Genomic DNA, 72,089 nt, shown 5'->3' on the forward strand with positions numbered 1-72,089 from the left:
GGGGTAATTATACACATAATTATTATCACACGAGGTTTTGTCAGATCACATGACATTTTCGTGTCTTGGGTAGCAGTGATGTGTTGCTAGATACTGCTCACTGTTTATTATGTTAAATGCGTAATTTAATATAATTGCCAACGTCGCAAAAACCTATAGGGTCACACACAAAGGACGGATTGATGAGAGATAGAGTAACTAAGGAACATCGTAAGGTACAGTGTACTTAAGTAGAATACGAAGTATGGTAAGGTACCAAATACTTAAGTGATTTTGGCATATTATGAGATATGGGCCAAAATACACTTAAGTGGGCTTTTTAGCTTGAAGCCCACACAAGTGGTTCTATAAATAGAACCCCTTGGGTAGAAGCATTGTCACTCAGACTAACACAACTGAAGAGTTAGAATTTCGTATCTCTCTCTCACTTAAAGCCTTCATTCATAACAGCTAGCACTGCGATTGAAGGAATTCGTTCGTGTGGACTGAGTAGAGACGTTGTCATCGTTCAACATTCGTGATCGCTCCGTGGATTTGTATCCAAGGTTTTTGATCATTACAAGAGATCTGCACCAAAGGTTTGAATCGCCACAAGAGGTAACGATTCTATCACTGATCATGCCCATTCGTAAGGATCACTAAATGGAGAAAATTTTAAATTCCGCTGCGCCTTGGATGGCAATTCTCCTTCAGTGGTATCAGAGCCACTTACGAAACCATGAATTTGATAACTGTTTTTGTTCTGTATTAATATGATTAAAGACATAATGAATCAAAGATTAAATTGAGATCGATCAAGTCATATATATGATATATGTAATCCTGATGCAAAATACATTATATATGATATAGTGTTCTCGTTTCGTTCATTCAAACACTCAATGGTTGTTTTCCTTTGAGCGATCAATGGTCATTTGCTTCTTGATCCGACATTAGTATGGTGAAGCAATGACATGTTGATCAATCATACTGAATCAACAATCGAGATGTGTTTGACGGTCTGAAATTGGTGCATCAGGGTTAGTGACGGCACAAGGGTTGTGTTGTCAGAGAGTTATGCGATTGGGGTTTGACTGCACAAGAGTTGTGCTTTCTAAACACTTTTTGGAACAGTGTTAACCGGTTAACGCATTTGGTTAACCGGTTAACGCAATACGAAATAAATTTTTTTAAGGTTTTCAAACAGTGTTAACCGGTTAACGCATTTGGTTAACCGGTTAACGCAAGACGGAAAACAGTTTTCCAAGAGAATTTCAAACAGTGTTAATCGGTTAACGCATTTGGTTAACTGGTTAACGCAAGGCAGAAAACAATTTTTTGAACAGATTTCAAACAGTGTTAACCGGTTAACGCATATGGTTAACCGGTTAACGCAAGGCAAAACTCACCCGTTCGGCTAACTCAGTGCTTTAAAAGTATCAAGTGTTGATGCGAAAAGCGACATCGATTTTAAATGAATTGTTCATTAAAATGTGGTGATCGGTCGTCGAGATTTAATTTGATTTTAATTAATTAAAGGAATTAATAATAATAAAGTGTTTATTATTGTCTTGTGGTGATCGGTTATGGCCTTAGTTTTCCTTTATTCTGCTTTGGGTTTTAAAATACGACCCGTGTGTCGTGCCTCTCTCTTAATCTCCCAAATGTAACTTCTTTTCTCATCTCACTCCCTCGTATGTAAAATGAGTTTCTTTTATGTAATGTAATGATATGAAGAAAGCAAAGAAGTCAGTGCCAAAGGAGGACAACCTTGAAGATCTTGCTTGGAGAAGCTTAGATCGTTGTTAGGTTAGCTTAGGTTCTCTCATTGGCTTGGGAGAACAAATGCGCTAGGGGCGATAACTGTTTCATTATGTATGTATGTATGTTGATGCATGTGAATGTATGTTGATGCATGTGAATGTATGTTGATGCATGTGAGAGACGGTTTATATGATAAACAAGCCGGTGAGATCAGAAAAATTGTAATTCCCTCAAATTAAATATTAAGTTTATGCTTTCCAAGTTTTAACACTCATCAAGACTAGTAATGGATAATGTAGGTTTCGCCTACGCGAGGTGCATGTTCTATATTAGTAAGGTGCGATGGGATAATTGTAATATCCAACTGTTAAAACAATGGGTCAAACTTAACTAAACAAATTATAATAAGATTATATATATGTTTAGAAGCAAGAGTTGGGAATGATCCATATGATGGATTGGAATAAGGAGTTATTCACCCAACTGAAATTTTCGAGAGTTGTATGAGATACAATTGGAAGGAGTTCCTACCTAAATAACCTAGTTTTGTGTAATCCGCCTACGCGGACTTAGAACGAAGTGAAATATGGATCTCGACCCACTAGAAAATCTTCCAACGGGATTTTCCGAATCAAGTGATGAGGGTCATTTGTTTTGAGTAAAATAGTGGGAGCATATTTAATTAAAGGCCTAATTAAATATGTCAATGATACTTATATTTTCATTAATCCTTATGTAGATTACCATGACAACAAACACCTCTAACAACATATTGCGATCAAACCTTGACAAGGAAAAATTGTCTGTGACAAATTTCCTGGATTGGTACCGAAACCTGAGGATTGTCCTCAAACCTGATAAAGGGAAAGACAAGGAAGTTGTCAAACCCAAACCCACTAGTGCTGCTTTAAAGCCTAGTGGAGGCATAGAAAAAGAAGGCACCTGCTTCCATTGCGGTAAGACCGGACACTGGAAGAGGAACTGCCCAAAGTACCTGGAAGATAGGAAGAATGGAGTAGAGACTCCAACTTCAGATATTTTTGTTATTGAAATTAATTTGTCTACTTCTGCATCATGGGTATTAGATACTGGATGCGGTTCTCACATTTGTACAAATGTGCAAGGACTAAAAGGGAGTAGAAAATTGGCAAAAGGTGAAGTCGACCTACGAGTTGGTAATGGAGCAAAGGTTGTTGCCTTAGCCGTAGGAACTTATGAATTGACTTTACCTAGTGGTTTAATAATTCAGTTAGAGAACTGTTATTATGTACCTGCAATTAGCAGAAATATTATTTCCGTTTCTTGTTTGGACAAGTTCGGTTTTTCGTTCATAATAAAGAACAATTGTTGTTCAATTTATTTGAATGATATATTCTATGCTACTGCTCAAATGAACAATGGATTATATGTCCTTGATCTTGAGATGCCAGTTTATAACATTAATACTAAAATGATGAAACCTAATGAGTTAAATCCAACTTACCTTTGGCATTGTCGATTAGGCCACATAAATGAGAAACGCATTTCCAAACTCCATAAAGATGGACTCTTGGACTCTTTTGATTATGAATCATATGAGATATGCAGATCTTGTTTAATTGGAAAGATGACAAAGTCTCCATTCACAGGAAAAGGTGAAAGAGCTAATGATCTTTTGGCCCTCATACATACTGATGTATGTGGACCACTGAACATACCAGCCAGAGGAGGTTTTAAGTACTTCATCACATTCACTGATGATTTCAGTAGATATGGTTATGTGTATTTAATGAAACACAAATCAGAGTCCTTTGAAAAGTTCAAGGAATTCAAGAATGAAGTACAAAACAAACTAGGTAAGAATATTAAAACTCTTTGATCAGATCGAAGTGGTGAATATTTAAGCCTAGAGTTTGATGACCATCTGAAAGAGTGTGGGATCCTATCCCAACTCACTCCTCCTGGAACACCCCAATGGAATGGTGTGTCTGAGAGAAGAAATCGAACCCTGTTGGACATGGTCCGATCCATGATGAGTCACGCCGATCTTCCAAACTCCTTTTAGGGACATGCGCTATTGACAACAGCTTACACACTTAACCGTGTTCCATCCAAAAAGGTTGATAAGACACCATATGAGATATGGAGTGGTAAGAGACCACATATGTCTTACATGAAGATTTGGGGTTGTGAAGTTTATGTGAAACGACAAATTTCAACTAAGCTTGAGCCCAAATCTGACAAATGCTTATTTGTGGGGTATCCTAAAGAAACAAGAGGATATTACTTCTACAATCCTTCTGAGGGCAAAGTGTTTGTCACTCGAACTGGAGTTTTCCTAGAAAAGGATTTTATTTCCAAAGGAACCAGTGGGAGGAAAGTATAGCTTGAAGAAATTCAAGAATCACAAAGCATCGATACACCTATGGAGGAATTAGAGCAGGAAACACAAGTGGTTGTGGAAGAGTAACCTGCTCAAGTAGAACAAGACCAGCGTAGGTCAGGCAGGATACGTCACCTACCTGAGAGATATGGATATCTCATAACAGATCAAGGTGATGTATTACTCATGGATCAAGATGAGCCTGTGACCTACCAAGAGGCCATAACTCGTCCCGAGTCTGAGAAGTGGCTAGAAGCCATGAAATCCGAAATAGATTCCATGTACACAAACCAAGTTTGGACCTTGGTAGAGCCTCCTGTAGGAGTTAATCCTATAGGATGCAAGTGGATCTTCAAAAAGAAGACTGACATGGATGGTAAGGTACATACCTATAAGGCAAGACTGGTTGCAAAAGGATATAAACAAATTCATGGGGTTGACTATGATGAAACCTTTTCACCAGTAGCAATGCTTAAATCTGTTCGGATTTTACTTGCTATCATTGCATATCATGATTATGAAATATGGCAGATGGATGTCAAAACTGCTTTCCTTAATGGGAATCTTCTTGAGGATGTGTACATGACACAGCCTGAAGGATTTGACATACCAAAAGAAGCCCAAAAGATATGTAAGCTACAAAGATCAATCTATGGATTGAAGCAAGCTTCCAGAAGCTGGAATCTTCATTTTGATGAAACGGTAAAACAATATGGATTCATCAGGAACGAAGATGAGCCTTGTGTCTACAAGAAGGTTAGTGGGAGCATGAACGTTTTCCTGGTATTATATGTAGATGACATATTGCTCATTGGAAATGATGTCCCTACCCTGCAACAAGTAAAGACTTGGTTGGGGAAATGCTTTTCTATGAAGGACCTAGGTGAAGCAGCCTATATATTAGGAATCAGAATCTATAGAGATAGATCAAAAAAACTGCTTGGCCTAAGTCAGAGTACATACATAGACAAAGTGCTAAGACGCTTTAATATGCATGATTCCAAGAAAGGATTCATACCTATGCAACATGGCATGTGTCTGTCAAAAACACAATCCCCTTCGACTAAGGAAGAAAGGGATCGCATGAATAAGATTCCATATGCATCTGCAATAGGATCTATCATGTATGTGTAGCGGGATATTCATTACCATTAGAGATATTGACTAAATCCAAGGTAAACCATACAAGTCGAGTCGCCACTGCACTTCTATTTATCCAAAGGAATGGTTAGAAAGCGAACAAAAACCTAAAAGTTTTAACAAAAAACTAGTAAAAGAAACAGAGATCTGGGTAAGGGGGTTGGTTGTGCAATGGGAAGGTGTTAGGCACCCAAAACATCCTAGGTACTCCTAGGGAGCCCTTTTCACACTTGTTGTAAAGGTTGGTATTTTGTGAAAATTATTTGTGCAAACATGATTGAAGGGATGAGAGGAGAATATACAAATTATTTACATTTTGTGTTTGAATGGATAAACCCATTGCCTACGTACCATCTTATAGAAAGATTAGGATCAAAACCTCGTATTTCGGGGTAAAAATCTCAAAATGAGTTGGTGAATTGATTTGTCCAAAAGCCTTAAGGTCTTTTGTTATCAAAGGGAGAAAACTCAACCTAAAAACCACAAATCCACCATGTGAGGATAGATTCAACATGCTAGTGAGGGGTTAACCCTATAATAAGCATGGAAGACTCATTGTCCATCACTAAGGATATTGGTGAGTATTACATCTACCACAAAGATAACTCAAACCTAATAGCTAAAGGTTATAAAAAGTTTGATTAAGAAAGTGGCCATTGGAACCACATAAGACATTTGAATGGGTTATTTTTACCAATTAGGAGTATGTACAAAAATGGTCAAAGTTGACTTAAAGATTCAATTCAAAATAAGTGTTATGAAAAGAAAGTTTGAAAATCAAAAGCATAAGGCTTAGGTTTCTAATGCTGAAAACAAGTGAAATGTTTGCACAAAAAGTTTTAGCTTGGGTTAGAGTGGAGAGAAGAAGAAGAATGGCTAAGTCCTAAGTGAAACAAAAGGAGAAGGGATAAGGAAATGAACCACATTAGGAGTTCCTCTCTTGAGATCATATTGATGATCCAAGTAGCTTCCATCCTTTGGAATAAGCAATCACAAGTAAATATTTCAAGCAATCAAACACACAGATCATGCTTCTAAGAATCCTCCAATGGCTTTTGTATCTCTCACTTTGGATGCTCATGGTAATGGTTCCTCAAAGTTACTCAAGGTTGGAATCCCCTAGCACAAAGAAAACACACATCAAAGAGTTCTGATAACAAACAAAGAATGGACAAGAGGGAGTTTAGAAGATAGTCCTTTCAAAGTTCTCTTCAATTTTTATAGCACTCTAAAGGCCCAATGCCTAGTTGCTCTTTGACTTTTATAGCACTCTAAAGGCCCAATGCCTAGTTGCTCTTCAAATTCCATTTGCTTGGGTAAGGTCCTAAATTCTAAGTCCATATTGTCCAATTCTTTGCATTTAAGTCACAACAAACAGACAAACCCAAGCACAAAAGATATATACACAATTATATACCCAAGTGGGCAAAAGGCAAATGGCATTAACATAAACATGTACTCCAATGAGCAAAGGAAAAAGCAAATGAATAATATGTGCAAGAATTGTAAATTGCATAAAAAGTAAATTGCATAAGGTAAAAGTTAGTTGTTAGTGGTTAATGGTTAGTATGCCATAAGGCAAAATTTAGCGCTATGTTAAGCAATCGTAATTGGACTTATGTAGAAGTCACAACTATCTGAGGCCGGTCAATAATAATGTAGGCAACAAACACAAGTTAGGAGTCTTGATTAGTGAACCAAGTCCCAACAACTTGCCATGCCAAAAAGAAGAAGAGAATTGATCTTGTATTGGTTTAAGCCATTTGCATGATTTAGAAGACAACATATCCTTAATGCAAAGCCATTCACTTGATCAATTGATCAAGATGAATTAGATTTGAATCAAGGAATGTTAAATCTCCCTAATCAATGCTAACTTATCAACCTTCAACTCATTGATCAAAAAGAAAAGAAGTAGAAGAAGAAGAAGGAGAAGATGGATAAGTGAAAATGGAAATGACAAAATAAAATGCATTAAATGGAATAAAATGTACCAATTCTCATATGTTGACCAATAACATTGAAAGTCAAGGTCAAACAATCAAAAACAGAAGTGAGATGAAGATTGGAAGTCAAGAAATGAATAAACTATTTTTGGCCTTTTTAAATATTCAAAATAAACTTGAATTAAAATATTAAAGAAAGGTCAAACTTCAAAATCACTTCAAATCAACCTTGAAAGGTCCAAGTGATTTATCCTAAGTTCAACAAGGTCAAACAAAGTTTGACAAAAAATTTCAGCATTTTTAAAAGTCAGAAACTATTTTTAATCAATTAAAATGAATAATAATAACCTAATTGAACTAAAATCTCAAATAAATCTCAAATCAATTCAAAAATTGATGAGAATATTTTTCATAGATCCATCATCATTCAAATAGGTTAGGAAAATATTTTTGTATTTTTTGAATATCAAAAATTATTTAAAATGAATTAAAAATAACCAGAAAAGAGAAAATTCACAAAAAATATCAAATGACAAAATAAAAAATATTAAAAATCAGAAATAGAAACTAGAATTTATTTGGGAAATAATGCAATTCGTCCCATAATTTTTGGATTAAAAATGAGAGAGAGATGAATTTTTGAATTAAAATGGAATTTAAGAAAATGAAAACAGAAATTAAAAATTAGAAAAAACCAGGAGCATCTGATGGAACTCATTAATTGACGTGGCAACGTCTAATGGTCCAGGAGCGCGTTCCCATGGTAGGCCTTAGTCCACGCGTGACATAATGAATTAATGAAAGTAAACACAATGCATGGCTGAGATTAAAACGTGGGATGTACATCCAACGGTCAGCATTCAAACTGGAGAGAGGCGGCCACTGGAGCCACCTTCTTCTCCGGTGACCCTGCAAATTCCGGCCAAACTTGCAGGTTTTTAAACCTCCATAAAAATACACGATCCTTTTACCAAAATGAAGCTGGGGTGATGTACATCACCCCTGTAACCTTGAATCACACTCAAGATCTCTATAAATGGAGAAATCTGAGGTGGAAGATTCAGGTATGAAAAATGCAGATCAAGGAAAAGCAAAATTGAAGCTACCACTAGCTTGCCTCTCAAGTGAGGACTTCAGAAAACATTAGATCCAAGCAAAAAGGTCCATGGATGAAGAGAATCGAAGAAATTACCAGTTGGAGTGCAAGCTTGAGTTCCGGTGATTTGAGCACGATGCCTTGCTTGCCTTGCTAAAACAGAAATTCTATGGGATAAATGATGAAGGTTTAGAAGCACTAGATCTGAGAATTCAACCAGATGAAGTTGAATTTCAAATCTGAAAAAAAATGAGAAAAGTGAGCTTGCTTCTCTAGTGATGGTTAGGGAACGATTTCAGTAGCATTTCAGGTTGAAATTGGGGTGTGAAATGGAGGGAATGAAGCCTCTATTTATAGAGAAATTGGCAAGGAAAGTGTGAGATGATCCATGTGCATGAACTTGGATACCACTTGCATGGGCTTGCATGATCATGCACAAGGCCCAAAAGCAATGCCAAATGCAAGCTGAGTTCAAATGCCAAGGGATTGGACGTGTAATTTGCTCTGAATTGGCTTGTGCAACAAGATTTCAACATGAATTCCACAATTGAACCTAATCATTCACCTCTTCGAAAATACCAGTTAGAAAATCCAAGCATAGGTATATGGGTAATGGTTGGAAAGGTCTTTGTATGAGGAACAAATGTTATGTTGGTCAAAAATCCATTTGGAATGTGGAAATTTATGAAATTTGAGTTTAAAGTGTAATGTGCAAAACATGAAGGCAAGGTTTCTAAAATTGGCCAACTTTCAAGCCCTTCTGTTTTGATGATGCAAGCTTCAAATGAAAAACCCTCCAACGTCAAAGTTGTATATCTTTTCAAGACAATCAAAATGGACTTAAATTTTGCATCATTTGGATTTTTGATGAAAGATTTATGGGCACTTGAGTTTGGACTTTTTTTACTTTTAATGCATTTGGTCAAAAAGGACCTATAATGTCTTGCATTATCACATGTATTTCCTTTGAGATTTTGAAATTTTGTTCAACATAACATTTGAATTATACATCTTAATATTTCCAATTCATTTGATCCCACCTCAAAATCATAAAAAATGAGTGAGTTATGTCCTTGGGAAGTTGACCCAAAATTAGGGTTTCAGTCAAAATGACCTATAATGTATTGGAATGTAAGATGGTCTTCCAAGCTTAAAATCTATTTTTGATGAACATTAAAGTTGTTCATATTGTCCTTAAGAACATTTTTGCTTTTGGAACCATCTCCATTTGACCAACACATAAAAAGTTAGGTCTCAGTGCATTTCAAAATAGTCAGATGAATTGACTGATCAACTTCTCAAGTTCATGACTCATACCTTGATGAATTGATGATTGAGGATACTAAAATAAGTTCAAATATGCATGAAATGATGAATTAAAGAAGTTCCCTTGATTATATTTGACCAGGGGCTGAGGTTGCTTCATGGGTAAGGCATTGTGGTGCACATATGAATTAGGGCTTCTCTGGGGAACAAACCTCAAACCCTTTGACTTGCTTTGATCAAAATGATGAATTGAGACATTAGGGAGGAATATTTGATGGATGAGAGCCTTGGGAACCATTACCATGCTTGCTTTCATCTCCTCTTGACCATGTTTTTGTACCAATGACCTCCTTGAAGCTTTTGACCTTATGATTGCTCAAGCTACAAACAAAAGATGTTAGTGACATATTTTTTGTGCTTTTGGTTAGTAAACAAAATGAGAAAAGCAATGATATACAATTCAAGCATGCTTTGTGATCTCAAACCACTCACTAGGAGTCCCACCCAAAGGCAAGGGGAACCAAGATGCTTAAATATCCTTGAGGCTATGCAATGCAATGTTATGATGCCATGAGGGATCTTAGGGACAAAATTGGGGTCTTACAAATGCCCATATTTAAGGTCATTCTAGCCGGAGAAGGGAAGGTTAAAATCTTCGTCTCGACGAGGTAGAATGGGCTTAAATAAAAATAAAGAGACGAATTTTGATCCCTAAGAGACCTCATGATGCAGATGTATGTATGCAAAAGGTAAAACTTTGTGGGGATATGCGTCCACAAAAGGCAAAGAAATCAGAAGACACTGATAATCCATATGAGTAATTCACTCAATGGGACCAAGATCCTGGGGACTCTTATGGGGATAGAAGAAGGACTAAATGCGTGAGCAGGTCACGACTCAAAGCTTGGGGAGCAGAATTCCAAAGGGAAAAGACCAATGGAAAGACTTAAGTTGACTCAAAGATGCATGTATTGAGGAATATGCCAATACAGCGGAACTATCCACAAAGGATACTTCGGATGAAAATCCGGGCGAAATCAATCCACTAGGGGACTTCACCGGGGATGTCTAAAAAGACCCTCCTGGGGAAGCAGCGAGATGAGGTATTACCGGTTACTGGGTAATAAGCTCAACGAGACATGTGATCTGAACACCGGTATAAGGGTGGGAGATACAACATGCTCAGGAAGAAATGAATATCTAAGACCGGTATAAGGGTGAGAGATATCAAAACTCCGGATCATCTGAGGAAGACCTAAGAAGGTATATTTCAACTCAGGGAAATCTGACTCCACAGGGGACAAAAGTCATAATAGGGAGCAGAAAAGGAGGAACACCAAGGATACCGGTTACTGGGTATATAATAGGTGACCAACCAAGGCGTGAATTGGGGAATATTCCCAAGACACTCATCATCCAAAAGAGAGCTAAAAGTAAACTCGATTACAATATGGATATTTGATTCCGCAAAGGGGATACGAATCTTACTCGACTGGGGAAGCACAAAAGACTTCGACCAAAGAGTGCATGAGATATATTATCTATTACCGTCAGAACGTAGATAAATATACTCGCATGGAAGATTATCCACAACCGGTTACTGGGTTAATAAAGGATAAATCGACCGAAAAGAAAAGGCATTGGGATACCGAAACTAGGTATATAATGATGACCAATCCAGGAGGGAAACAAACGTTACCAACAACAAAAGGGTAAATGAGAGATGACCCGCTGGGGATAAATTGCGTAATCAGAGCAATTATCCAGGTAAAAGAGAGAATATCAACACCGAATATTGGATGAAGATAAACACCAAGGAGGGGATTACACCTACCGGATACTGGGTAGGAAACCACGGAAAGGTAACCCTCATCGATTATGATAAACACAAGGTTAACTCTGCAAAGGGGAGAAAATAGGGTTTACAACTACCGGTATAAGGGTAGAAAACCACAGACTTCGCCGGGGATAATATGAATGATTGCTAATTACTGAGCAATTATTCATTTATACCACAGGGAAGCAAAAGGAAACAGTCATAAAATGCCAATTTAGGATCAAACCAAAGAGGCAAACTGAATCAAGACTCGCCCTAAATGAGGATATAACTCAATAGGGGAACCCATCCCAATATATGTGTTGGGAGGAAACGGAAACAATCGTCATCCGCGAGGATATATCTCGGTGGGGAATATGGAAGAAAGGATAAACGCTTTTTGCCTATGGAGCTGACTCTATATGGAGAGATCAGACGCACACATCTGCTTGGTGAAATATATACCACCAAATAGCAGGAGACAACAAACAACGATATATGGCAAAGAAATGCAACATGAATATCTGAATGTTATAATTATGCATATATATGCGTGGTGTATGTTTGATGAATGCTAACAAACAGACATATCTAACACAAACAAGTCCAGGAATCAACCATCCGGTACTACATCTCAAGAGAAAGAGCTAGGATCACCGAAGAGTATCCAATCTGCCGGGAATCAGAAATACCAGGAAACAGCAATATCTCTGCAGGGAATGAATCATCACAGATAAAATCCACCACACCGACAACTCTACTAGGGGATTCATCCGAGGAAATGAAGGAATTTTGGGGATCAACCACCAAATACCGAACCTTCCAAAGAGAACACATCTGCTGAGGAGGAAAGAGCATTACTCTGCTGAAGGGAGGGGAGGTGAATAGCCTCAACAAGCACTCTACTTGGTGGGATAAACCACAACGATACTATGGAGGAAGAGGATACAGTCATGCCAGGAATATGAACAAATGTCTTACCCTGTTGGATATCATACCACCCTCGGGAGAGCACTGAGGATCTCCTAAGTATCCTTTCGTCATTGTGAATGTTCACTTTGTTTGAAAACAATTTGTGAAAAATTTATTTGTTTAAAACAATGATATTTTCTCAACTAAAACATGTGAAACATTTGTTGAATAGAAACAAATAAGAGTGCAAATAATTGGATAAAAGGCTCAAATTTATTTGATGGAATGGTAGCCTGCAAATGGCAAGACTCCATAGATCTTTACAAATTTGAAATTGGTGATATATGTTGGAAAAGGGCTACATTGAACACAATGACCATTTCTCCACCAATTCTGAATCCGATGTATTTGAAGCTTCAGTTGATGATGACTGAGCGAGCATCTCCGATGGATGACAGTTGTAGAACAAAAAGCCTTGTCAGGATGCAGTTACTTGCCAGATCCCTAATTTTTGCCTAGATTGCCCCAGGATGAGGTACTCAATCTAGCGGGATATATATATATATATATATATATATATATATATATATATATATATATATATATATATATATATATATATATATATATATATATATATATATATATATATATATTTATTTTATTTTATTTATGTCTCTAACTTTTGCCGGGACCGCCCTTTCGGGTTTTCAATCCACCGAGACGCTCATTTTTGCCTAAGCCGCCCTTTCGGGTTTTCAACTTAGTGAGCTATTCTCTTTTTTTTAGGCGAAGTATTTCTTGACTGCATCTGAATTCACAGTACGAGTGAAATCCTCCCCATCCATAGTTGTAAGTATCAAAGCACCGCCTGAAAAGGCTCTCTTAACAACATATGAACCTTCATAGTTTGGAGTCCACTTGCCCCTGGAATCGGGTGCGAAAGACAAGACTTTCTTGAGCACCAAGTCACCTTCTCGGAACACACGAGGCTTGACCTTCTTATCAAAAGCTTTCTTCATCCTCTGTTGATATAACTGACCATGACACATGGCAGTCAATCTCTTCTCTTCGATCAGATTCAGTTGGTCATAACGACTTTGAACCCATTCAGCATCAGTCAACTTGGCTTCCATCAAGACTCTCATTGACGGGATCTCCACCTCTACTGGGAGTACAGCCTCCATGACATAAACAAGAGAGAAAGGGGTTGCCCCTGTTGAAGTGCGGACAAATGTATGATATCCATGCAAAGCGAATGGCAGCATCTCATGCCAATCTTTGTACGTAACAACCATCTTCTGGATAATCTTCTTGATATTCTTGTTAGCAGCTTCAACAGCCCCATTCATCTTGGGTTTGTAAGGAGAAGAATTATAATGTGCAATCTTGAACTCACTACACAACTCTTTCATCATCTTGTTGTTCAAGTTAGATCCATTATCAGTAATGATCTTATCTGGCACGCCATATCGGCATATGAGTTGATTCTTGATAAACTTCACGACCACTTGCCTGGTCACATTTGCATATGACGCCGCTTCAACCCACTTGGTGAAGTAATCGATTGCTACGAGAATAAATCTGTGTCCGTTAGAAGCTTTCGGCTCTATCATGCCAATCATGTCAATTCCCCACATGGAGAAAGGCCATGGTGATGAAATCACGTTCAGAAGCGTCGGAGGAATATGAATCTTGTCCGCATAAATCTGACACTTATGGCATTTCTTCACATATTTGCAGCAGTCAGATTCCATTGTCAGCCAATAGTAATCTGCTCTCAACATCTTTCTAGCCATGGCATGTCCATTGGAATGAGTACCAAATGAACGTTCATGAACCTCGGTCATTAACAGGTCTGCTTCGTGTCTATCCACGCATCTGAGCAGAACCATGTCAAAATTTCTCTTATAAAGCACTTCGCCATTGAGGTAGAAACTGCCTGATAATCTCCTTAAAGTCTTCCTATCTTTCACATATGCCCCAGGTGGGTAAATCTGGATCTGAAGGAAACACTTGATATCATAATACCATGGCTTATCATCCTTCACTTCTTCAACTGCAAATACATGAGCTGGCCTATCCAAGCGCATCACAGTAATATTGGGAACTTCATTCCACAATTTGACCACAATCATGGAAGCAAGCGTAGCAAGTGCATCTGTCATCCTATTCTCGTCTCGAGGAATATGATGGAAATCAACCATAGTAAAGAACGTTGAAATCCTTCTTGCATAATCCCTATAGGGAATGAGACCAGGTTGATTCGTCTCCCACTCACCCTTAATCTGATTGACAACGAGGGCTGAATCACCATAAACATCAAGATGCTTGATCCTAAGATCAATGCACTCCTCCAATCCCATAATACAGGCCTCATACTCAGCCATATTATTCGTGCATTTGAAAGTTAGCCTTGTTGTGAAAGGAATATGTGTGCCCTGAGGAGTAATAATCACTGCCCCAATACCATTTCCATACTGATTTACAGCACCATCAAATACCATACTCCATCGGGAACCAGGCTCTGGCCCTTCATCGAGTGTAGGTTCATCGCAATCTTTCATTTTCAAATACAGAATCTCCTCATTCGGGAAGTCATACTGAACTGACTGATAATCCTCGATCGGCTGATGTGCCAAGTGGTCAGCCAAGATACTACCTTTGATAGCTTTCTGAGCTCGGTACTCAATATCATACTCAGACAACAACATCTGCCAACGGGCAATCCTCCCAGTTAAAGCAGGCTTCTCAAATATGTACTTGATTGGATCCATTCTGGATATCAACCAAGTCGTATGATTTATCATATATTGGCGTAAGCGCTTAGCAGCCCAAGCCAAAGCACAACATGTTTTCTCAAGCATTGAGTATCGAGACTCACAATCAGTGAATTTCTTGCTTAAGTAGTAGACGGCATACTCTTTCTTTCCTGATTCATCTTGCTGACCAAGGACACAACCCATTGAATCTTCAAGAATAGTTAAGTACATAATCAATGGTCTCCCTTCCACGGGTGGAGACAGGATCGGAGGTTCAGACAGATACTCTTTAATACTGTCAAAGGCTTTCTGGCAGTCCTCGGTCCAATCATGAGACTGATCTTTCCGGAGGAGCTTGAATATCGGCGCACATGTGGCAGTCATGTAGGATATGAATCTGGAAATGTAATTCAAGCGACCAAGAAAACCTCGGACTTGCTTCTCAGTTTTGGGCGCAGGCATCTCTTGTATTGCTTTGACCTTTGCAGGATCAACCTCAATACCTCTTTGACTAACGATAAAGCCCAATAACTTGCCAGAACGGACTCCAAATGTACACTTGTTGGGATTTAGACGAAGCTTATACTTCCTCAAGCGCTGAAAAAGCTTCAACAAGTGCTCTACATGTTCAACTTCCGTTCTGGACTTAACGATCATATCATCAACATATACCTCAATCTCCTTGTGCATCATATCATGGAATAAGGTAGTCATAGCTCGTTGATACGTGGCTCCGGCTTTCTTCAAACCGAAGGGCATCACTCAATAACAGAATGTTCCCCAAGGTGTGATGAATGTTGTCTTCTCCATATCCTCGGGTGCCATCTTAATCTGATTATATCCGGAAAATCCGTCCATAAACGAGAAGACCTTGAATTTAGTTGTATTGTCTACCGCATATCAATATGTGGTAGAGGAAAGTCATCTTTCGGACTAGCTTTATTCAAGTCCCTATAGTCCACACACATCCGGACTTTTCCATCTTTCTTAGGCACGGGCACAATGTTGGCCACCCACTGAGGATACGTAGAAGTCACCAGAAACCCCGCATCAATTTGCTTCTGAACTTCCTCTTTGATCTTTACTGCCATATCAGGGTGAGTTCTTCTGAGCTTCTGCTTCATAGGCACACACTCAGGCTTCAAAGGTAGGAAATGTTGCACAATATCAGTGTCTAGACCAGGCATGTCTTCATAAGACCAGGCAAAGACGTCAACATATTCTCGTAGCAACTCAATCAACCCCTTCTTAACAGATTCTTCCAGGAGTGCCCCAATCTTGACCTCTCGCACACAATCTTCAGACCCCAAGTTGACTGTTTCTAGATTCTCAAGATGTGGCTGAATGATCTTCTCTTCGTGCTCAAGTAGACGGGTGATCTCATCAGGAATCTCTTCAACATCATCTTCCTCTGCCTCAAATACAGGGAACTCAAAATTGGGAGGTGGCGTTGGGTCATTATGTTCAATGGGTCTAGAAATCAACCTGCATAATGATTTTGGATATGAAAATTTTTAGAATTCAATCAAGGCAAATCATTATGCAGATGAAAAAGATTGATTTTATTCTATTTTTTAGGGTTTTATGTGATCACCAATTTCATGCAAAAAGCAAAAAGGGAAAATAAATTGGAAAAACAAACATTTAACATGAATTTATTGAATGAAAATATCATTGTATTTATCTGCCAACAATGTCATCACTCCTCCTTTTGGCATGGGAGAAGGGTTTTTAAACAAAGTGATTATTACGTTGACTTGTGGATAACTGTAGGAATATCCACAACGACCCAATTGTTGCAGATCCCTCCAGGGATTACAAAATTGCCAGAGTCCTCTGCATCCTCTTCCAAGACAGCTGCAGCTTCTTCGTCCTGACCAGTGTGGATAAATCCTCCACTCTTGAACAGTCCTTGTGCGTTGAAGACCCCAGAAGAAAAGCCAATGCCAGCCCGGGATTTGTTGTCTTCTAGCTCGATCATTTTCCCTAAACCAGCAGTTGCACCACATTCGATTGCCAACTTTGCATCTTTGTAGGAAGCAAATTAAGGAGTTCTTTTCTCAATAGGCTCAGCTATAGATAAAGCTTGGAAAGGAGTTCCAACTTCATCCTCAGCATCTATGTATGAGAAATAAGACAAATGGCTAACCAGGAGAGCCTTTTCTCCCCCTACCACTACCAATTTCTTGTTCTTCACAAATTTCAGCTTCTGGTGTAGGTGGATGTCACGGTGCCAGCCTCGTGAATCCATGGTCTGCCTAAGAGACAGCTGTACGATGGGTGAATGTCCATTACCTGGAAGGTAATCTGGAAATCACTTGGTCCAATCTTGATTGGGAGATCAACTTCCCCAATCACAGTCTTACGTGAACCATCAAAAGCTTTCACAACTACTCCACTCTGCCTCATGGGAGACCCTTGATATGACAGTTTCGAGAGAGTGGATTTTGGCAATACATTCAAGGATGACCCAGTGTCCACCAGCATATTGGACATGGCGTCGTCTTTACAGTTCATGGAAATGTGTAATGCCAAGTTGTGGTCTCTTCCCTCCTCAGGGAGATCAGAGTCACAGAAACTCAAATTGTTACAAGCAGTGATGTTTGCAACAATGCTATCGAATTGTTCTATAGTGACATCATGATCTACATATGCCACATCCAAAACTTTCTGCAGAGCCTCTCTATGTGGTTCTGAATTCATAAGCAAAGATAACATGGATATTTTGGATGGCGTTTGTAGAAGCTGGTCTACAACATTGTACTCGCTCTTCTTGATGAGCCTTAGCATCTCATCACAATCTTCTTTCACATTGCCACTCGGGCCAACAGAAGTAGGAGTTATCAATGTAGATGAGGGTTTAACAGCAGGTGCCGGATTCGGGGTGCTCACAGCATTCCCAGTCGGGCGTTCAACAAAATCAGCATTAGTTTGAGGCTTTGGTGGTGTTGAAAACACACGACCGCTACGGGTCAAACCACTTGATCGCTCGACTGGGTGAGTCGAGAATGGGATACAAACTGCAAGTGCACAGTTCTATCGCGTAGTTTTAAAAGATATCGATCCCACAGGGACTTATGAATCGATATACCGTTATCTAAGGTTACTACGTAAATCTAAGGTGAAAATGTTTGATTGTTTGGGGAAAAACTAAGAGCTAAACTAATATCTAGATTAAATATTAATAAAACGGATATCGGTATGTAGTTCGTCAAAACTAGGGAATCAAGTCTTTGTCGGTTTCTTGGTTTTAAAATGAATCGTTTCGGTTAACTTTATTGGTTAAAGGTTTTATCTCAAACTCTCGCTCTGTTGAATAAACCATGATTTTATATTAATGTAGCTGTCACTTATAATTAAGTCAAAAACCATATTTTGAAAACAATAAAGTTGCAGAAACTCCTTTTAAGAAAATACTGACCGTTTTAAACACCCTTATCTCAAACTCTCGCTATGTTGACTTAGGTTATATAATCAAATCCAAATGCTTAACTCTCGTCCTCACATTCAATCTTTAAAAATACTTTTTGGAAAAGGTCAGAATTTAATTAACTCTAAAACTTGCTCTCGCCCTGATCTAGAATTAATGCCTAACTTACACTGTCCAGTTAAAATCTCAAACTCTCGCTCTATTGATTTTAACTTCTTTATGTCTTTTACTTTTGTAAAAAATCTTGTTATTAAACCTGTAAGTTGAGACCGTAAAAAGATTGATTTTGATTTTAAGTTTAGATAGACCGACTCAGTCTTGATCCCTTATTCTGCTTACTTTACATACCGATACCTAGGCAAATTAGCCAGACATGCTAAATAAATAAGAATTTATATCATGCATAAACAGACTCATTCCAGGCAGATAATATAGATAAATGATAAAACAAAATATTAAATAATGATTAAAGAACCTGAATGCGTAATACAATAGTCTTGAACACTCCACCACAAGCCGGTAGGATTTGTTCTTGGATTCTTCAATTAAACAGTAAATTAAATCAAGGAAATAAAACTGGAATATAACGTAAGGTTAAATCCGGTATAAAGTTGCACAGTAGTTTCCGGTGTAGAAACTATTATGCGAAAAATATCTAAAAGCTAAAACGGGAAAGGTAAATTTGCAAGGGAAAAAGAATGTAAAGCTTGCAAAAGAAATAAATAAAATAAACAATGCTGGAAAAGAAAAATAAGCAAAAGCTAAAACAGAAGGTTTGAAAAGCTTCGGCAGAGTAGACGGCAAAAGAGAGGAGAGGAAGCGGACCCTTTTAGGTTTCTAATGTAGCTATTTATAGTAGTGCTTCTAACTGCTTTTTGTTTCCCACGAGTCTTCAGCATGGCTAAATACACGGCGTGGGCATAGGACACGAACTCTCTCAACGTCTCTTCAATTCTTCTGAGGGCGTGACTTGCGCCAAAAAGCTAGTGGAATGGTGTGACGCTCGTCACACCATGTGTGACGCTCGTCACAGGGGTGCTTTTAGTGTGACGCTCGTCACAACCCTTGTGACGCCCGTCACAGGCACAACGTGCGCTTTCTTTGGGCTGGGCTTGGTCTTTGATATTTGTTTCCTTTTTACTCCTTTCTACACCTCATTTTCTTCCCTTTTTCACTTTTGCTTCAAAATGGATACCTGACATAAATAGCAAGGAAATACTGCATAATATCTGATAAAATGAGATAAACTAAAGTAAATGATAATCTAATCTAATTGAATTAAGTCTTAAAATGTGATATAATTTCGTGTTATCAAACTCCCCCATACTTAAATCTTTGCTTGTCCTCAAGCAAAATTCAGTATAGAACTTGTTAAAAGTTTTAGCCAGATGAAATTTCAAAGCACACATCAATTCGTACTAGGTTGCAAATGGATTTTTGTTTAGGAGGACTTGAGTTTAATCTTGACATCAACAACTACCGTTACAACTTAGATAACCCTACCTTATGCAAATCAGTTCAAGTACCCTATGATAGCTATCCTGGTTCCTTTAGTCTTATTTTACCCGTTTTCATTCTAGCGAAATCACATTAAGCCCTTTATCTTTTCGCGCACGTAGTAGAGTAACCGGTTAGTGATTATGATCCGCTTTTAGCTAGAAGTTCTGGTACATAAGTCGGATAACTTCATTATTCAGTCCATTGCAAATTGCGGGGGATCGAACCGTAGTCCGCCCTACCAAGTTCAGTACCAGATTCCTACTGAACCAACTCATAATGGATCTTTCGTATTGTGCTTTTGCATGATCTGCAACCTTTAGATTAAATGATCTGGTAAGGATCACCTAATTTAATTAGTGCATTTCTTGATATATTTATATATCTTAGGTTACTTTGGGGATCATTCACTTATGTTCATCGGCTCTCCACGTAGTTTGCTATTAAGATGGTGCTGACTTCTGTATAAACTACTTGGGGTTGCCATAGAACTAAAAGTTCAAGGAATCGGTATAATAGGTACTTATCCTGATCTAACATATTGAGGTTCTCAGAGCGTTGTTATGGTAATGATTTTGTTTTGATTTCACTCAAATTTTATAAAGTAAGCGACCTTTATACTTATTGGGTGTGTTAAAAATTTTTTTTTTTTTTTTTTTGATATGGCTCAAGAAAATTGAGGGAGTAGATAATAGAAATATTTCACACTAGGGACTTAACTTAAAATAAAAATGTTTTTTTTTTTTTTTTTTTTTTTCATAATAAGAAAGGGAAATAACAATGAAAGGGAAGGTAACATACTTGGAAAATGGAAATAGGAAGAATATTGTTTGCCCCCCCATACTTAAACTAAACATTGTCCTCAATGTTTTAAGGGAAAGAAATACAAAATGGAAATGCAAAGAAAATAACAACTAAGGCTGCCTTCCGCCTCTGGTTCTTGGACCTGGTGATCTTTGACGTATGTCTAAGTTGTCGAACCTGCTAAACAACTCAGTAAACCGCTGGTCGGTTATGGCATTCCGAGCATCCTGTTGCTGTTGCATTTGACGCATCATCTGCATCATCTCTGCATTCTGTGCCTGCATTCCATCGATAGCATCCATAATGTCGTCGTTGGTTGCAGGCCTTCTTCGTCGACGACGTTGGGAGGATGGGCCAGTTGCATTACCGGAAGGGTTGAGCGGGACTGAATGTTGTGTAGGAGGATGATCACCTTGCTCCATTGTTTCAAACTCGTCTGTGGGCGGGTTTGTTTGTGAAGGCTCGGTGGCTTCGGGAGCGTTTAGATCATAGAGGTGGCGGTCGGGGTTTGTGACATCAGTTAGGGCGATATTTGGTAGAACAACGCTTGGGACTGCCTGGTTGTTCACCATAAGATAATATCCTCCGCCTACTCTGTTCTTAATCAGGCGGCTGGATCGACAGTAGGTGATATCCATAGATAGGGGAGGTAGAGATTCTAAAGTTTGGAGTTTATCCCCTAGGTTTAGGCCAAGTGCTATGGTGGTGATTAATCCACCAATTATAAAGGGTTGCCGGCCTCTAGCACATAAGGTGCGGATATGATGAAATAGAAAGGAGGCGGCGTTTACCTTAGTATCCGGTTCGAAGACGCATTGGAGGAAAAATAGCTCCTTTGAGTTGACCTTGCTGTTGTTTGGTCTTCCAAAAACTGTGTTTTGCAAGATGCGGATAAAGTACCGGATAGTTGGGTTATGTATATGGGAAAGAAGGAGCTCTTCCCAGTTGTAGGCATCTATACCGGAAATTTTCTTGAAAAGGTCGAAAACGTCAACTGTGTTCCAGTTTGAGTTTGGAGGGATTCTGGGGTGTACCTGACCTTCTATGGGAAATTGTAACATGGTACTCAATCGGTTTTGGGTTAAGGAGTACTCGGTGTTGAACATACGGAAGGTTGCGGTACCGGTTAAAAATTCGTCTTCACCGGCGGGAGTGGTGTAGTCGTATGAACTTAAGAATTCTAAGGTTAGGGATGGGTAGGTGGGTTGATTATGAGTGCAAAGGAAGGTTAAGTCGGCTAGGCGGAGCATCCATTCGATACCTTGGAGTAATCCTAATTGTTGTAAACAAGTTAAATCGGGGTACCTGGTGGAAACGACGCCTCGCTGTTGGAAACGCTCGAATTGCTCCCTCTGATAATTTTCTTCTTCGGATCTCTGACCGGAGGAGCAAAAGAGTTAACATGATGTAGCAATTCGTGAAACTGATTCGTCATGCTGCTCATGTATCCTAGAACTTCATGCCTCAAGTTGTGGAAATCTTCCCTGAGGGCGTGATGCTCTGACATCAAGGCTTCAATGACGGTTTTAATATTTGTTCCTGGCATATGATGTCGGAGATCAGGCATGGCTGATTCTTCGGTCAGGACAGGCTGAGGAGGAGGATCAATATCATAGTAGCCGGAAGGTGTCTGAGGGTCAGATTCAGCATGAGAGATATGGTCAACATAGTGCTCATAGTCATCACAAATCTCATAGTCCTGGATGGATTCAGTGGATCTAGCAGGAGTAGGGGTTTCGTTCAGGTTGTAAAGCCAGTTACTGCTGTTATGAACGCTAGTCCTAGGATCAGGCATGGTGAATAAGCAAAGAACCTGGTTATCAATCATAAGCTCAAACTCATCAGACCCTAAGTTCGCTATGAACATAGTGTTGAAGAGGAAGGGTATACTCATAGTAGTAATGCCACAAAAAGGGTTCAGGTCAAGCATAGGCTGACGCAATCCAATAGCATTACCTATCATGGTTATCAAACCGCCTATTCTAATGGGTGCTCGCTCATCCTGGATAAGGTGGTCCAAATTAGCTAACATAAAAGTAGCACCGTTTACTGGACGGTTCTGGGAAGCACAAAATATGATGAAGAGTTCATCACGTGAAACTGAAGTACTATTTGGCTTCTTCCCAAATAAAGTGTGGGTTAGGATCTTATGGAAATAGCGAAAAGCCGGGTTATGTATGTTTCCAGAGAGAAACTCATGTTCTTCGGGCTCATCATTTCCAGTCAGCTTACCCCAAAAGTGTTCAAGCTCTCTATATTCAAAAAGTTCTTCCTGGCTTACTGTGAATGTATCAAAGGAGGTAGGAAAACCCAAAAGGTTGGTAAAGTCTCTAATATTAAATTGGTACTCCATGTTGAACATTCTGAACTGAATAAAACCTCTGCTAATTCCTTTTCCATGGCTGGGTAGATAGATTAGTGAACTAAGGAATTCTAGTGTGAGTCTCCGGTAGGTGGTGAAATGTCTCAGGATAGGGGATGTCTCCCATCCTATCTGATTCAGCAGATACAGGACACTCTGTCTCAATCCAAGGGCAGTCATCGCCCAATCATCAGCATAAAGACTAGGTAGCATCTCCCTAGTGGCTAGTTCTTCAAACTTTTGTTTCTGAGCCATTCCTCTGAACTTGATACCCATACGATCAATATGTCCCATCTGGTTAGTGCTAGCTAGAGAAAAAGAAGACATGAGTTTAAGTCAGGATTTGGCCAAATGCCGAAAGAAAGAAAAATTATTATTATTATATTTTTTATATATTTTTGAATAAATAAAGAATGAATACTGAACAAAAAATTAAAAGAATAATTAAGAAAGAAAATAGTGAAATGATAATAATAGAATAAGAAAATAGCAAACTAATTAGTGGGTTGTCTCCCACCAAGCGCTTTGTTTACACGTCGCAAGCTCGACAAAGAAACTGTTAAATATAATTGATGGGTCCTGGGGGCGTTTCGTCTAAGTGTAGAATTTGCGAATCCTCGTTGGTTTCCGCATAGTGATAATGTTTCAGACGTTGCCCGTTTACGGTGAACGGTTCTGTAGATTTCCCTTTTATTTCTACCGCTCCACTGGGAAAGATTTTAGTGATATGAAAAGGTCCTGACCATCTGGATCGTAGTTTTCCCGGGAATAACTTTAGTCTAGAGTTAAATAAAAGTACTGCGTCGCCTTGCTTGAAGATTTTCCTTGATATACGCTTGTCATGCCATTGTTTTGTTCTTTCTTTATAGATTTTGGCATTTTCATAGGCGTCTCTTCTGAGTTCCTCTAATTCGTTTATGTCAAGGATTCTCTTTTCACCGGCGGCTTTATAATTCAAATTTAAATTTCTAATAGCCCAATAGGCTTTATGTTCTAATTCTACCGGGAGGTGACAGGATTTTCCATAAATGAGCTTAAATGGGGTCGTCCCTATGGGGGTTTTATAAGCAGTTCGGTATGCCCACAAAGCTTCTGGTAATTTCAATGACCAATCTTTCCTTGAAGTGGCGACCGTTTTTTCTAGAATTTGCTTGATTTCTCTGTTAGACACTTCCACTTGTCCACTGGTTTGAGGGTGGTAAGGTGTTGCTATCCTATGTCTCACTCCATATTTAAGTAGTAGTTTTTCGAGTACCTTGGATATAAAGTGCGATCCACCATCACTGACTACTATTCTTGGGATGCCAAATCTCGGAAATATTATATTTTAAAGAGTCTAGTTACTACTCGGGTGTCATTTGTTGGAGAAGCTATAGCTTCGATCCACTTTGATACGTAGTCAACTGCCACAAGTATGTATTTGTTACCGAAAGAGGATGGGAAAGGTCCCATGAAGTCTATCCCCCACACGTCAAAAATCTCTACTTCCAAAATACCTTTTTGTGGCATCTCGTCACGTCTAGATATGTTTCCCGTGCGTTGACATCTGTCACACTCCTTAATAGCCGTATGCACGTCCTTCCAAATAGTTGGCCAATAAAAGCCAGCTTGTAGGATTTTAGAGCAGGTCTTGGATGTACTTGTGTGTCCACCATAAGGAGCGGAGTGACAGTGTTGGATTATATTTTCTACCTCTTCTTCGGGTATACATCGACGGAAAATACCATCGGGGCCTCTTTTGAAAAGTAAGGGATCATCCCAGTAATAGTGTTTTATGTCGTGGAAGAATCGTTTCTTCTGCTGGTAAGATAAAGTAGGTGGAACTATTCCGGCAGCTAAATAATTGACTAGATCAGCGTACCATGGTGTGACAGATATAGCTAAGGTGGTTTCTACTTGCATGTCGGAGTTGTTCTCTTCCAAAGTAGTTATGAGTTTGTCATACGAGAAGTCATCATTAATGGATGTTCTTTCCGGTTCAAGGTTCTCAAGTCTAGAGAGGTGGTCTGCTACTACGTTTTCAGTTCCTTTCTTGTCCTTGATTTCTAAGTCGAATTCTTGTAGCAACAAGATCCATCTTAGGAGTCTAGGTTTAGCATCTTTTTTTGTTAAAAGGTACCTGATAGCAGCGTGATCGGTATAAACTATTATTTTGGCTCCTACCAAGTAAGAACGAAATTTATCTAGCGCAAATACCACTGCCAGGAGTTCTTTCTCGGTTGTGGCATAATTCATTTGCGCTTCATCCAGGGTTCTGCTAGCGTAATATATAACGTGAAGCTTTTTATCCTTTCTTTGTCCTAGAACAGCACCTACAGCATAGTCACTGGCATCGCACATTATTTCGAATGGTTCATTCCAGTCTGGTGTCTGCATGATGGGTGCTGAGATCAATGCTTGTTTAAGAGTTTGAAATGCTTTTAAACAGTTATCGTCGAATATGAATTCAGCATCTTTCATCAACAGTCCGGTTAAGGGTTTAGTTATCTTAGAGAAGTCTTTGATGAATCGTCGGTAAAAACCGGCGTGTCCTAAAAAGCTTCGTACTTCTCTCACGGTTCTTGGGGGTTGAAGATTTTCGATTACCTCTATCTTGGCTTTGTCTACTTCAATTCCTCTATTCGAGATGATGTGTCCTAAAACAATTCCTTCTTGTACCATAAAGTGGCACTTTTCCCAATTAAGTACTAAGTTTACTTTTACACATCGCTCAAGAACTCTTTCTAGGTTTTCAAGGCATTCTTCGAAACTTTGTCCGTATACAGAAAAGTCATCCATAAATACTTCCATGATGTTTTCGAGAAAGTCGGCGAATATTGCCATCATGCATCTTTGAAAAGTTGCAGGGGCATTACACAGACCAAACGGCATTCGTCTATAAGCGAAGGTACCAAAAGGGCATGTGAATGTTGTCTTTTCTTGGTCATCAGGGTGAATTGGTATTTGAAAGAAGCCTGAATAACCGTCTAAATAACAGAAATGTGAATGTTTAGCTAATCGTTCTAACATTTGGTCAATGAATGGTAAAGGGAAATGATCTTTTCGGGTTGCTTTGTTTAGTTTCCTATAATCAATGCACATTCTCCATCCCGATTCGATTCGTTTAGTTATAGTTTCTCCTTTTTCGTTTTCAATAACGGTTATGCCTCCTTTCTTTGGTACAACGTGTACAGGACTAACCCATTTGCTATCAGATATAGGATATATAATACCTGCTTCCAATAACTTGGTTATTTCTTTCTTTACTACCTCACTTAGGATCGGGTTTAGTCTTCTCTGGTGTTCCCTAGAGGTTTTACAGTCTTCTTCTAACATGATGCGGTGCATACAAATAGAAGGGCTTATTCCTTTAAGATCGGTTATGTGGTATCCTAGTGCGGTTGGGTATTTTCTTAAGATATGTAGGAGTTTTTCTGTTTCGAGTCTTCCTAGATCGGCATTAACTATCACAGGTCGTTCAAGTTCTAAGTCTAGGAATTCATATCTCAGATTTTTGGGAAGTGTTTTCAAATCAGGGGTTGGTTTGTTAAGACACTGCGTAGGGTCCGGTGTTATTGCTAAACATTGGTTAGATTTGTCCTCTAAAAGATAGTCTGATGATTTGTCTTCTCCTGACTTTGCTTCTTTTATGCATTCATCGATGATATCCATGAAGTAACATGTATCTTCTATTGCAGGTGCTTTCAAGAATTGGGAAAGAATGAATTCAATTTTCTCTTCACCTACTTCGAAGGTGAGTCGTCCTCGTTTTACGTCTATGATTGCACCGGCAGTTGCTAAGAATGGTCTTCCTAGTATAATAGGTGTAGTATCATCTTCTCTAATGTCCATAATTGTGAAGTCAGTGGGAATGTAAAACTGACCTATGCGTACGGGAACGTTTTCAAGGATTCCTACAGGATATTTGATGGAACGATCTGCTAATTGCACAGACATTTTGGTCGGTCTTAATTCTCCCATTTCCAGTTTCTTACATATGGATAAAGGCATAACGCTAATTCCGGCTCCTAAATCGCATAAGGCTTTGTCGATGACAAATTTTCCTATGTGACAGGGTATAGAGAAACTACCCGGATCCTTGAGTTTAGGGGGCATGTTTTGGATTATAGCGCTACATTCGGCAGGGAGTGTAACGGTTTCGCTATCCTCAAGTTTCCTCTTATTAGAAAGAATTTCTTTTAAGAATTTAGCATATGAGGGCATCTGCGTAATAGCTTCGGTAAACGGAATTGTAACGTTTAATTGTTTAAGGAGATCAACAAATTTTCTAAATTGGCCTACATCTTTGGTTTTAACAAGCCTTTGAGGGTAGGGTATGGGTGGTTTGTAAGGTGGTGGAGGTACATAAGGTTCCTTCTTTTCTAGGGTTTCCTTATTACTCTCTTCCTTTTCCTTAGGTTCACTTTCCTCAGTTGATTTCTTAGGGTTTTGGTTTTCTATCCTTGGGTCAGACGGTCCTTCCATTTCCGTTCCACTTCTTAATATAATTGCATGAGCTTGGCTTCTCGGATTAGGTTGGGGTTGTCCAGGGAATGTACCAGTTGGTGCAGCAGTAGGTGCTTGTTGTTGAGCTACTTGAGATATTTGCGTTTCCAGCATTTTGTTATGGGTAGCCAAGGCATCTACTTTGCTTGCTAGTTGTTTAAGTTGTTCGCCAGTGTGTATGTTCTGGTTTAAGAAATCTTTATTGGTTTGTTGTTGGGATGCTATAAAGTTTTCCATCATGATTTCCAAGTTGGATTTTCTAGGGGTATTATTGTTAGGATTCGGTTTCTGATATCCCGGAGGTATAGATGGGGCTTGATTTGGAGACTGTCCAGGTGCGTATAAAGCATTATTACTCTTATATGAAAAGTTTGGATGGTTCTTCCAATTTGGGTTATAGGTATTCGAATAGGGGCTTCCTTGAGCATAGTTTACTTGCTCTGCTTGGATTCCAGTCAAGAGTTGACATTCCGCAGGAGTGTGGCCTTGGATTCCACAGACCTCGCAATTCTGAGTTATAGCAACCACGGCGGCTGGAGGTGATACGTTTAAACTTTCAATTTTCTGGACCAAAGCATCCACTTTTGCATTAACGTGATCAAGGTTACTTATCTCGTACATGCCAGTTTTCGGTTGAGGTTTTTCCACCGTTGTTCGTTCGGTTCCCCACTGATAGTGATTTTGGGCCATGCTCTCGATGAGCTGGTAAGCATCAGCATAGGGTTTGTTCATTAGTGCACCACCTGCAGCGGCGTCTATTGTTAACCTTGTATTGTATAAGAGACCATTATAAAATGTGTGAATTACTAACCAGTCTTCCAAACCATGGTGTGGGCAAAGTCTCATCATGTCTTTGTATCTTTCCCATGCTTCGAAAAGAGACTCGTTGTCTTTCTGTTTAAATCCGTTTATCTGGGCTCTTAACATAGCTGTTTTGCTTGGCGGAAAATATCGGGCAAGAAAAACTTTCTTCAACTCGTTCCATGTGGTGACTGAGTTGGAAGGAAGTGATTGAAGCCATCTTCTAGCGCTATCTCTTAATGAGAAAGGAAAAAGACGAAGTCGAATTGCCTCTGAAGTGACACCATTAGCTTTAACAGTATCAGCGTATTGGACAAATACGGATAAATGAAGGTTTGGATCTTCGGTAAGATTTCCAGAGAATTGGTTCTGTTGCACAGCTTGCAACAGCGAAGGTTTAAGTTCGAAGTTGTTTGCTTCGATTGCGGGCGGAGCAATACTTGAATGCGGTTCATCTTGCGATGGAGCGGCGTAATCTCTAAGAGCACGAGCTGGTTCTGCCATCTCGGGTATCGAAGGAAAAATGTTTTTGAAATCAGGAAGGTCTACAGGAGGGAGATTGTTCGCAGCACGATATTCCCGAATTCGTCGTAAGACTCGGAGATATAGTTCGATATCGTTGATTCGTAAATAGAGCGGTTCGCCTTGTGAGCGAGTGCGTGGCATACAAATCAACGAAAGAAAGAAAATAGAAGAAAAAGAAACCTTAGTCACTACAGCGTAACGGAAGAGTTACGATATCGATTGAATAAAAGTCCCCGGCAACGGCGCCAAAAACTTGATCGCTCGACTGGGTGAGTCGAGAATGGGATACAAACTGCAAGTGCACAGTTCTATCGCGTAGTTTTAAAAGATATCGATCCCACAGGGACTTATGAATCGATATACCGTTATCTAAGGTTACTACGTAAATCTAAGGTGAAAATGTTTGATTGTTTGGGGAAAAACTAAGAGCTAAACTAATATCTAGATTAAATATTAATAAAACGGATATCGGTATGTAGTTCGTCAAAACTAGGGAATCAAGTCTTTGTCGGTTTCTTGGTTTTAAAATGAATCGTTTCGGTTAACTTTATTGGTTAAAGGTTTTATCTCAAACTCTCGCTCTGTTGAATAAACCATGATTTTATATTAATGTAGCTGTCACTTATAATTAAGTCAAAAACCATATTTTGAAAACAATAAAGTTGCAGAAACTCCTTTTAAGAAAATACTGACCGTTTTAAACACCCTTATCTCAAACTCTCGCTCTGTTGACTTAGGTTATATAATCAAATCCAAATGCTTAACTCTCGTCCTCACATTCAATCTTTAAAAATACTTTTTGGAAAAGGTCAGAATTTAATTAACTCTAAAACTTGCTCTCGCCCTGGTCTAGAATTAATGCCTAACTTACACTGTCCAGTTAAAATCTCAAACTCTCGCTCTATTGATTTTAACTTCTTTATGTCTTTTACTTTTGTAAAAAATCTTGTTATTAAACCTGTAAGTTGAGACCGTAAAAAGATTGATTTTGATTTTAAGTTTAGATAGACCGACTCAGTCTTGATCCCTTATTCTGCTTACTTTACATACCGATACCTAGGCAAATTAGCCAGACATGCTAAATAAATAAGAATTTATATCATGCATAAACAGACTCATTCCAGGCAGATAATATAGATAAATGATAAAACAAAATATTAAATAATGATTAAAGAACCTGAATGCGTAATACAATAGTCTTGAACACTCCACCACAAGCCGGTAGGATTTGTTCTTGGATTCTTCAATTAAACAGTAAATTAAATCAAGGAAATAAAACTGGAATATAACGTAAGGTTAAATCCGGTATAAAGTTGCACAGTAGTTTCCGGTGTAGAAACTATTATGCGAAAAATATCTAAAAGCTAAAACGGGAAAGGTAAATTTGCAAGGGAAAAAGAATGTAAAGCTTGCAAAAGAAATAAATAAAATAAACAATGCTGGAAAAGAAAAATAAGCAAAAGCTAAAACAGAAGGTTTGAAAAGCTTCGGCAGAGTAGACGGCAAAAGAGAGGAGAGGAAGCGGACCCTTTTAGGTTTCTAATGTAGCTATTTATAGTAGTGCTTCTAACTGCTTTTTGTTTCCCACGAGTCTTCAGCATGGCTAAATACACGGCGTGGGCATAGGACACGAACTCTCTCAACGTCTCTTCAATTCTTCTGAGGGCGTGACTTGCGCCAAAAAGCTAGTGGAATGGTGTGACGCTCGTCACACCATGTGTGACGCTCGTCACAGGGGTGCTTTTAGTGTGACGCTCGTCACAACCCTTGTGACGCCCGTCACAGGCACAACGTGCGCTTTCTTTGGGCTGGGCTTGGTCTTTGATATTTGTTTCCTTTTTACTCCTTTCTACACCTCCTTTTCTTCCCTTTTTCACTTTTGCTTCAAAATGGATACCTGACATAAATAGCAAGGAAATACTGCATAATATCTGATAAAATGAGATAAACTAAAGTAAATGATAATCTAATCTAATTGAATTAAGTCTTAAAATGTGATATAATTTCGTGTTATCACCACTTATATCTGCAATATTAACAACAGAGGAGGATGGCAAAGGCACTTCTTTCTCCCCTTCTACAGCAACAGCATTGTAACGGAAGGGAATTGCTTTTTCGGAAGAGTACGACACTGGACCGGCAGGTTTAATGATCAGGGAAGGAGAAATCTTCTGCTTGCTACCATCATATTTAATGATAACAGGCTCAGGTATCCGGAATACTGGGGAAATTACGTTGACCTCAGGCTCATCTTCGTCAACATTCCTATTCTGAAGGATCTCAATAACTCCTTCATCCAGCATTTCCTGAAGATCTTTGCGCACCTGGCGACAACCTAATCTGTTAACAGAGCAAACTCGGTATCTATCATGATCGTGCTCATAGTGACTGTAGTCACACAATAAACGATGCATCTCGACCAGAGACTGTCGAATATAACTGACATATTTGACCTTATATTTGCCAGGGCAACCTTGGACCATGTTAACAGATTTCCCATGCTCGGGCAATGGGTTTTTCTTCACGTTAGGACCTACGTCCTCGAAACACAGTATGCCACACCTCACAAGGTCTTGAACCTTGGTCTTCAGAGGATAACAATTCTCCACGTCGTGGCCGGGAGCACCAGAATGGTAAACACAATGCAATTCAGGCTTGTACCACCACTGGGGGTTAGCAGGTATAGCCGGTGGGTCTCTCGGAGTAATCAGCTTCCTCTCTACTAAAGAGGGATATAATTCTGCGTACGTCATTGGAATAGGATCAAAAGTGACCCTTTTCCTCTCGTAACTCGTGCTGGTTTGATTATTGTTTCGATGCTGGTAGGCCTGCTGTTGCGGACGGTGCTGTTGTTGCTGATATTGCTGAGACGGTTGCTGATTATTGTTGCGATGTTGGTACTGTTGATTGTCTCTGAAAACAGGTGCTATATGAGCCACCTGGTGCTGGTTACTGGAAGGACGCACAGTCTTCCTTCTCACAGAGGGTCTTCTAGGTTTCACATGGGAGGTCACAGCATGTGCCTCTCCATCTTTCTTCTTCGCAAACGCCTCATAACGTTTGGCAGAAGAGCCTTCTTCTCTGGTTAGACGTCCTTCTCTAACCTCTTCTTCCAGACGCATCCCCATATTCACCATCTCGGTGAAGTCAGAAGGAGCGCTAGCAATCATCCTCTCATAATAGAATGAACTCAAGGTCTTCAGAAAGATCTTGGTCATTTCCTTCTCTTTTAGAGGAGGCATGATCTGCGCTGCCACCTCTCGCCACCTCTAGGCATACTCTTTAAACGTTTCTTTGTCCTTCTGGGACATGACCCTCAATTGATCCCTATCGGGAGCCATATCCACATTATATTTGTATTGCTTGACGAAGGCCTCGCCAAGGTCGTTGAAGGATCGGATGTTCGCGCTGTCTAATCCTATATACCAACGCAGAGCGGCACCGGACAGACTGTCCTGAAAGTAGTGGATGAGCAACTAGTCGTTATAAGTCTGAGTAGACATCTTCCTGGCATACATGACCAGGTGACTGAGAGGACAAGTATTTCCCTTGTACTTTTCAAAGTCAGGGACCTTGAATTTCACAAGGATCTTCACGTTTGGGACTAAGTAGAGATCGGCAGCAGACTTGCTGAAGAGATCCTTTCCTCTGAGAGTTTTCAATTCCTTGGAAAGCTCAAGAAATTGATCATTCATATCATCCATCTTTTCATAGACATCTGGGCCCTCAGATGGCTCAGAATGATAGATGGTGTCATCTACCCTGGGCATGGTATGCACGACAGGAGGAGGAACAGCAAGGACCGGGCTAGATGCCGGTGTAACACCTCAAAATTTGCCCTCCTCTCTTGGGACTAGCATAACATATTGCATTGCATTTTTAGGTCATTAAGCTTTGCATATTGCATATCATGTGGTTACATTGTGCAAGCTATCCTCACAAGTCTTGATCAGAAGATGAGGAAGTCAAAGTGCAAGCTAGGGTTTATTGACTGATCATTGGCCATCTGAGGATTGGACTGTGAATTAGGGTTTTTTTTGTGATGCTCAAAGGGTATTGGTCTTCATATTGATTGCAATTATACATCGTCATCATCATGATTGGATGTCATCAGAAGATTGAAGAAGATTCCTTGAGATTAGGGTTTTGACCACTGGTCAACCCTAATCAGTTGCATTGGGCCAGTCAGGGCATAATCAGGAGATGGGGTTCATGTTGGTTATGGGGTTCATTTTGTGATTATATTGTGCTAATTGAGGCTAGGGTTTCACCCTTGAGCCATTTCAGTTGAAGATTGGAGCTCAGATTGATCTATGCATTGCCAGATTCATCTGTCAGTTGGAAAAGTCAACTGTGGTCAACTGTACATGATCTGATGGATGTGGAGGTGGAAATGAGTTAGACACACTTCATTCATGTTGGAACAAGTGTTAAATGACATCTCAAAGCTTAAGAATGAAGAAAATCAAGTCAGGACACAAACTGCCAAAAATAGAAAGTGACTTGTAATTGAAGTTTCCAAAAATGGAAAGTTTTTGACCTCAAAGCCACGTGTCCAAGGAAGCTTCAAATGAAAATTTGTTCAACATGAAAGTTGTAGATCTTGTTCTCACCTTTCCAAAAAGTCCAAGAACTTGAAAATCCAATGTATGGTTTGAAAATTAGGGCTCAGTGAAATTCAGAAATTACCTGTAATCAGGAGGCCATAATTTCCACATGCTTTGTCCAAATTGCAAGTTCTTTATATGCACAAACTCCATTTAACATTTACTTTGAGGGTGCATAATTGGATTTGTCCAAAAATGGCCAAGGCAAAAAGTCACTTTTCAACTGGACAGCCGAATTGGACCAGGGGCAAAATTGTCCAACTCTCAAAATAATTGGAATTTTGAGATGGGACTTTTTGCTACACCTCATAATTGGCATTTTAAACTTGTTGGAAGCATCATTTCATGGCTAAGGCATGTAGTTTGGAATTTGGCTCGAAAAGTGGAATGGTTAAAAATGGACAAATGCATCCACATGGTGATTTGGAGATTTACACAACCAATGGGCATGAGGAAAGTTTCTACAGCCCACATGTGATAATTGAAAGGTGTATGTGCTGTCAAAACAGGTGGCATTGAGCTGGCATAGTGAAATTCCATTTTTGCCCTTTCTTGCAAATAACCATTTTCACTTACAATGCCAATTTGGTTAACAAGGTGATTAATCATGGATTAAGGGCAGCATATAAAAGCTTAATCATCTTCTAAACACAACAGAAAATCATTCACCAAAAATTCAGATCAAAAACTATTCCAATTCTCTCAATTTCACCAAGAACACAAAATCTTCAATTTCAAAATTCTTCATCAAATCTCAACCAAACTTTGAAATTCCTTTCGCATTCAACTTCTATCATCATCTTCTCAAACTGTTTGTGGTATTTGGAGTGGAAGAGGCATTGAATCGCGACTGCATCTTCAAGAGTCATCAATGGTGAAAGTTGATTTGGAGCAATAGGAGCAAGATCAAGTGAATCCAAGCTTTGCCTCGCCTTTCCTCATGTTCGTGTTGCGTCTGTTTCACATCAAGACAGCTTGAAAGTTCCGATTTCCACACTGCCATAGCAGGTATCATCCAAATTCGATCATCATGATTTGCTTGTTGATCATATGCGTTTGAAAGATCGTTTCACGTAGAGCACGATGATAGTTGTAGTTTAGCAATTGGTTAACCATAGGCTGAGAAATCTGGAATCGAAATTTTGATGATAAACCCTAACTCGTTCGATCTGAAAGTTTTAGGAATTGTTAGGATAAATCGAGTTCATATTCGTGATCTACAGGTTCATACGGTTCTAACGGATATGAGATTGTTCGTTTTGGTGTTGATTTGTGGATTTCGTGTTCTTGAGCGTTTTTGAAATTTCTGGAAAATCTGGAACGGGAGAGATGAAGAACAAGGCGTTTGATCCTGAAACGCGTTTGAATTTTCAAAATACCTGTTTACCGCCCGCGCCATCCATAATTACAGATATGCCATTGGCATTTTAATTAATTTAATTAATTCATAAAAAATTCTTAACAAATATTTTAACACCTTAAAAAATGCATAAAAAATAGTAGAAAATTCAGAAAAATGTGAGAGTTGTTGTGTTGGTTTCCTTGTTGACTTTAGAATTTTTTTGACCTATTGGTCAAAGTTGTGCATGGCATATTTTTGGATTGACCTAGGCTTCTTTCACATGTGTTACATTTTGACACTTTTTGCCAATTGATTCATGAAATGCACATATTGTAAAATAAATTCTTGGCAATTTTTGTGGTGATTCTTGACTGGTTGATGTTCATTTATATGTAAATTTCATGCATTTTTGATACCTAGCCATTGAGATGTGAATTTTGGAACTTAGATGTGACAATTTGTGTCACACCTCTTGTTGTCAATTTGCTGGAATTATTTGAGTGGCCTATACATGTTGAAATTGATTGAAATTTTGCATGATGCTTAGTTAACATGTTAGGAAGCTATGAGAATTTTTGTGGAATTTTACATTGCATTTTCTATTTGATCATGATTTTTCATCTCTGTTGGTCACAATTGCAAGCTCATATGATACATGTTGGTAGATTGATTGAGAAATGCTCATGTGGTACTGTATGATCATGAAATTTGGCATGCCTGTAATAGACACATAATGTGACATCCCTGTCTTGGTCTCATCCATTTCTTTTTTGTTTTCATTGAGTTATGAATTTTTGAAGTGGAAGCATGTATTGATGATGTGATTTGGAGCATGAAATTGTGACTGTTTTTGTTGATTTTCATTGACATGGTTCCATTTGCCCAATTAAGCTCAAATTTGGTGTGCCATACCTGGATTAGCCCCTGTTTAGGTGTATTTAATTTGAGAATTTTTGGATTTATTTTGATGTGGATTTGAATGCAATAGTTCTGTTTGTATGCTTGGTGCTTCATTTGAACTAGTTTGCCTTGTTTTGTGCACAACATGAGCATGATGAATGATATAAACATGAGACCAATGGTGTTTGCTCTTGTTTGACTTTAATTTGAGATTGGTTGGTGGATACCTTGCTGTTTAGGAATTTTTATTGCCTTTGGACCCTAGGCTTAGCCTAGTGGTCTAGTTGCTAATGTTTGCTTGATTTTTCAGGATCAAAAGCATAATGCACATGGAGAATGATCCAAATCTATTTTAATTGATGTTGTTGATGTTGGTACACTAACATAACATTGTTTTGTAGGTTTTGAAGCTTGGGCTTAAGCTTTGAGCTTGCTTTGTTGTGCATTGCTTTGTATAGTTTGATTGATTGAACACTTGCTGTTTGGTTTTGTTTGTCTGAGTACTAACTGTGTTTGATTGTTTCCAGGTACTTTAGTTGCTCAGTTCCTTGTGAACTTTTGCTTTGCGTTGCTTAAGCAACTTGCATAGAGGTAAAATCTCTTGACTTCATGTAGTCTGGAGACCCGGCTGTTACCGGGCCGGGCAAATAAATGTCTGAAGTCCTCCTTAAGAGGCAATGATTGTGGTTGTTTATTTTTAAGCCCAAGCAGGTGAAAGTCCTTTAAATAAGGCAATTGGTGGAAGGTAGGGGTATGCAGCCTACCCCCCACTCTTCAGTTGAGTCTTCTCCTTGCTCCCATTACATGGTTGAAGCATTGAGATCCAAGCCCAAGATCCTGTGCAGTGCACATTGTGTCAGAGTCTCTGAGTATAGAAGGGTTCCCCCATTCTGGACCCATGCTCATTTGTCAGAAGCTCTCCCTGGTTAGGGATAAGAGCTGTGAGGTCTGATCCTCACTTCACCTCTCATCTGCTTCACCTTAGCCTCGTAATGGCAAGGTTAAGAGCAAACCCAGCCCGTACAGACGACTTGCTGAGGCAGTCAAACCATTGTGTGAGCCACTTGTTTGGTTATAGTGCGTGCTATGTGGATATCTGTTTGAGATGCTTGTTCTCATTTGATGTATGCTTGAATTATGCTGTATGCTTGTGTGCTTGCTTCTTTCCTGGATAGGAATAGTTTGCTTATGCAAGTAGGATAGAAAACCGAACTTAGGGTGACTTTGCATGACAACATTAGGCTCGAGTCTCAGCTCCCTAGTTGTGTATCTTTCCCCGGTTTCTGGTTAGCAATTTAGTCCCTTTCAGGGGAACTACATCGCCCTGATCCTCGTACCAGACGAGGTATGTAGGCAGGTGGTCGTGCGAGACCACTCCGGGCAACCTTTTTCTTTTTTGCGTGCGTTTACTTGTTATCTGATTGTGTGTTTGGCTCGGATGCCGACGTAAGTCCAGTGATTGGCTGTCGGGCTCCACGTTTGCCCTTTTGAGTGTGTTTTGGTTCGGATGCCGACGTAATTCCATCCAGTGGTTGTCGGGCTCCATGTTTGCCACCCTTGTGTGTTCGTATGTTTTGTGTTGTTTGGCGTGTGTAAGCCGAACTACAGTGGCTCTGATTCTTGTTCCAGACAAGATATGTAGGCATAAGGTGTGATACCTTATCGAGCCCGTTTCTCCTAACCCCACCTGCGTTCCCTGTGTGTGTGTGATGTTTAGCAACCTTTTCTTTTCTTAGAACGTGGATCCCGTCGAGTACGACGGACGTGAGGGGTGCTAATACCTTCCCCTTGCGTAACCGACTCCCTTACCCTTTCTCTCTGGTCGCGAGACCATGTCTTTCCAGGTTTCTCTGAGCGTTTCCTTTCCCTATCTTGGGATAAATAACGCGCAGTGGCGGCTCTGTATTGTTTTTTTTATTTGAGTCTCGCCGGTTGATTTTTCGCAGGATGCGACAGCTGGCGACTCTGCTGGGGAATCACTGCGGATGTAGACCTGTGCTGGTCCATCGTCGCTAAGCGAGTCCTTCCTAGCGTTTTAGGATTAGTTTAGGTTGCTTGTGTTGTTTGATTTATTGCATTTATTATTCTAACCAGTGTGTATATATTTGCATAAATATTTGCATGCATCATACTATCATGTCGCTATCCTCTGTACAGGTGGTTCCACTGTTTTGGGGTGGGAGTTACTCGAGGTAAAAGGCCCAATACCCAGGCTATGAGTGAAATCTAGGAAACCTAGGAATAGAGTGATTCATGGGAAGCGGGTGGTATGCGCCACTTAGCGGAACATTGATATCACGAGCAGTTCAGACCCTGGTAGGATATTATCGTTACATACTTCGGGTGTGTATATGATGGTATTCTGCGAAAGGTTATTTATGCTGCGTTTCTCTCGACCTTACCCTGGCCTAGATGACACCCGTGAGTGGGGAGGGAATGATCTTTATTACAGGTACAGATGGTGACTCAGGTGGTGACTAATGGTTCCGTTGACCAGAGTCCTATTTATAAGTCGGATTTATGGCCGTTTATTTCAGAGACGCCGGAGTGCTGTCCGCGAGATTTATCAGTGGGGATCCGTTTATTTCAGGATTCCCCGGGCCGAGATATTTATCAGTGGGGATCTGTTTATTTCAGGATTCCCCGGGCCGATTCAGATGGTTGAGAATGTCTGCTCAGAGATTGTCAGATGATGATGATGATGTATCTGTCTTCCGTTTATTTCGGAACCCGTGGGCCAGATTGGTGGTTACATATTCCCTCAGATGGTTATGATCAGTTCAGAGACCAGGTTTCAGAGCAACAGATGATCAGATGACTTGGAGGATGGCAATGCAGTGCATTGCATACATCTGCATCATTCTCATTTTGCATTCATCTGCACCAAACCTACGTCTAGTCATATGGGGAGTATTATGGATTGAGAATCTGGTTGAGAGACATCTTGAATTTCGGAATGTGGATGTCAAAATATTATTTGTCTCGATGAAACCAGAATCAAAGGACGGAATCTTCCTCATATGGATAGATGTTGCATCCATGCATACTAACCCATTTGCTGTTTTGTAGGTGTCAACCGGTGCGCATAGCTCGTTTGCTCAGATATCCTGCTGGGGGCAACAAATCCTCGACTGATGGATTCTCCCAACGCCGACATCCTCGAACTGAAAGAGAAGATGGGAGAGCTGATCAATGTCATGCAAGAGTTCGCCTTGGGGCAGAAAGTAATTGCCGAAAAGGTGGGGAGGATTGAAGACTGGCTGAAGATGGGGAACATGCAAGGAAACGCTTCGTCATCTGGACCGAAGAAATCTTTTGGTAATGACCAGCACAAGGATGAGGGTGAATCGAGTGCTGTGTATGCCCAGGGAGGACACGGTAGGGATCGTTACTACCAGCACACTGCTGCTGTAACCATTCCTGCTGGTAATCAGTCAGTACGACAGCAACGTCAGCCACCTCAACAGAGAGCCGGGTATCAAGTGAGGGGTAAAGGGATTGATCGCCATTTTGATAGGCCACCCGTGACATATGCTGTTCTGTTTAAGAAATTGATGGATCTTGGGTTGGTTCAGCCGAGGGTGATGGTTCCGATGGGATCAGATCAGAGGCCACCTAACTATGATGAGAACGCCCAGTGTGAGTTTCATTCTGGAACACCGGGGCATAACATTGAGGGCTGTAGAGCATTCAAGAACGTAGTCCAAGACCTGGTGGATTCCAAGGCCCTCAATGTTACATTGTCATTGAATGCTGATGCCAATCCCATGCCGGCGCATGGACAGGCGATGGTGGGTGCAATTGCTGAAAATTCAGATCACGTCTATACAGTGGGTAAAGAAGCTGACAGTAACTGCAAGTTCAATGGTTGGATAAAGCCGTGCGTACCAGGGAACTGGAAGGCCTGAAGGATCATCACTGTTACTCGTCCGGAAGAGTAATGATTTCTGCTTTGGTTTTATATGCATGGAAGCCATATGTGTTGCCCGACACGTAATGGTTCATTGTAAGGGCCACCTCATGTTTAAATTTGCACATTCTGCATCATTAATAAATGGATGTTTTTCAGTCAAAAAGCGGTGTTCCCTGTTTTTCATTTATTTTTGCAGTTTAAAAACAAATAAAAATGGCAATGTTTGTTTTCATTTTCCTTTTTTGATTTGTCTCGTTCCTACTTCAAAAATAATTCTCCGGATCTCATTGATAACAATTTGGTTACCCCTCATATGACTTCGACAATCCGAGCAATCAGGCTGAAGAGGAAGACGAAGAAGATTGTGATCTGCTGGAATTAACCAGGATGTTAAAACCAGAGGAGAAGGTGATCCAGCCGCATAAGGAGCGAGTTAAGATTGTTATTCCAAGCACCGCCGAGGTCAGGAAGGAAATAGGAATTTGAAGCCGTTTCAGAGGCGAATCGAGAGCAGAATGGTAGCCCTGTTGAAAGAGCAGGTGGATACCTTCGCCTGGTCATGTCAGGATATGCCAGGGTCGAATATCGGTATCGTTGTGCACAAGCTACCATGGAAAGGAGACTGTCCTCTAGAGAAGCAGAACACCGGTGCTACTTATCAGAGAGCCATGGTGACTTTGTTTCATGACATGATTCATCATGAAACCGAATGCAATGCTATGACATGATAGCAAAGTCCCAAACAGAAGAGGGGCATCTGGTAGACCGGGGCAAGTCGTTTGACTGGTTGAGACAATTCAAACTGAGGTTGAATTCAGATAAGTGCACTATCAGAGTGCGGTCCGGTAAGATGTTGGGGTTCATTGTAAGAGAGGAATCGAAGTTGATCCTGCTAAAAAAAAAAAAAAGAAAAAAAAATGCCTGAACCGAGAAAGAAAAGGAGGGGTTCGTGGTTTCATCGAAAGATTGAACTATCTGTTATGGTTCACATCTCATCTAACAGCCACGTGTGAATCCATATTCCAGATGTTGAAAAAAAAATCAAACGGTCAGGTGAAATAATGATTGCCAAGGGGCATTGAAAGAATAAAAGGATAAGTTGCAGGAGCCTCTGATTCTGATGTCTCCTGTGGAGAGAGACTGTTAATCTGTACTTGATGGCCTTCGAGGGGTCTATGAGGTGTGTACTGGGGCAGCATGACGCGTCTTGTCGAGAAGAGCATGCAATTTACCTTAGCAAAAAGTCTACCGACTGTGAAACAATACATTCACTGTTCGAGAAAACTTGTTGTACTTTGGCATAGGCTGCTCGCCGACTGAGACAGTATATGCTGGTTCATACCACTTTGTAGATTTCCGAGATGGATCCGATCGAGTATGGGTTTGAGAATCCAGCATTGACCGGACGGGTTGCGAGAAGAGCAAAAGAATGTTGACTGATATGTGATATTCTCAGAAAGCAATCGAAGGGAGTGTATTGTCTGATTACATCGCCCAGCAACTCATGGAGGATTATCAACCGATGAGGTTTGAGTTCCCTGATGTGGACATCTCGAGGTGCTCCAATCAAGAGATTGAGAGTAACCGATCCCGGAGGAGGGGCCTGACCCTGAATCCGAACGGATTCTGATGTCTGATGGGGAGGATAAGGTGAATGTGCTTTTGGTTGCCCGGATAACGTTTGAATGCACCGACGGTGATTAAGCATGAAATTGGTATCCTGGGTATCGAACGTCGGTACGTACATCTACTGGGGCAACTCCTTTCTCATTGGTATATGGAATGGAGGCGGTATTACCTGTTGAGGTTTAGATTCCCTCTTTGAGAGTCCTGGTGGACGTGAAATTGCAAGAGGCTGAATGGGTAAGGACCCGGTACGAAGAGTTGAGCCTGATAGAGGAAAAGAGGCTAGCAGCCATCTGTCATGGGCAATTATACCAGCAAAGGATGAAGCGTGCTTTTGACAGAAAGGTGCGACCTCGGGTATATCACGTAGGTGATATGGTGCTGAAAAGGATCCTTCCTCCTCAAAACGATCGTAGGGGCAAATGGACGCCGAATTATGAAGGTCCATTCGTGGTCAAGAAGGTTTTCTCTGGTGGAGCCTTGTTGCTAACGACCATGGATGGCGAAGATTTTCCATCCCCTGTGAATGCGGACGCAGTTAAAAAATACTTCGTATGAATTGACCCGCTGGACGAAAAGAATAAAATAGTCCAAGCAAAAAAGGGGCATCCCGGCGAACCAAAAACAGAAAGAAAGGTTCGGGCAAAAATTAGGGATAAAAATGAAAATGTACACCCGGCAAGTCGAAAACCCCACAAAGGCGACTTGGGCAAAAAAGGGTATCCCGGTGGACTGAAAACCCGAAAGGGCGGTCCAGGCAAAAGAGGGATTGAAACGAACAACTGCGTCTAGCATGATCGTTTGCGCTTTGGTTAAAGCATCATGGATAATACCCGGTGGGGATCAGTTGGAATCGTCTTGTTCAGAAAGCAGAAAGCATGGATAGTCTGAGGACATATGGGGTGTAACCGAGTTGGAACTCGATGAGATCACGGGTTTCACATTGCCATTAGGATAGATTTTTCCTTTTGAGCGCAATTACCTCTTTTCAGGAATTGCTTCCTTTTGTATTGCTCAATTTGAGCCACACACTTTTCAAATCAATAAAATGCATATTCAGTCAAATAATTTTGTTTTTGTTTTTCATTACCGCTTTGATTGCAAAAACATCCGGATATTTTTGATAAAGAATCTTGCATTTTTAACACATACAGGTTTCCTTCCAATGCATGATTATAAGATTGAAAGCTTGAAATCTTATTTGGAAGGTTGAGTGACCCAAGTGTTGAAATCTTGACACGCCTGGGGCACGGTTTTATCTAACGGTCTGTTTTGCAGGAACTGTTAGATATTTTCACTCGCTTGCAGGTTGTGATGTGGAAGCTTTGTAACAAGATCCCCAGAGAGTTGGCTCAGGAATGAAAGAAATGGCGAAGACGTTGAGACGTACGACGATCCTTGGTGGTAACCAAGAAGACTCTTCAAAATCGGAAGATTGGAAAGTATGTAATTCCCCGCAGAGTCCGAGCAGGGACGAGTGCATGAAGAAGGAACGGAGAGACGACGAGACGTACGACGACCTTGGGAATTAATCAAGAAGACTCTTCAAAGTCTGATGATTGAAATTTCTGTATAACTCCCAGGAGTACGTTACCGTCAAGCGCGGAGCGATTTGGAATACAAGATGATGGAACAGAAAAGGTCCAGACGAGTCTGGGAATTCTCAAAAGTGGAAAGCCGATGCGAGATTGGGAGGTGGATACCAGGGTTCGACGAGTCGACGGGTGTTTTGTACCAACTTTTCTCATTTCCCGGCTAAGTCCCCAAGCAGAGTCATAGGACTAGCTCCCCAGCAGATCCAAGGTCTGTGACCTCTCCAGCCGAGTCAGGATGGTTATCCCCGGTAGGTTTGCAATGGTGTTTCCTCAGCAGCCAGGCTAGAAGGTTGCTATTCCCCGAGTGGAGCGGGTTTCAATGACATATATCTCCAGCAGTGTTCATCCTACTGGTGGATTGGACAAGTTCCCGTAGCGGACAGATATCAGCGTCCCCAGCTGAGCTGATTCTACCTATGGATTGCATGGGTATCCCAAGCGGAGTAGTATGCGTTTCCCTAGCCGGGTCAGGATGTTATATCCCCAGCAGGTGATAGGGTGATGCATCCCCAGTTGAGTCTGGAGATTGCTGTTTCCCCAGCGGAGTATCTGTGGGCATTTCCCCAGTGAAGTCAGCAGGTATCTGTGAGGGTTTTCCCGAAGCGGAGTCAGGATTGGTATCCCTAGCAAGTCAAAGATTGTTATATCCCCACAGAGTGTTGGTGGTTCCTATCCCCAGCAGTTTCTCGAGCGGATTGGGTGCAAAGGAGGTTCTTCCCCAGCAAGGGTTACCTTTTCCCAACAGCAGTGCTATTCCCCAGCAGGGTGGAGATTGGAGTAATGACGAGTTCCTCAACGGAGTGTCTCGTGCTCCCCGGCAGAATCCCTTGAGGGGGACGTTTTTATGCATTCATCATGTAGCGTAAGCATAGCATATTGCATAGAAAAAGTAATAAATCGCGTAGCATTTCCATAATTATGGAGCATTACGCAGAAAAAGATCATGCATCATTGTTGCAAGCATAGAGCTAGTCTCAAGCCGTGGTTACCGTTTGAGAAGTGGTTGTGTCAGACAGTGAAGGTGTTACTCCGAAGAGTTTAGCCTCATGATTGGATCAGCAATGTTCCCCAGTAGTGCGATATTGGAGGAAATGTTTCCGTCGGACAGAGATGGAAATAACATCAAAGGATGTTACGCGATCAGCGCGATTCAAGCCGTGGTTACCGCTTGGGATTTGTTTCCGCCGGACAGTGAAGACGATACTCCGAGGAGTTCAGCATTGTGAGTTTGGAACAACAGTATTTCCCAGTCATCAGTAAGTGTCTGGTCGAGCTTTCTTTGGTGTCAGTAAACATCATCATTCGATGTCCAGTAAACGTCGAGTTATTTCCCAGTCATTGTTTAATGTCTGGTCGATCATTGTTTGGTGTCAGTAAACATCATCGTTCGATGTCCAGTAAACGTCGAGTTATTTCCCAGTCATTGTTTAATGTCTGGTCGGTCATTGTTTGATGTCCTGTCAACATCATTGTTTGATGTCCTGTCAACATCATTGTTTGATGTCCTGTCAACATCATTGTTTGATGTCCTGTCAACATCATTGTTCGATGTCCTGTCAACATCCTTGTTTGATGTCCTGTCAACATCATTGTTCGATGTCCTGTCAACATCCTTGTTTGATGTCCTGTCAACATCCTTGTTTGATGTCCTGTCAACATCATTGTTCGATGTCCTGTCAACATCCTTGTTTGATGTCCTGTCAACATCCTTGTTTGATGTCCTGTCAACATCATTGTTTGATGTCCTGTCAACATCCTTGTTTGATGTCCTGTCAACATCCTTGTTTGATGTCCTGTCAACATCCTTGTTTGATGTCCTGTCAACATCCTTGTTTGATGTCCTGTCAACATCCTTGTTTGATGTCCTGTCAACATCATTGTTCGATGTCCTGTCAACATCCTTGTTTGATGTCCTGTCAACATCCTTGTTTGATGTCCTGTCAACATCATTGTTTGATGTCCTGTCAACATCCTTGTTTGATGCCTGTCCACATCCTTGTTTGATGTCCTGTCAACATCATTGTTTGATGTCCTGTCAACATCATTGTTCGATGTCCTGTCAACATCATTGTTTGATGTCCTGTCAACATCATTGTTCGATGTCCTGTCAACATCATTGTTCGATGTCCTGTAAACATCATTGTTCGATGTCCTGTCAACATCATTGTTCGATGTCCAGTAAACGTCGAGTTTTCTCCCAGTCATCGGTCGGTGTCTGGTTGAAAATGTTACTCTGAGGAGTGTGGTACCATGACGTCAGATCAGCAGTGTTCCCCAGTAGTGCGATATTGGAGGAAATGTTTCCGTCGGATAGAGATGGGAATGATATCAGAAGACGTTACGCGATCAGCGCGATTCCGGGGTTCAAATGGAGAAAAGAAGATGTTGCGACATTTTCTGGAGATCGGGGTTCAATCAGAGAAGAGTATATGCTGAGGCATTTTCTGGGGTTCAAATGGAGATAGAGTTGAAGATTATATCCAGGATGAGGTCCTTAGGATTATCTTCTGTTCATGTGTCACCTTAGACTTTGGCGGATGCCAGTGGAGGTCGTTACGGGTGTCTTCGGAAGAAGAGATGCACATGTTACCTTCCTTATGTGAAGGTGTACCCTCTGATATGTCGCCCTCAGAGTGGTTTGGTGTTATTTCCGATGTTGCCAGCGGAATTATCACGAGAGATTGGAGAACGGGGTTCAAATGGAGAAAAGGAAATGTGGAGACATTTTCTGGAGATGGGGTTCAAATGGAGAAAGGGAGATGTTGCGGCATTTTCTGGAGAACGGGGTTCATATTGGCGATCGCGGGTTATCGTCAGGCGACTGGGGTCCAAATCGGAGAATGGGGTCCATTTATTTTGGCAAACAGGAGAATGGGGTTCAAATGCAGAGATCCGAGGGTCGTTTGCGCAGAGAAAATTTCGGGGTTCAAGAAAATGGAAAAAAACGCAGAGAAAATTTCGGGGTTCAAGAAAATGAAAAAAGAGCAGAGAAAATTTCGGGGTTCAAGAAAATAAAAAATAGAGAAAATTTCGGGGTTCAAGAAAAGCATGAAAAAAGAAAGGAATAATAATCCTGAGCGGGTGAGTGGTGTTCAGGCCATGGTTATCCCTGCGTTACCATTTATTTTGGTATCCAGGTCGACGTCTTTCGAGTTTGTTTCTACGCCGATGCTGACAGGCGTTGTTAATTATTTTCCCATCAGAGTGCAAATTGTTTGTCTGTTCTTGGTATTCAATCACTCTTCATCCTGATCATCCGAAAGCCGAGGCTATTTCGTATCGACCGGTTCACAGTGGATTGAATAGGGGCAGTTATAACACCTCAAAATTTGCCCTCCTCTCTTGGGACTAGCATAACATATTGCATTGCATTTTTAGGTCATTAAGCTTTGCATATTGCATATCATGTGGTTACATTGTGCAAGCTATCCTCACAAGTCTTGATCAGAAGATGAGGAAGTCAAAGTGCAAGCTAGGGTTTATTGACTGATCATTGGCCATCTGAGGATTGGACTGTGAATTAGGGTTTTTTTTGTGATGCTCAAAGGGTATTGGTCTTCATCTTGATTGCAATGATACATCGCCATCATCATGATTGGATGTCATCAGAAGATTGAAGAAGATTCCTTGAGATTAGGGTTTTGACCACTGGTCAACCCTAATCAGTTGCATTGGGCCAGTTAGGGCATAATCAGGAGATGGGGTTCATGTTGGTTATGGGGTTCATTTTGTGATTATATTGTGCTAATTGAGGCTAGGGTTTCACCCTTGAGCCATTTCAGTTGAAGATTGGAGCTCAGATTGATCTATGCATTGCCAGATTCATCTGTCAGTTGGAAAAGTCAACTGTGGTCAACTGTACATGATCTGATGGATGTGGAGGTGGAAATGAGTTAGACACACTTCATTAATGTTGGAACAAGTGTTAAATGACATCTCAAAGCTTAAGAATGAAGAAAATCAAGTCAGGACACAAACTGCCAAAAATAGAAAGTGACTTGTAATTGAAGTTTCCAAAAATGGAAAGTTTTTGACCTCAAAGCCACGTGTCCAAGGAAGCTTCAAATGAAAATTTGTTCAACATGAAAGTTGTAGATCTTGTTCTCACCTTTCCAAAAAGTCCAAGAACTTGAAAATCCAATGTATGGTTTGAAAATTAGGGCTCAGTGAAATTCAGAAATTACCTGTAATCAGGAGGCCATAATTTCCACATGCTTTGTCCAAATTGCAAGTTCTTTATATGCACAAACTCCATTTAACATGTACTTTGAGGGTGCATAATTGGATTTGTCCAAAAATGGCCAAGGCAAAAAGTCACTTTTCAACTGGACAGTTGAATTGGACCAGGGGCAAAATTGTCCAACTCTCAAAATAATTGGAATTTTGAGATGGGACTTTTTGCTACACCTCATAATTGGCATTTTAAACTTGTTGGAAGCATCATTTCATGGCTAAGGCATGTAGTTTGGAATTTGGCTTGAAAAGTGGAATGGTTAAAAATGGACAAATGCATCCACATGGTGATTTGGAGATTTACACAACCAATGGGCATGAGGAAAGTTTCTACAGCCCACATGTGATAATTGAAAGGTGTATGTGCTGTCAAAACAGGTGGCATTGAGCTGGCATAGTGAAATTCCATTTTTGCCCTTTCTTGCAAATAACCATTTTCACTTACAATGCCAATTTGGTTAACAAGGTGATTAATCATGGATTAAGGGCAGCATATAAAAGCTTAATCATCTTCTAAACACAACAGAAAATCATTCACCAAAAATTCAGATCAAAAACTATTCCAATTCTCTCAATTTCACCAAGAACACAAAATCTTCAATTTCAAAATTCTTCATCAAATCTCAACCAAACTTTGAAATTCCTTTCGCATTCAACTTCTATCATCATCTTCTCAAACTGTTTGTGGTATTTGGAGTGGAAGAGGCATTGAATCGCGACTGCATCTTCAAGAGTCATCAATGGTGAAAGTTGATTTGGAGCAATAGGAGCAAGATCAAGTGAATCCAAGCTTTGCCTCGCCTTTCCTCATGTTCGTGCTGCGTCTGTTTCACATCAAGACAGCTTGAAAGTTCCGATTTCCACACTGCCATAGCAGGTATCATCCAAATTCGATCATCATGATTTGCTTGTTGATCATATGCGTTTGAAAGATCGTTTCACGTAGAGCACGATGATAGTTGTAGTTTAGCAATTGGTTAACCATAGGCTGAGAAATCTGGAATCGAAATTTTGATGATAAACCCTAACTCGTTCGATCTGAAAGTTTTAGGAATTGTTAGGATAAATCGAGTTCATATTCGTGATCTACAGGTTCATACGGTTCTAACGGATATGAGATTGTTCGTTTTGGTGCTGATTTGTGGATTTCGTGTTCTTGAGCGTTTTTGAAATTTCTGGAAAATCTGGAACGGGAGAGATGAAGAACAAGGCGTTTGATCCTGAAACGCGTTTGAATTTTCAAAATACCTGTTTACCGCCCGCGCCATCCATAATTACAGATATGCCATTGGCATTTTAATTAATTTAATTAATTCATAAAAATTCTTAACAAATATTTTAACACCTTAAAAAATGCATAAAAAATAGTAGAAAATTCAGAAAAATGTGAGAGTTGTTGTGTTGGTTTCCTTGTTGACTTTAGAATTTTTTTGACCTATTGGTCAAAGTTGTGCATGGCATATTTTTGGATTGACCTAGGCTTCTTTCACATGTGTTACATTTTGACACTTTTTGCCAATTGATTCATGAAATGCACATATTGTAAAATAAATTCTTGGCAATTTTTGTGGTGATTCTTGACTGGTTGATGTTCATTTATATGTAAATTTCATGCATTTTTGATACCTAGCCATTGAGATGTGAATTTTGGAACTTAGGTGTGACAATTTGTGTCACACCTCTTGTTGTCAATTTGCTGGAATTATTTGAGTGACCTATACATGTTGAAATTGATTGAAATTTTGCATGATGCTTAGTTAACATGTTAGGAAGCTATGAGAATTTTTGTGGAATTTTACATTGCATTTTCTATTTGATCATGATTTTTCATCTCTGTTGGTCACAATTGCAAGCTCATATGATACATGTTGGTAGATTGATTGAGAAATGCTCATGTGGTACTGTATGATCATGAAATTTGGCATGCCTGTAATAGACACATAATGTGACATCCCTGTCTTGGTCTCATCCATTTCTTTTTTGTTTTCATTGAGTTATGAATTTTTGAAGTGGAAGCATGTATTGATGATGTGATTTGGAGCATGAAATTGTGACTGTTTTTGTTGATTTTCATTGACATGGTTCCATTTGCCCAATTAAGCTCAAATTTGGTGTGCCATACCTGGATTAGCCCCTGTTTAGGTGTATTTAATTTGAGAATTTTTGGATTTATTTTGATGTGGATTTGAATGCAATAGTTCTGTTTGTATGCTTGGTGCTTCATTTGAACTAGTTTGCCTTGTTTTGTGCACAACATGAGCATGATGAATGATATAAACATGAGACCAATGGTGTTTGCTCTTGTTTGACTTTAATTTGAGATTGGTTGGTGGATACCTTGCTGTTTAGGAATTTTTATTGCCTTTGGACCCTAGGCTTAGCCTAGTGGTCTAGTTGCTAATGTTTGCTTGATTTTTCAGGATCAAAAGCATAATGCACATGGAGAATGATCCAAATCTATTTTAATTGATGTTGTTGATGTTGGTACACTAACATAACATTGTTTTGTAGGTTTTGAAGCTTGGGCTTAAGCTTTGAGCTTGCTTTGTTGTGCATTGCTTTGTATAGTTTGATTGATTGAACACTTGCTGTTTGGTTTTGTCTGTCTGAGTACTAACTGTGTTTGATTGTTTCCAGGTACTTTAGTTGCTCAGTTCCTTGTGAACTTTTGCTTTGCGTTGCTTAAGCAACTTGCATAGAGGTAAAATCTCTTGACTTCATGTAGTCTGGAGACCCGGCTGTTACCGGGCCGGGCAAATAAATGTCTGAAGTCCTCCTTAAGAGGCAATGATTGTGGTTGTTTATTTTTAAGCCCAAGCAGGTGAAAGTCCTTTAAATAAGGCAATTGGTGGAAGGTAGGGGTATGCAGCCTACCCCCCACTCTTCAGTTGAGTCTTCTCCTTGCTCCCATTACATGGTTGAAGCATTGAGATCCAAGCCCAAGATCCTGTGCAGTGCACATTGTGTCAGAGTCTCTGAGTATAGAAGGGTTCCCCCATTCTGGACCCATGCTCATTTGTCAGAAGCTCTCCCTGGTTAGGGATAAGAGCTGTGAGGTTTGATCCTCACTTCACCTCTCATCTGCTTCACCTTAGCCTCGTAATGGCAAGGTTAAGAGCAAACCCAGCCCGTACAGACGACTTGCTGAGGCAGTCAAACCATTGTGTGAGCCACTTGTTTGGTTATAGTGCGTGCTATGTGGATATCTGTTTGAGATGCTTGTTCTCATTTGATGTATGCTTGAATTATGTTGTATGCTTGTGTGCTTGCTTCTTTCCTGGATAGGAATAGTTTGCTTATGCAAGTAGGATAGAAAACCGAACTTAGGGTGACTTTGCATGACAACATTAGGCTCGAGTCTCAGCTCCCTAGTTGTGTATCTTTCCCCGGTTTCTGGTTAGCAATTTAGTCCCTTTCAGGGGAACTACATCGCCCTGATCCTCGTACCAGACGAGGTATGTAGGCAGGTGGTCGTGCGAGACCACTCCGGGCAACCTTTTTCTTTTTTGCGTGCGTTTACTTGTTATCTGATTGTGTGTTTGGCTCGGATGCCGACGTAAGTCCAGTGATTGGCTGTCGGGCTCCACGTTTGCCCTTTTGAGTGTGTTTTGGTTCGGATGCCGACGTAATTCCATCCAGTGGTTGTCGGGCTCCATGTTTGCCACCCTTGTGTGTTCGTATGTTTTGTGTTGTTTGGCGTGTGTAAGCCGAACTACAGTGGCTCTGATTCTTGTTCCAGACAAGATATGTAGGCATAAGGTGCGATACCTTATCGAGCCCGTTTCTCCTAACCCCACCTGCGTTCCCTGTGTGTGTGTGATGTTTAGCAACCTTTTCTTTTCTTAGAACGTGGATCCCGTCGAGTACGACGGAAGTGAGGGGTGCTAATACCTTCCCCTTGCGTAACCGACTCCCTTACCCTTTCTCTCTGGTCGCGAGACCATGTCTTTCCAGGTTTCTCTGAGCGTTTCCTTTCCCTATCTTGGGATAAATAACACGCAGTGGCGGCTCTGTATTGTTTTTTTTATTTGAGTCTCGCCGGTTGATTTTTCGCAGGATGCGACAGCCGGCAGAGAAGCAAAAGTGGGAGCAGGTCCCTCAGGCATGAAATTAGGAGGCATCCCCCACGGAAACCCGGTTGGCATGGCTGTCGGAGCGAAGTGTGCACCGGCTGCAGGCACAGTTGAGGATACAATCTCAGAAATAACTGTCCTCTGGGGAGGAGTTGAAGGCGTTGGAGAAGACTGGCTTTGGACAGCCATGAATGACTCCATCAGGGCAGTCAATCTGGCTACTTCTTCCTTGAGTTCACGGTTCTCTTGCTCTAGATGATCCATCAGTCTTGTAGTGTTGGCTCTAGTGTAGTACCGGTGAGTCAGCTTGTCTTCAAAATAAATGAAGAGCATAGAGTTATACCACAGGACAAGAGACCAGAAACAAAACTTGCTTATGCACATGATGCATGCAATGCTTGTGCATATGATTTGTTTTTATATTTCAAAGGAACTTTAGGGTTTTATTTGCAAATTTTGGAAACATTAAGCATTTATCACATATAGAAATATCTCATAAAATAATATTAGGGAAAAGAAGTACAGCATTGTCAATCATGTATAAGAGAAAAGGGAAATAATCATCCTATGGATCCCTAGAAACAATCGTCTAATGCTCGGGACACCGGAAGATAAGATGCACGAAGCCTCTTCACCTCCTCTTCATAAGCTGCCTCCATATCTGCCTTCTCTTTGGCGAGTCGATCATACTTCCTCTTCCAAAATCTGGAAGACTGGGGAAGTAGAGAAGTCCATGCATCATCAGGGTCATCAATGACCTGATGCTCAAGAAACTCAATCAAAGCATCCTTCTCCTTAATCTGCTGCAGTAACTCTTCACGTTCACGGATCCAAGCACGTGAGTGGTCTTCGTCTCTCAACTCCTCTACTCCTTGGGTAGGGAGGGTTGAAGGCCCAGTCATAACCAAATGTGTAGGTCTCGAATACTCGTAAGGCATGAGATACTCAGACTCTCTCTTCCTTACCCAAGCAGTGTAAGGCTCCAAAGCAATGTAATTCTTAGGACCCAACTCCTTCCTTCCTTTCTTATGAATCTTGCGCCAAGCGCGGATCATCCTAGCTTTCAAGCCTTGGGGATCTTTACCCTCCTGGAAGAGCACACCCTCTAACAGAATGTTATTAGGTTTATCCTTTAGGGGGAACCCAAGCTGACGACGTGCAAAAACAGGGTTGTAGTTAATCCCACCACATGTACCAAGAAGAGGCACATTGGAGAATTCACCACATGAGTCGATAATCTGCACACCATCATATGCACGGTTATACCAAGAGATATCATCATTAGTGAAAGACATAAGTCTCGTGGACCACCGTAGACATCCATTGTTCTCCTTGAAAGCGACCGTCTGAGGTAAGTGAGAAATAAACCACTTATACAACAGAGGCAAACAGCATACAATGGCACCACCACCCTTTGCATTCCTCATATGCAAAGAGAAATAAGTGTCACCCAACAGAGTCGGAACGGGATTAAGAGCAGAGAAGATCCTAATAGCGTTCACATCCACAAACTTGCCAATATTGGGGAACAACACTAAACCATAGATGAGAAGTACAAATATGGCTTCAAAGGCGTCCTCACTCATGGCCTTCCCATACATAGTAGCTTGAGCAATGAGGAACTCAGAAGGGAAACCTTGAATTCCACCTTTGGTAGTCATATGAGCACCAATCACAGATTCATTTATGTGCAACATGTCTGCTATCTCTTGAGAAGTAGGAATACCCTCCAAGCCACTGAACGGCACCTGATCCAGAATAGGTATACCCACAAGATAAGCATACTCCTCAAGGGTAGGCAAAAGCTGGAAGTCCGGAAACGTGAAGCAACGATACAAGGGATCATAAAACTGCACCAATACACTCATCAGTTCTTCGTCCACCTGAGTAGTCAGAAGAGGAAGAAGCTTCCCAAAACGAGCCTTAAAACCCAAGGGATCTAGTACATGGGATGTCAGATTCCTTAACTCTTTCAAATCTGGTTGCCTGAAACTGTACTTCTTTGTATTCCTTCTTTGTCTTTCCATGTCTGAAAATTTTGCAAATAAACCCCTTATGTTCCTTGAAAATTTCCTTTACTACTGATGATATGGATGCAAATGGATGCATGGATGCATGAATGCAACAATCACACTCAAGGATCAAGCAAAGCACACCAAACAAAGGTCATGGGAAGGATCATATCATCCTTAATATCAATCATCCATTTTGGTGGATTATGGTTTACACCTTATCAACACCCAAGTTGCATTGATATTAAGGATGTATGAACGGATCAACCATGAATCAAGGGTTTGTTGCAAGTCACGAGCATGGAGTCTTGGTTAAGAACCACCCAAAGGGAATGTATTAGGGTTTAAACCTGCCAAACATGTTCTACAAGAGGTTCCCATAGTCATTATCCCATCTTTTGGATATTATCGGAGGAACGAATACTCGTATTCCAAAAATATTCTCAAGAGAGACTCTTATGAGTGTAGTATCACGTAACAATCGTATCAAATCTTACACTTGAACGACTTTCGCACTACATCCTAAAAATAGGCCAAGATGGGCTTGGTAAACTAAGGTCCTTGGCTTCTAAGGTCTATATTGGAAAGAGTAATGTCTAACCACAACTTACTTGTGTGACATTATTGATCCCAACATGACCTCCACCAAGTGAATGAACTTGCAAGTCAACTTGCTAAGGAATAACTCCACACAAGTCAACAAGACTATGTCATTCTCCTATCCTAAGTGCACTCGAGTCCGGGTATAGAACTCATCTCACAAAGATCACCAAGCATACAAGGAATTAATATCAAGCAAATCAATCATTACATACAATACAGTAATCCCAAATTGCACGAAAATATGTCACAAAACAAATATACAATACAATACAACAAAAATGAAAAGTAGGCAAAACCCACTAGGCTATTTTCTCCCCAGCAGAGTCGCCACTTTTCTGTAGCGGGGTATTCGTTACCATTAGAGATATTGACTAAATCCAAGGTAAACCATACAAGTCGAGTCGCCACCGCACTTCTATTTATCCAAAGGAATGGTTAGAAAGCGAACAAAAACCTAAAAGTTTTAACAAAAAACTAGTAAAAGAAACAGAGATCTGGGTAAGGGGGTTGGTTATGCAATGGGAAGGTGTTAGGCACCCAAAACATCCTAGGTACTCCTAGGGAGCCCTTTTCACACTTGTTGTAAAGGTTGGTATTTTGTGAAAATTATTTGTGCAAACATGATTGAAGGGATGAGAGGAGAATATACAAATTATTTACATTTTGTGTTTGAATGGATAAACCCATTGCCTACGTACCATCTTATAGAAAGATTAGGATCAAAACCTCGTAGTTCGGGGTAAAAATCTCAAAATGAGTTGGTGAATTGATTTGTCCAAAAGCCTTAAGGTCTTTTGTTATCAAAGGGAGAAAACTCAACCTAAAAACCATAAATCCACCATGTGAGGATAGCTTCAACATGCTAGTGAGGGGTTAACCCTATAATAAGCATGGAAGACTCATTGTCCATCACTAAGGATATAGGTGAGTATTACATCTACCACAAAGATAACTCAAACCTAATAGCTAAAGGTTATAAAAAATTTGATTAAGAAAGTGGCCATTGGAACCACAAAAGACATTTGAATGGGTTATTTTTACCAATTAGGAGTATGTACAAAAATGGTCAAAGTTGACTTAAAGATTCAATTCAAAATAAGTGTTATGAAAAGAAAGTTTGAAAATCAAAAGCATAAGGCTTAAGTTTCTAATGCTGAAAACAAGTGAAATGTTTGCACAAAAAGTTTTGGCTTGGGTTAGAGTGGAGAGAAGAAGAAGAATGCCTAAGTCCTAAGTGAAACAAAAGGAAAAGGGATAAGGAAATGAACCACATTAGGAGTTCCTCTCTTGAGATCATATTGATGATCCAAGTAGCTCCCATCCTTTGGAATAAGCAATCACAAGTAAATATTTCAAGCAATCAAACACACGGATCATGCTTCTAAGAATCCTCCAATGGCTTTTGTATCTCTCACTTTGGATGCTCATGGTAATGGTTCCTCAAAGTTACTCGAGGTTGGAATCCCCTAGCACAAAGAAAACATACATCAAAGAGTTCTGATAACAAACAAAGAATGGACAAGAGGGAGTTTAGAAGATAGTCCTTTCAAAGTTCTCTTCAATTTTTATAGCACTCTAAAGGCCCAATGCCTAGTTGCTCTTTGACTTTTATAGCACTCTAAAGGCCCAATGCCTAGTTGCTCTTCAAATTCCATTTGCTTGGGTAAGGTCCTAAATTCTAAGTCCATATTGTCCAATTCTTTGCATTTAAGTCACAACAAACAGACAAACACAAGCACAAAAGATATATACACAATTATATACCCAAGTGGGCAAAAGGCAAATGGCATTAACATAAACATGTGCTCCAATGAGCAAAGGAAAAAGCAAATGAATAATATGTGCAAGAATTGTAAATTGCATAAAAAGTAAATTGCATAAGGTAAAAGTTAGTTGTTAGTGGTTAATGGTTAGTATGCCATAAGGCAAAATTTAGCGTTATGTTAAGCAATCATAATTGGACTTATGTAGAAGTCACAACTATCTGAGGCCGGTCAATAATAATGTAGGCAACAAACACAAGTTAGGAGTCTTGATTAGTGAACCAAGTCCCAACAACTTGCCATGCCAAAAAGAAGAAGAGAATTGATCTTGTATTGGTTTAAGTCATTTGCATGATTTAGAAGAAAACATATCCTTAATGCAAAACCATTCACTTGATCAATTGATCAAGATGAATTAGATTTGAATCAAGGAATGTTAAATCTCCCTAATCAATGCTAACTTATCAACCTTCAACTCATTGATCAAAAAGAAAAGAAGTAGAAGAAGAAGAGGGAGAAGATGGATAAGTGAAAATGGAAATGACAAAATAAAATGCATTAAATGGAATAAAATGTACCAATCCTCATATGTTGACCAATAACATTGAAAGTCAAGGTCAAACAATCAAAAACAGAAGTGAGATGAAGATTGGAAGTCAAGAAATGAATAAACTATTTTTGGCATTTTTAAATATTCAAAATAAACTTGAATTAAAATATTAAAGAAAGGTCAAACTTCAAAATCACTTCAAATCAACCTTGAAAGATCCAAGTGATTTATCCTAAGTTCAACAAGGTCAAACAAAGTTTGACAAAAAATTTCAGCATTTTTAAAAGTCAGAAACTATTTTTAATCAATTAAAAATGAATAATAATAACCTAATTGAACTAAAATCTCAAATAAATCTCAAATCAATTCAAAACTTGATGAGAATATTTTTCATAGATCCATCATCATTCAAATAGGTTAGGAAAATATTTTTGTATTTTTTGAATATCAAAAATCATTTAAAATGAATTAAAAATAACTAGAAAAGAGAAAATTCACAAAAAATATCAAATGACAAAATAAAAAATATTAAAAATCAGAAATAGAAACTAGAATTTATTTGGGAAATAATGCAATTGGTCCCATAATTTTTGGATTAAAAATGAGAGAGATATGAATTTTTGAAATAAAATGGAATTTAAGAAAATGAAAACAGAAATTAAAAATTAGAAAAAACCAGGAGTGTCTGATGGAACTCATTAATTGACGTGGCAACATCTAATGGTCCAGGAGCGCGTTCCCACGGTAGGCCTTAGTCCACGCGTGACATAATGAATTAATGAAAGTAAATGCATGGCTGAGATTAAAACGTGGGATGTACATCCAACGGTCAGCATTCAAACTGGAGAGAGGCGGCCACCGGAGCCACCTTCTTCTCCGGTGAGCCTGCAAATTCCGGCCAAACTTGCAGGTTTTTAAACCTCCATAAAAATACACGATCCTTATACCAAAATGAAGTTGGGGTAATGTACATCACCCCTGTAACCTTGAATCACACTCAAGATCTCTATAAATGGAGAAATCTGAGGTGGAAGATTTAGGTATGAAAAATGCAGATCAAGGAAAAGCAAAATTGAAGCTACCACTAGCTTGCCTCTCAAGTGAGGACTTCAGAAAACATTAGATCCAAGCAAAAAGGTCCATGGATGAAGAGAATCGAAGAAATTACCAGTTGGAGTGCAAGCTTGAGTTCTGGTGATTTAAGCATGATGCCTTGCTTGCCTTGCTAAAACAGAAGTTCTATGGGATAAATGATGAAGGTTTAGAAGCACTAGATCTGAGAATTTAACCAGATGAAATTGAATTTCAAATCTGAAAAAAAAAATGAGAAAAGTGAGCTTGCTTCTCTAGTGATGGTTAGGGAACGATTTCAGCAGCATTTCAGGTTGAAATTGGGGTGTGAAATGGAGGGAATGAAGCCTCTATTTATAGAGAAATTGGCAAGGAAAGTGTGAGATGATCCGTGTGCATGAACTTGGATACCACTTGCATGGGCTTGCATGATCATGCACAAGGCCCAAAAGCAATGCCAAATGCAAGCTGAGTTCAAATGCCAAGGGTTTGGACGTGTAATTTGCTCTGAATTGGCTTGTGCAACAAGATTTCAACATGAATTCCACAATTGAACCTAATCATTCACCTCTTCAAAAATACCAGTTAGAAAATCCAAGCATAGGCATATGGGTAATGGTTGGAAAGGTCTTTGTATGAGGAACAAATGTTATGTTGGTCAAAAATCCATTTGGAATGTGGAAATTTATGAAATTTGAGTTTAAAGTGTAATGTGCAAAACATGTCAAGGCAAGGTTTCTAAAATTGGCCAACTTTCAAGCCCTTCTGTTTTGATGATGCAAGCTTCAAATGAAAAAACCTCCAACATCAAAGTTGTAGATATTTTCAAGACAATCAAAATGAACTTAGGTTTTGCATCATTTGGATTTTTGATGAAAGAGTTATGGGCACTTGAAGTTGGACTTTTTTTACTTTTAATGCATTTGGTCAAAAAGGACCTATAATGTCTTGCATTATCACATGTATTTCCTTTGAGATTTTGAAATTTTGTTCAACATAACATTTGAGGTATACATCTTAATCTTTACAATTCATTTGATCCCACCTCAAAATCATAAAAAATGAGTGAGTTATGTCCTTGGGAAGTTGACCCAAAATTAGGGTTTTAGTCAAAATGACCTATAATGTATTGGAATGGCAGATGGTCTTCAAAGCTTCAAATCAATTTTTGATGAGCATTAAAGTTATTCATATTGTCCTTAAGAACATTTTTGCTTTTGTAACCATCTCCATTTGACCAACACATAAAAAGTTAGATCTCAGTGCATTTCAAAATAGTTAGATGAATTGACTATTCAACTTCTCAAGTTCATGACTCATACCTTGATGAATTGATGATTGAGGATACTCAAATAAGTTCAAATATGCATGAAATGATTAATTAAAGAACTTACCTTGATTATATTTTACCAGGGGCTAAGGTTGCTTCATGGGTAAGGCATTGTGGTGCACAGATGAATTAGGGCTTCTCTGGGGAACAAACCTCAAACCCTTTGACTTGCTTTGATCAAAATGATGAATTGAGACATTAGGGAGGCATATTTGATGGATGAGAGCCTTGGGAACCATTACCATGCTTGCTTTCATCTCCTCTTGACCATGTCTTTGTACCAATGACCTCCTTGAAGCTTTTGACCTTGTGATTGCTCAAGCTACAAACAAAAGATGTTAGTGACATATTTTTATGCTTTTGGTTAGTAAACAAAATGAGAAAAGCAATGATATACAATTCAAGCATGCTTTGTGATCTCAAACCACTCACTAGGAGTCCCACCCAAAGGCAAGGGGAACCAAGATGCTTAAAGATCCTTGAGGCTATGCAATGCAATGTTATGATGCCATGAGGGATCTTAGGGACAAAATTGGGGTCTTACAATATGCCATGTTATGTACTCGACCAGATGTCTCGTATGCTTTAAGTGCAACGAGTAGGTACCAATTTGATCCTGGTGATGCCCATTGGGTAGCTGTCAAGAATATCCTTAAGTACTTGAGAAGGACTAAGGACTCATTCTTGATATATGGAGGTCAGGAAGAGTTGGTTGTAATTGGTTACGCCGATGCTAGCTTCCAAACAGATAAGGATGACTTTAGATTGCAATCTGGTTATGTGTTTTGCTTGAACGGTGGCGCTGTGAGCTGGAAAAGTTCAAAGCAAGATACAGTTGCTGATTCTACAACCGAGGTCGAGTATATTGCTGCCTCAAGTGCAGCAAAGGAAGTTGTTTGGATCAAAAAGTTCATTAGTGAACTTGGCATAGTCCCTAGCATTGTGGATCCCATTGGTCTCTATTGTGATAACAATGGTGCTATCGCACAAGCTAAGGAGCCTAGATCTTACCAACGATCCAAACACATAGTTAGGCGTTATCATCTCATTCGAGAGATAATAGATAAAGGAGATGTGAAAATATGTAGAGTACCTACACTTGACAATATTGCTGACCCACTGACAAAGCCTCTTGCGCAGCAGAAGCATGATGGCCATACTAGATCAATGGGCATAAGGGGTATGCCTGATTGGCTCTAGTGCTAGTGGGAGATTGTTGGTGTAAGCCCTAGAGGCCAATACTTTTGGTACTTGTATAGAATTATTTATTAATTAATAAAAAGGCTTTTTCTTTATTACATTTGTTTAATAAAGTCCCTAGAATAGTTAGTCCGTTTAATGCATCAAGTGTGACTTGATCATGAGACCATATTAAACATAAGGACACTATTCTTAAAGTATCCGTAGTCGAGCTTTATTGTGAAGTGGGATAACATTAAAGCATTAAGACTATTATGTTTGTAGATTGATGATCACATCTCATGGATCATGGATAAAGAGTTATCAAGTCTTAAACATAGGTATGAATATTAAGAGTAATATTTATACCGGATTGACCCGCTATGAGAATACTATATAGAAAGTTATGCAAAGTGTCATAAGTTATTCTCATGGTGATAATAGTATATACCACTCTTCGACCTGAAACCACTATGGACCCTAGATGTAGAGTCGAGTGCTTTATTGTTGATCCAACGTTGATGGGTACTCCACAAAGCATGCTGAGGGACATGAGTGTCCTAGATGGAATTTGCCCATCCTGCGTAACAGGATAAATGTCTATGGGCCCAATATTGAACTGGACAAGGATGACACGGTCTATACCTTGTGCTCAATATAGACATAACGGCAAAGGGGTAATTATACACATAATTATTATCACAGGAGGTTTTGTCAGATCACATGACATTTTCGTGTCTTGGGTAGAAGTGATGTGTTGCTAGATACCGCTCACTATTTATTATGTTAAATGCGTGATTTAATATAATTGCCAACGTCGCGAAAACCTACAGCGTCACACACAAAGGACGGATTGATGAGAGATAGAGTAACTAAGGAACATCGTAAGGTACGGTGTACTTAAGTAGAATACGAAGTATGGTAAGGTACCAAATACTTAAGTGATTTTGGCATATTATGAGATATGGGCCAAAATACACTTAAGTGGGATTTTTAGCTTGAAGCCCACACAAGTGGTTCTATAAATAGAACCCCTTGGGTAGAAGCATTGTCACTCAGACTAACACAACTGAAGAGTTGGAATTTCATATCTCTCTCTCTCACTCAAAGCCTTCATTCATAACAGCTAGCACTGCGATTGAAGGAATCCGTTCGTGTGGACTGAGTAGAGACGTTGTCATCGTTCAACGTTCGTGATCGCTCCGTGGATTTGTATCCAAGGTTTTTGATCATTACAAGAGTTCTGTACCAAAGGTTTGAATCGCCACAAGAGGTAACGATTCTATCACTGATCATGTCCATTCGTAAGGATCATTAAATGGAGAAAATTTTAAATTTCGCTGCGCCTTGGATGGCAATTCTCCTTCACATCAATCATTCAACATAATGGAAAAAGTAAGGAAAAATATAATGAGATTAAGGATTTCTCTCTGCCCAATCATGCAATCTATACCAATATTATGAGTAATCCTCCCCCCCCCCCTTCTTACCTTAGATTTTCCAGTAAAACTCCTTAAACTTTTTCAATGAATGTTCTTCCTATGCCATAACCTTTACCTCTTGCCTCTTGCCTCTTTTCACCAAAATTTGGTTTTACATAGAAAATCCTACAACCTCTTTACTAACCTTTTATTAGTAACATAATCTTCACCAATTAGTAACTTCCAACCTTGTCCTCACTTATTCCCTTAATCACCAAAATGTCCTTCTTGGCTCTAACATTATTTTAATAATCATACTAATAATATTCTCCCTTATTCTCTACTATTTTTCACCTTTCTATTTTATTCTAATATTATTAATTCTATTATTTATTTAAATAAATAGAAGTATGCACGACCAACCCAAAGAATCAAATACTACTACTAATCGCCCAATGCACATAGGAATAGATTTAAATACTTAAATACACACAATTTCAATTAAATAAATAAATTAGGAAAACTTGGTGTTACACCTAAGATCAGAAGAACCAACCACTCAAAAGGATATCCGATCACAATGCTAGCAGCGCTTAAAGCGGCCTCAGTACTCAGAACCGAGGAAGTGCTTCCTACTTTTAAATCCACCCGGTCATACTCTGATGCATCATGTCGATTTTGAAGATTCAAGTGCTTCAGCACTTCAGCATCGCTCGACTCATAACCAATTACTTACAGACGTAGTTGAATGAAGCCTCTAGCGCATTCCCTCCTTTACAGATTGGCTTGTACATCCTCTTCTAACAAGACGCGGTGGGGAATAAGGACCTCGAAGTGATGTATTATTCCATCAAAATTCGACATAAGGGCGTCTAACGATCTATAAGAAGGAGTTTCATCCTACCAGGAATTCCCAGATACCCTTTGTAACCCATAATCATTATATATGGGTATAATTTTGTATCCTACATGATCGCTACTAAAAGAAGTGTGAGGAGAATTTGGGGATACCCCTGTTGTAGAAGCAGATGAAGTTTCAACTTCAGTGTTGCTCACTAAATCAACGACACTTTCGCTCAACCTGACTAGAAAACAGAAAACGTTGAAAGTAAAGTTTAAGTTAGAAGGGTACCTGGTTATGGGAGATTGATGATGTTGAAGAAATGAAAGAAGGCGAAAGTTTTAAGGAAAACACTGAATCGCTTCTAGTGATACTCTCGGGGAAGAAAGAACAAAGACATTTTCTAGAAAAGTAATTGTAAAGCTTGAAAGCTAAAAGTTGCAAAAAAAAACCTTCCAAATATTAAGCTCACTCTACTTATAAGCAACAGCAACTGAAAGGTCAATACCTGATATGGAAATAAATCACAAGATCAACGGCTAGATTTTCACTCAAGGATATACACCAACTTGAATGCACTCAAGCACTCTATAAATTGCGCCATACCTTAAATGGTCACGTCCCTGCACGTGTCGGAAAAGGGTGACGAAGCGTTTTAATGATGAAACCACATTAAATGCACATGTTCCCCACTACTTTTTCAAAAACTGATACCAAGCGTTTCAGTTTCATTTCACATCGGATCACGACATGGAGGCCGATCAATGATACTTAAGGCTTCCCTCGTCTCCTTTAGTGCTCGGCAAAGCCTTAGGGAAACTATTCTGGACCAACCAAAATCCTAATTGGCCAAGGCCTAATCCATCTCAAATCCACTATACTCGACCCAACGAACAAAAATAGTTCAAATGCTAAGGGTAAGGTACAACCTATAGTCTCCACTTTCATTATATTCATCTTGAATCTTGAACTGACTTAGGCGTTAGAGTGTTAACCATGGAGATCTACCTCGCGCTACCATAATGGAGATCGGAGCCACCTTTTAAGATCATCAGTTATTCAATTATCCTAATTTATGGTTCCTTCGTGGAGTTAAAGCATCCATTTCTGGTTCCTGTCGCATCCCGCGAAAAATCAACCGGCGAGCCTAAAAATAAAACACACACAGAGCCGCCACTAAACGTTATTTATCCCAAGGTAGGGAAAGGAAACGCTCAGAAAAACCTGGAAAGGAAATGGTCTCGCGACCAAAGAGACAGGGTAAGGGAGTCGGTTACGCAAGGGGAAGGTATTAGCACCCCTCACGTCCGTCGTACTCGACGGGATCCACGTCCTAGAATAAAGAATAGGTTGCTAAACATCACACACACACACGGGGAACGCAGGTGGGGTTAGGAGAAACGGGCTCGATAAGGTATCGCACCTTATGCCTACATATCTTGTCTGGAACAAGAATCAGAGCCACTGTAGTTCGGCTTACGCACGCCAAACAACACAAAACATACAAACAAGCAAGGGTGGCAAACATGGAGCCCGACAACCACTGGATGGAATTACGTCGGCATCCGAACCAAAACACGCACAAAAGGGCAAACGTGGAGCCCGACTGCCAATCACTGGGCTTACGTCGGCATCCGAACCCAAACATACAGTCAGATAACCAGTAAACGCACGCAAAAAGAAAAAGGTTGCCCGGAGTGGTCTCGCACGACCACCTGCCTACATACCTCGTCTGGAACGAGGATCAGGGCGATGTAGTTCCCCTGAAAGGGACCGAATTGCTAACCAGAAACCGGGGAAAGACACACAACTAGGGAGCTGAGACTCGAGCCTAATGTTGTCATGCATCGTTCACCTAAGTTCGGTTTTCTATCCTACTTGCATAAGCAAACTAACCTAACCAGGAAAGAAGCTAGCACACAAGCATACAATCATATATCATCAAATGAGAACAGGTATCTCAAACAAGCATGTCAATCAGATATCCACATAACACGCACTATAGCCAAACAAGGGGGCTCAATCAATCAGGTTTGACTGCCTAAGCAATCGTCTGTACAGGCTGGTTTTGCTCTTAACCTTGCCATTACGAGGCTAAGGTGAAGCAGATGAAAGGATGAAGTGAGGATCAGACCTCACAGCTCTTATCCCTAACCAGGGAGAGCTGACAAATGAGCATGGGTCCAGAATAGGGGAACCCTTCTATACTCGATGACTCTGACACAATGTGCACTGCACAGATCTTGGGCTTTTGATCTCAATGCTACAACCATGTAATGGGAGCAAGGAGAAGACTCACTGAATAGTGGGGGACAGACTGCTTGTCCCTACCTTCCACCAATTGCCTTATTTGAAGGACTTCACCTGCTTAGGCACAAAATTAAACAAACACAATCATCGCCTCTTAAGGAGGACTTCAGACATTTATTTGCCCGGCCCGATAACAGCCGGGTCTCCAGACTACATGAAGTCAATAGGACCTACCTCAATGCAAGTTGCTTAAGCAACGCAAAGCAAAAGTTCACAAGGAACTGAGCAACTAAAGTACCTGGAAACAATCAAACACAGTTAGTACTCAGACAGACAAAACCAAACAGCAAGTGTTCAAACAATTAGAATATACAACTCAATGCACAACACAAAGCAAGCTCAAAGCTCAAACCCAAGCTTCACCACCTACAAAAAAATGTTATGTTAGTGTACAAATATCAACAACATCAATTAAAATTGATTTGGATCATTCTCCACGTGCATTATGCGTTTGATCCTGAAAAATCAAGCAAACATTAGCAACTAGACCACTAGGCCAAGCCTAGGGTCCAAAGGCAATAAAAATCCCTAAACAGCAAGGCATTCACAAACCAATCTCAAATTAAAGTCAAACAAGAGCAAACATCATTGGTCTCATGTTTATATCATTCATTATGCTCATGTTATGCACAAAACAATCCAAACTAGTTCAAATGAAGCACCAAACATGCAAACAGAACTATTGCATTCAAATCCACATCAAAACAAATCCAAAAATTCTCAAATTAATTACACCTAAACAGGGGATATTCAAGGTCTACCATGTCAAATTTGAGCTCATTTGGGCAAATAGAACCATGTCAATGAAAATCAACAAAAACAGACACAATTACATGCTCCAATTCGCACCATCAATACATGCTTCCACTTCAAAAATTCATATCTCAACGAAAACAAAAAAGAAATGAGTGAGACCAAAACAGGGATGTCACATCATGTGTCTATTACAAGCATATCAAATTTCATGATCACACAATACCATATGAGCATTTCACATTGATTCTACCAACCTATGTCACATGAACTTGCATATTTGACCAACAGAAATGAAAAATAGCAATCAATTTGAAAATGCCACATAAAATTCCACAAAAATTCACATAGCATCTTAACATGTTAATCAACCATCATGCAAAATTTCACATTAATCCAACAAGTATAGGTCACTCAAAAAAATCCAGCAAGTTGACATAATGAGGTGTGACACAAATTGTCACACCTAAGTTCCAAAATTTGCTGCTCCATGACCAGGTATCAAAAATTCATGAAATTTACATGGAAATGAGCATCAATCAGTCAAGAATCATCACAAAAATTTTCAAGAATTTATTTAACACTATGAGCATTTCATGAACCAAATGGTAAAATGTATCAATTTTGAGCACATGTGAAATAAGTCTAGGTCAAACAATATTTTTGCCAAGCACAACTTTGACCAATAGGTCAAAAAGATCCTAAAGTCAACAACAAAGTCATAGAAAAATTTCCATATTTTTCTGAATTTTTTACTATTTTTTATGAATTTTTTAACATGTTAATGATTTTTTAATAATTAAACAAATTAATTAAAGTTTGTCAATGGCAGTTTGGTAATTATGTTGCGCGGGGGCGGTAAACGCCGAATTTGAATTTTCAAATGGAAATTTGGATTAAACACCTTGTTCTTCATCTCTCCCGTTCCAGATTTTCCAGAAACTCAATAAACGCTCAAGAACACGCATCTCTCAAATCGTCACCAAAACGGACAAATAGGTATCCGTTAGAACCGCATGAACCTGTAGATCACGAATATGCATTCCAATCGACCTAACAATACCTAAATCTCAAGAATCGAACGCGCTAGGGTTTGAATACAAAATTTCGATTCCAGATTTCTCAGTCTACGGTTAACCATTCGCAAAACTAAAACTATCACCGTGCTCTACATGAAGTGAACTATAGAATGCACATAGCAATTTGGCAAAGCATGAGATTCGAAATTTCTCAAACCTGTAATGGCAGCGGTGATTTCGTTGTTCTTGAGCTTTAATTCCTTCAAACAGATGCACTACAGCCTTCTAGAAGATGAATGACGAGCTTGAGATCAATTGCCATGGCCTTTCGTGCATGAAAACCTCAATTCACCATTGATGATGTTGATATGAACAGTCACGATCAATGCTCTTCTTCCTCCAATCTCCAAAAACAGTCCGAGGTAATGATGAATGGAGTTCAGATCAAAAGGAATTTTGAAGTTTGGTTGAGGAATGATGAAGAAATGTCAATTTCAAGTTCAATGTTCTTGATGAAATTTTGAGAGAATTGGAATGGTTTTGAGATCCAATCTTGGAGTGTGTGAATTCTGTTAGGTTTAGAGTGTGATTAGGAATATATATGTACACTTAATCCATGCTTAATCCATCAATTAACCAAATTGGAGTGTTAAGTGAAAATGGTTAGTTGTAAGAAAGGGCAAAATTGGAATTTCACTATGCCAGCTAGTGCCACCTGTTTTGACAGCACATACACCTTCCAATTATCATATGTGAGCTGTAGAAACTTGCCTCATGCTCATTGGATGTGTAAATCTCAATTTCACTATGTGGATGCATTTGTCCAATTTTAGCCATTGCACTTTTCAAGCCAAATCTCAATTTACAAGGCCTATGCATGAAATGATGATTCCAACACACTCCAAATGCCATTTATGAGGTGTAGAAAAAAGTCTCATCTCAAAATTCCAATTATTTTGAGAGTTGGACAATTTTGCCCCCTGGTCCAATTCAGCTGTCCAGTTGAAAAGTGACTTTTTGCCTTGGCCATTTTTGGGAAAATCCAATTATGCACCCTCAAATTACATGTCAAATGGAGTTTGTGCATATAAAGAACTTGCAATTTGGACAAAGTATGTGGAAATTATGGCCTCCTGATTACGGGTCATTTTTGAATTTCACTGAGCCATAACTTTCCAACCATACATGGGATTTTCAAGTTCTTGGACTTTTTGGAAAGGTGAGAACAAGATCTACAACTTTCATGTTGAACAAATTTTCATTTGAAGCTTCTTTGGACACGTGGCTTTGAGGTCCAAAACTTTCCATTTTTGGAAACTTCAGTTACAAGTCACTTTCTATTTTTGGCAGTTTTTGTCCTGACTTGATTTTCTTCATTCTTAAGCTTTGAGATGTCAAATAACACTTGTTCCAACATGAATGAAGTGTATCTAACTCATTTCCACCTCCAAATCCATCAGATCATGTACAGTTGACCACAGTTGACTTTTCAACTGATAGATGAATTTGGCAATGCATAGATCAAATTGAGCTCCAATCTTCAACTGAAATGGCTCAAGGGTGCAACCCTAGCCTCCATAAGCACAAAATAATCACATAATGAACCCCATAACCATCATAACCCCATCTCCTGATCATGCCCTGACTGGCCCAATACAACTGATTAGGGTTGACCAGTGGTCAAAACCCTAATCTCAAGGAATCTTCTTCAATCTCCTGATGACATCCAACCATGATGATGATGATGTATCAATTCAAACAAGATGAAGACCAATATCCATTGAAAATCACAAAACCCTAATCCACAGCCCAATCCTCAGATGGCCAATGATCAATCAATAAAACCCTGGCTTGCACCTTCTGACTTCCTATCTCCTGATTAAGACTTGGGAAGATGGCTTGCATAATGTAACCACATGATATGCAACATGAAATGCCTAACGTCCTAAAATGAAATGCAAATATGTTAATGCTAGTCCCAAGAGAGGAGGGCAAATTTTGAGGTGTTACAGCTGCCCCTATTCAATCCACTGTGAACCTGTCGATACGAAATAGCCTCGGCTTTCGGATGATCAGGATGAAGAGTCATTGAATACCAAGAACAGACGCACAATTTGCACTCTGATGGGATAATAATTAACAACGCCTGTCAGCATCGGCGAAGAAACAAACTCTGAAATCGTCAACCTGGATACCAAAATAAATGGTAACGCAGGGATAACCATGGCCTAATCACCACTCATCCGCTCGGGATTATTATTTTCTTTTTCTGCTTTTCTTGCACCCCAAGGTTTTCTCTATTTTTCATTTTCTTGGACCCCGAAATTTTCTCTTTGCGCAAATGATTCTCGGATCACCGCATTTGAACCCCGGAAAATGCCTCAGCACTCCTTCTTTGCCAAAATAATGAACCCCATCTCCAGTTTGAACCCCAGTCGCCTGACGATAACTCGCGATCGCCAATATGAACCCCGTTCTCCAGAAAATGTCGCAACATCTCCCTTTCTCCATTTGAACCTTGGAATCGCGCTGATCGCGTAACGTCTTCTGATATCATTCCCATCTCTGTCCGACGGAAACATTTCCTCCAATATCGCACTACTGGGGAACACTGCTGATCTGACGTCATGGCACCACACTCCTCAGAGTAACATTTTCAACCAGACACTGACTGATGACTGGGAGAAAACTCGACGTTTACTGGACATCGAACAATGATGTTGACAGGACATCGAACAATGATGTTTATAGGACATCGAACAATGATGTTGACAGGACATCGAACAATGATGTTGACAGGACATCAAACAAGGATGTTGACAGGACATCAAACAAGGATGTTGACAGGACATCAAACAATGATGTTGACAGGACATCAAACAAGGATGTTGACAGGACATCAAACAAGGATGTTGACAGGACATCAAACAATGATGTTGACAGGACATCAAACAAGGATGTTGACAGGACATCAAACAATGATGTTGACAGGACATCAAACAATGATGTTGACAGGACATCAAACAAGGATGTTGACAGGACATCAAACAAGGATGTTGACAGGACATCAAACAATGATGTTGACAGGACATCAAACAAGGATGTTGACAGGACATCAAACAATGATGTTGACAGGACATCAAACAATGATGTTGACAGGACATCAAACAAGGATGTTGACAGGACATCAAACAATGATGTTGACAGGACATCAAACAATGATGTAGACAGGACATCAAACAAGGATGTTGACAGGACATCAAACAATGATGTTGACAGGACATCTAACAATGATGTTGACAGGACATCAGACAATGACCGACCAGACATTAAACAATGACTGGGAAATAACTCGACGTTTACTGGACATCGAATGATGATGTTTACTGACACCAAAGAAAGCTCGACCAGACACTTACTGATGACTGGGAAATACTGTTGTTCCAAACTCACAATGCTGAACTCCTCGGAGTATCGTCTTCACTATCCGGCAAAACCAATCCTCAAGCGGTAACCACGGCTCGAATCGCGCTGATCGCGTAACATTCTCCAATCTTCATTCCCATCTCGGCCCGACGGAAAAGCTTCCTCCAATATCGCACTACTGGGGAACATTGCTGATCCAATCATGAGGCTAAACTCTTCGGAGTAACATCTTCACCTCTGGGCAAACCACCTCTCAAACAATAACCACGGTCTGAGACTAGCTTTATGCTTGCAACATGATGCATGATCTTTTTCTGCGTAATGCTCCATAATTACGGAAATGCTACGCTATTATTTATTTTTCTATGCAATATGCCATGTTATTTCTTCATGATGAATGCATAAAAATAAAAACATCCCCCTCAAGGGACTCTTCTGAGAAGCACGAGACACTCTGCTGAGGAACTCGTCACCGCTCCAATTCCACCCTGCTGGGGAATAACGCTGCTGCTGGGAATAGGTAACCCTTGCTGGGGAAGAACCTCCTTTGCACCCAATCCGCTCGGGAAACTGCTGTGGATAAGCCCTACCAACACTCTGTGGGGATACAACAGTCTTTGACTTGCTGGGGATATCAATCCTGACTCCGCTTCGGGAAAACCCTCACAGATACCTGCTGACTTCACTGGGGAAATACTCACAGAAATCCCGCTAGGGGAATAGCAATCTCCAGGCTCAATTGGGGATACATCACTCTATCACCTGCCGGGGATAACCATCCTGATCCTGCTAGGGAAACGAATGCTATTCCGCTGGAGATAACTCATGCAATCCACAGGTAGCATCAACTCAGCTGGAGATGCAAAATCCGTCCGCTACGGGCACTTGTCCAATCCACTGGTAGGATGAACGCTGCTGGAGAAATGTATCATTGAAACCCGCTCCACTCGGGGAATTGCAACCTTCCGGCCTGGCTGCTGAGGAAACACCCTTTACCTGCCGGGGATAACCATCCTGACTCGGCTGGAGAAGTCACAGACATTGGATCTGCTAGGGAGTTGGTCCTCTAATTCTGCTTGGGGACCTAGCTGGGAAATGAGAAAAGTTGGTACAGAACACCTGTCGACTCGTCGAACCATGGTATCCACCTCCCAATCTCGTATCAGCTTTCCACTTTTGAGAACTCCCAGACTCGACTGGACCTTTTCTGCTCCATCATCTCATATTCCAAGTCGCTCCGCGCTCGACGAGAAACGTACTCCTGGAATGTATACAGAAATTCCAACTTTCCGACTTTGAAGAGTCTTCTTGGTTAATTCCAAAGGTCGTCGGACGTCTCAATGTCGTCTCTTCACCGTTCCTTCAACTTACTTGTCCCTGATCGGACTCTGCGGGGAATCGCATACTTTCAAGTCTTCCAACTTTGAAGAGTCTTCTTGATTACCATCAAGGATCGTCGGACGTCTCGACGTTTTCGCCATTTTCGTTCCTGAGCGAACTCTCTGGGGATCTGTTACAAAGCTTCCTCATCACAACCTGCAAGTGAGTGAAAATATCTAACAGCTCCTGCAAAACAGATCATCAGATAAAACCGTGCCCCAGGCGTGTCAAGATTTCAACACTTGGGTCACTCAACCTTCCAAATAAGATCTCCAGCTTTCAATCTTATAAGCATGCATTGGAAGGGACCTGTATGTCTTAAAATGCAAAATTCGTTATCAAAAATATCTGGATGTTTTTGCAATCAAAGCGGTAATGAAAACAAAAACAAAATTATTTGACTGAATATGCATTTTATTGATTGGAAAAGTGTGTGGCTCAAATTGAGCAATACAAAGGAAGCAATTCCTGAAAAGAGGTAATTGCACAAAAGGAAAAATCTATCCTAATGGCAACGTGAAACCCGTGATCTCATCGAGTTCCAACTCAGTTACACCCCATATGTCCTCAGACTCTCCATGCTTTCTGCCTTCTGAACAAGACGATTCTGACTGATCCCTACCGGGTATTATCCGTGATGCTTTAACCAAAGCGCAAACGATCATGCTGGACGCAGTTGTTCGTTTCAATCCCTCTTTTGCCTGGACCGCCCTTTCGGGTTTTCAGTCCACCGGGATACCCATTTTTGCCCAAGTCGCCTTTTCAGGTTTTCGACTTGCCGGGTGTACATTTTCTCATTTTATCCCTAATTTTTGCCCGAACCTTTCTTCTGTTTTTGGTTCGCCAGGATGCCCATTTTTGCCTGGACTATTTTATTCTTTTCGCCCAGCGGGTCTCTTATACGAAGTATTTTTTAACTGCGTCCGCATTCACAGGGGATGGAAAATCCTCACCATCCATGGTCGTCAACAACAAGGCTCCACCAGAGAAAACCTTCTTGACCACGAATGGACCTTCATAATTCGGTGTCCATTTGCCCCTTCGATCGTTTTGAGGAGGAAGGATCCTTTTCAGCACCATATCACCCACGTGATATACCCGAGGTCGCATCTTCTTGTCACAAGCACGCTTCATCCTCTGCTGGTATAACTGCCCATGACAGATGGCTGCTAGCCTCTTTTCTTCAATTAGGCTC

At 40.1% G+C, this 72,089-nt stretch overlaps 1 pseudogene; it reads left to right on the forward strand.

Moving 5' to 3' along the window:
* Positions 1-28,441: 28,441 nt before the first annotated feature.
* Positions 28,442-28,541, forward strand: LOC127124295 (uncharacterized; annotated as a pseudogene).
* Positions 28,542-72,089: the final 43,548 nt, after the last annotated feature.

The sequence above is a fragment of the Lathyrus oleraceus genome, chromosome 2 (genome assembly GCF_024323335.1).
Source record: "Lathyrus oleraceus cultivar Zhongwan6 chromosome 2, CAAS_Psat_ZW6_1.0, whole genome shotgun sequence".
In the NCBI taxonomy this organism is placed as follows: Eukaryota; Viridiplantae; Streptophyta; class Magnoliopsida; order Fabales; family Fabaceae; genus Lathyrus; species Lathyrus oleraceus.